Genomic DNA, 72,089 nt, shown 5'->3' with positions numbered 1-72,089 from the left:
TAACAGCATCCTTGTGGCTGCTAGGCAGCCTCTCCAGAGCTGTGCTGACCAAGCAGATGGACTGAATGGGATTGTTAGGAGTCTAATACCTTGCAGATCAGAGTCTAAACATTGCCTGGTGTGTTTGCTGCTAATTTACATGGGTGCCAATCAATCTTTCTCGTCACCTAGTGACAATTATTCAATAAAACCTAAATATTCAATCCCATCATTTTTTTGTGTGTGTGTGCATGTGTGTTTGTCTTATAGATTGAAGAGATGCATTTAAATGTACATTCCCCAGAATCAATTATGATTTCTTCAGATTTGGATTTTGGCAATGTAGTTTTAGTTGTGAGAATGAATTTTCTTTTCACAACAGAAATTTCTCTAGATCTCCTTGGACCTGAAAACTAATTAATAATCATTAAGTCTGTTTTGCCTTGATGCCAAATCGTTTAGATAAAAAATTAAATGCTAGGTTAATCATATTGAGGTTGGTGGTTGACAACTATCCAGATGTCTCAAGATAAAGCAGATGTTTGCTATAATGTGAAAAACCCCATCATTTGCATAATTATTTTTTTGTCCAAACATATCAATATTATATAAATGGGTAAATGTCTGTATACTAGTTCTTCATGTTGTCTTCCTATAGGACCCAACAACTTAATATTGAGTGTTGAGTTCTTTTTTTAAAAGTAGACACTTTATTATTATTATTATTATTATTATTATTATTATTATTATTATTATTTTGTGGGATCGGGGATTGAAACCAGAACCTTGTGCATGTTAGGCAAGCACTCTACCAACTGAGCTATATCTCCAGCCCCTTGAGTGTTAAGTTCTTGATCTCATTGAAAGAGCAGATTTTTGAAGACATAAAGGTTTGTCTTTTGTAACAGTGACTCACACATAAGGAATAGAAAATATTGTACTTCCAAGTTAAGGTTCTCTTTATCTATAACAATTGGGAGTCATCTGAAAATACTGATTTTGTTTAAGTTATTCTCTGTGACTCAGCAAAAAGAATAGATGGCCCATTTTTCATGTTTATGTACCTGTTCAATGTTAAGAGCAGCCACTGCAACCTTAAGACCTAAAGTCCATTTTATAACTTCAGTGTATTTCATTCTAGTGTATGTCAAATGAAAATAGTTCTTTGAAATTATTGTGACCTTTTAAAAGAATAAGACATAATATGCATATTTCATAATTTCTGTGGCTGATAGAGAACACTGGTATAATTAAGAAAAAAGCAATTCAAATATCAGAAAATGTCATTTCTGTTATCAACTCTGATATATTAATTTCATCTGCTATATCTATGCATAAAATATTTAGGTAGTTAAAATACACAGGTATTAATTGAAATGAGATGATAATCTGTATTAGCAAGACCTTAAATTTAGGTAAAATTTCCTATATAATATTCTAAAAAAAATAATCCTACAAATACATACACGTCAGTCAATTCATAAAGTTCTGAGGCTTTTATAGTTGGATCCTGGGGCCTTTGGTATATCTAATGCTCCATATAGCAGAGAAGCCATTTAAACCACTCTGTAGTTTAATATGGATTATCCATCAAAGGGAAAAATTATGACATTATTAATTCCTACTATAAGGAGGGGTCAAAATAAGTTAGTATATCTTTCTCATGCTCTTGAGTGCTTGTAACAATAGTTTCTATATTCATCTTATTTGTATTTTACTGTGGTTTCAAATTAAATCATTTCAATTTTTTTATTTTCAAGCATTTGTAAGTTTTCCTTACATTAGAAGGGATAAGATGCTATGGATTCTGGAATATAGCCTAAACAGTGCCCTACAGGTACAGACTTTTAAAGTGGATTTGGTGTCTTTTTTTTTTTTTAAAGAGAGAGTGAGAGAGGAGAGAGAGTGAGAGAGAGAGAGAGAGAATTTTTAATATTTATTTTTTAGTTCTCGGCGGACACAACATCTTTTTGGTATGTGGTGCTGAGGATCGTACCCTGGCTGCACGCATGCCAGGCGAGCGCTCTACCGCTTGAGCCACATCCCCAGCCCGGATTTAGTGTCTTATTTTAATTTAATTCATAAATTTTATGGCTTAATATAGCCACGTGTATTTCTCACTTATCATTGCAACTAATTCTCCATGGAGTTGCACAAGTGAAAAAGGGCTGGGGATGTGGCTTAGTCGTTAAGCAACCCTGGGTTCAAGCCCAGTACAAGAAAGACAAAACAAAACAAAGCAAAACAAACAAACAAAAAACCCAGCCAGGGTTCTACCTTTAAATGACAATTTATTAGTGTTAGAAAAAATAATGGAAAATATAAAAAGCTTTAAAAAAAACATGAGTATAATTAGAATAGATTTAGACATTTAATTATCACATTGGCCTCGAGCCCTCTAGAACTATATAATTAATAAGACATTTTAAATAATTCTTTTATTAAGCTCCTACTACATGTCAGATCATGAACTAAGTATTTTACATATTTTGTCTATTTTGAAAGTTCTCATAATGACCCCCTACTAAGGAAGACAAATATTCTTACCATTTAAAGATGACAGAAATTGAGGGCAAGAGTAGGATCCAAGAACAAAGTAAGAAGTGAGTGGAGAAACCACAATTAACTCCCAGTGTCTGATTCTGCAGTGGACAGACTCTTTTCCTGCGTTAACCTCCTAATCAAATCATGGTCAGAAAGTTGAATTAGAACTGGACAATGGCTGGTGAGTAAAAGTGGGCAACCTTAATTTCATTGCTCTGTTGTAGTTTAGAGAATTATTAGGCTCATACTGCATTATGAGCCTAAAAAATTTTAACATTATTATGAAAAGCAAAAACAGAGGAACAGGAATAACAATCACATTTCATCTAATTGGCTTAATTTTGAAATCTCTGAAACTATGTACTCCACTAAATAAAACAGTAAACAATGAGTATAAAGTATAAAAATAATAATATCTAATATGTTACCTTATTTCTGTTTAGGAAATCCTAGTGTTTTTCTCTATTCTTAAACTTAATGGGGCTCAGGACATGGTACCCCAAATAGCACCTTGGAATTTTAAAAAATGGTAGAAGGACAGTCTTTCTCACTCTTTATTCCCGGGGGCCCCTCCCTTCATCCAGAGGAATGGAAACAGCCCATTGCTGAAGACTTAGGGACAGAGAAGGATCTGAACATATAGATCTTTCTAAGTTCTCCTCAGTTTGTTATTATTGGGTCAATCCTCCATCTATTGTACATCTATACAACTATTCATTTCTTAATTAAATGGCATAAAAGTAAACAGGTTTCCTCTTTCTTTGGATCTTCATTTCCTAAGATTCCCTGCATGTAAAATGTATATTAAATAAATCTATATGCCTTTTTCTTGTCCTGCCTGTCTTTTGTCATAGGGGGTTTCAGCCATGAACCTACTTATGGGAGCAAAAAGAGTTTTTTTTTTTCCTTCCCTAGAAAATTGACCTCAATATATGACCTCTGATATCCACAGTTTCCTTTTCTTATTTTTTCTTCCTAAGAAAATGTGTATACAGCTTTGAGGATAGAGATTCTGATAGGGCAAAATCGTGACTGGGATCATTTTCTTTCTCTCTATCGGATTCCACAGACTTGAGCTTTTCAGAAAGCAGAGAGCATCTGCCAAATGTGAGAATAGTTGCATCACAGACTGCAGAGGAGTAAGTGACCTTGGAGATCAAATAGCCAATGTCCTTATTCTGAAAATGAGGAAACCAAGACTTGGGGATTAAGGTCGAGCACTGAGAGTAGAAATGTTAGATGTAGAACATAAATGTCAAAGCATCGGAAATGCTTCTGCACAGCAAAAGGGACAATTTCCTATTTTAGCTTGAGACCCATCAAACATGGCTCTATTTACTCTCATCAAGAAAGGGTTCTTTGGCAACCTGTGTGTCAGGGTTTGGAGACTGATACTTGCTGGGAAGACTAAGCTTAACGTCTGCCAGGGCCAGACTGAAAAGCCTATTCAGACTCACACATACACACAAAAGAGAGATAAGGGGAAAAACTCAAAAGAAGATGTAATGAAAGTGAAAGATGCACCCACAGACCAAAAAGAGAAATTCACTGTGAAACTCAAAAGCCTCAATGATTATGGCCAGGAAGTAAGAGGTCAACTGAATAGGGAGGGAGGAATTCATGTTATCACTTTTATCAGAGTTTGTAAAAATAAAGAATTTAGAAATATGTTGGGGAAGTTTCTAGTTTTTGTAAATACAAAGCTTGCTTGTCTAATGCTTGGGTCTGCAAGTATAAAACAATAGGTGTATGGTATATCTAACTAGAGATCTTTGAGATGCAAAATATTATTGATGGAATTTTTGTTTGGGAACCACAGGGTGAAATACATAATATTTTTGGTTTTAGTCCCACCACTTGGGAAACATGAAGCAAAAAGCAACACCCAACCATTCTCATTATTCAGAAGTGGGACAGAGCTGGCCTTCTCCCTATGTGTCTTGGTCCTGCCAAACCTAATGAAGGCAGACAAGAATGGCAGGATCTAGAATCACATATTGAATTGGTCTTGACTGAACCCTAGAACAGATCCATCGACTGATGCTCAGAGAAAGCTCAGTCCTATCTGGCAAGCCTTGATCTAAGTCAAGAAGCAAGCCACTGGATGGACAGAAGTCTAAGGAGAAGTGAACAGGAGGCTCAGAGTCACATCTGGAACATCCCCGCTTATAAGAAACCAAAACTCAGGAGTGAAGTATGGTTCATATTCTGACGTTTTATCAGTAGGCAAAATTATCACAGCAATCAGACTAGAGATTAAACAACAAGTGGGGCTTGAGAAGAGTTAAAAACAAGAGAAAGGTAGAGTTCTAGGCTCCTGGAGACCCAGCAATCCTGGGGAGCTCCTAAGTCAGAGACAGAGATCAAAGAATAGAGGCAGAAGCTGAACACCAAGGCTGCCCAAGCACCACTGGAACTTGGAGCTATTTCAATCCCTAATATAAAATCCAGGGCAGTGCTGAATCCACATGTTGGGGCCATGTAGACCGCAGCTGTGTGCAGATGAGGGCTGAGGGATCGTCAGCACCCAGTGTGACAGAATGTTAAATGAGGGTGATTTTCAAAACAAAGCATGAGATTAACAAATTTGGGCATTAGAGTCCTGATCAGTGATGTTATTTTGAAGGTTAACCAATTGCTAGTAAATCCACAGGATTTGATTAGAGGTTTCATTAAATAAAAATTATCCCTGTGTCTTGGTCTCTGCCACAAAATGCAAAATGCATGGAATCTTAACATACTTTTGGAATGTGGATACGTTATTGTTTACAGATGGAAACTAACTACTGGAATGAAAGCAGAGCACTTTAGTTAAATATACAAGTGATCAAAATTGACAACACGAGTGTAAATAAGGCCCAGATTAATTAAGTTGCTCATTATTTTTTCTTGGAGCAGACACATTATTTTGCGTTCAGTTTGTAAGAAAGCTATATATGAACATATAATAGATGCATGTGCACAGAGGCAGAGACAGAATGACAGAAAGATGGGGAAAGACAGAGGTAAGCACGCACATACAGCTCATGGTCAGGTTTTGATTAATCCCAAAAAATTAATTCTGGACAACAACACTTTCTGAAAGGACAAACAAAAATTTGCCATTCCCCATGTGTCCCCAGCTCCCAGGACTCTGTTTGTTTCCTGAGAAGCCTACCATGTTCCTGCCTCAGAGATGTTCATGTGTTGTACACTTAGCCAGGAAAGTTCTGGTGGCTTGGGCCACACCCTGACTTCCTTCAAGTTCTTATTCAAATGCCTCTTTATTGGTGGGTCTTCTTCTGAAATATGTAATGGTGACCTCATCCCAGCATTTCCAGTTTTTATAATTCTGCTTTATTTATTTTTTATTCATGACATTTATTTCATATGACATACAAGTTTTGTTGCCTCTATTTTCTGTCTTCCCCAACTAAAATTGTCATATGTAGTAAATAAAAATACAGGGCACTCAGCTAAATTTGAATTTCAGATAAACAATGGAAAACTTTTGGATAAGTATGTCCTAAATAGTGCATCAGACACACTTACCTTGAAAACATTATTACTCGTCTTACTTATTCAGAAAATTTATTCATTGTTCAATTATTCAAGTGTCCAAATATTGCACAGAACACGCTTGTACTAAAAATTTGATTATGTGTAATTCAAATTTAATGTTGCTTCCTCTATTTTATTTAGCAATCCTTCCTTCTATACCCCCTCCTTCCACCCATAATTTTATCTACTTGGGGGTAGGAACTTGGAATATTGTGTTCATTGCTGTATTTGCAGTGTGTTGACCCGGGATTGATGTATAGCAGGCTCTCAATATAAATTGGCTGGATGATTACTTCATCATTTATATTCTTGAAATATCAATCCCATCCTTCAAATCACATCTTGGTGAAATCTCTTCACACCTATTTATACAATTATAAAACTGAGAGTAATAATAAGCTTCTTGGAGGTGATGGGAAGCATTTTTTTTGTCTCTGTTAGGTCTAGCATATGATTTTGGATTTGCTGAATATAATAAATTTCTAACATTAAGCTATAGTAGATGAAGAAGAGTTGAAAGTATTTTTGCATGCTATTTATATATTCCCAGAGAATATTGGAAACTTAGATACTAAAAATAGCATATTTTTAGGTAGAAAGTACATATAAATGTAAGTACTTATTACAGATAAAATTGGTCAATCTAAATATTTCTGCTGTCTTGCTATTTTCAAAAAATTTGAATTTTATTATGTTCATATTGTTTAAGTTACACTAGGAGGTAATAAACATCTACCTTCTTACCTCTGAGCATAATTTTATAATTTATTTATTCATACAATTTACGAAGAGAGTCATTCTAAAGTATCCATGGAGTCTCTTTTAGAGGATTGTTGCTCTTTTTTATCCCCAACTTTAATTGATGATTGACTATAGTTTATTTTACTTCTTGTTCAGAGAATTATAATCCTTTTTTTGCTTTAAAGACAGAATAATAATGTTATACATAATAATGAAATGGCAATTATATATACAAAATCCCATATATAAAATTGTGAACTGAAAAAAAATGATGATTTTATTGTCTGGTATTTTAATTAGGTCATTATCTTTTAAACCTAGGAAGGTAAGGACCTAATATCACCATCATCCAGGGACAGGGGTGTAACCCAGAGCATCATGCACACTAAGCAAGCACTCTACCACTGGGCCACATCACTGGCCCAGGAACCTAGTGTTTTAATGAGCACCTCGCTTGATAGTAGGTGTTGTAAATTGAATTGTGCCTCTCAGAAAGATATTTTGAAGTCTGAAGTCTTGGTCCTTGTGAATGCCTTGCTTGGAAATAAAGTACAGATATAATTAAGTTGAGGTCCTGATTGAGTAGGGTGGGCCCTAAATCCAGTATGACTTGTGTCCTGAGAAGACACAGACACAGAAGCCATCCATCCATCCATGCAAAGGTGAAGGCACCAGTTATCCTGAGGCTATCACAAGGCAAAGAACATCTGGAGCCACCAGAAGCTGATAAAACTGAGGTAAGTTCTTTCTAGAGAGTTCCTAAGGAAAACTGCCTGACAGATACCTTGATATTAGACTTTCAGTCTCCAGAACCATGAGAGAATACATTCTTCTGTTTTAAAACAAATTTGCTATGTTAAGTCCTCGCCATCTGATACAGTAAGTCCTCAGCAAATTTCCCATCTTTGGTATCCAATTTTCCCATCTAAAATATTTACTTTTCCATAAAACTAATTACTTCTTCCCTGGAACGTTTTAGCACAGATTTATTGTATTTGGGATCCTTCACTTCTCTTCTCTTCTCTCCCACATTGTGAGTTTTTTTTAGGGGAAATGTCCATATCTTTTATTACTATAACTTCAGTGCTTATAATAGTGTCTGGCACAAAAGGTAGTAAATAAAATGTCATTGGACTAGTAATACATTATTCTTTAATAAAATTTATGAAGATTTCTCCACATACTGCCCAAAAATGCACTGAAGAAGAGTCCATTGCTCTCTAACACCAGCATAAAGTGAATATAGACTGATTTTTTTATTGTTTTTTGAGAAGTCAGATACATTTTCTTCGAAAGGATTAGGCTCAGGATTTTAACTCACTTGTTTCAATTTTCTGTACATCTTAATGTTTGAAAAGCAAAGCTTTCTTCCTATAATCAGACTTTGTATTTTTGGGAGAAAGAAGGTTTGAGTAATATATTCTTATGTGGACAGTGCTTAAAAATATTTATTCTTGAAAAAGCACTAGTGACTATTATTTAAGTCAAATTTTGGCTAGTTTACACATGACCAAGACTTTTCAGTATAACTTTCTAGTCCAATTTTCTGGAATAAAATAAAGCTTGAAAAAAATGAGAGAGAGGGGGTAAGGAGAGAAAGCTTATAAAAACTGTTAGTTATGGAAATAGGAATTTAAAATAGAAGTGTAATCTCAAGTACAAATATAGCCACAGTAAAGATTCACAGTAACAAATGATGTCACATACTTGAAAGAAAAAACTTAGAGGTTAAAAAAATGAGTGAACACAATGCCAATAATCAGTTGGACCAAAAAAATTGAGCATGAGAGCCCTAACCTGACTTCCTTTGACCTTGAGCAAATTAGTTAGCCATCAGTTTCTGACAATGTATTGTCAATATGAGTAAATACTGCTTGGGAATATTTTTAGAATTTTTTGATATCTATAAAGAATTTTGAAGACAAAAACCTTAAAATACTTGACAAATGCTATTTTTGCATTGATGATATCTGTATTCTTAGGTTCTCCCTGGTCAGTGTGCCACTCACTGTGTATGTCAGTAGGTTCATTGCAATTATATAAATTAGCAGGAATCTGTGGTAAACAGCCTTCAGAAGATGGGCCTTGGATATAAGGGAAGCATTAGTATTTATCTATGACACCTTCAGCAGCTTTTGAAAAATTTAAGAGGATAAAATTCTTGGAACCCTGCGAAGCATTATGCTCAAGGTTATATTTGAACATCTTTGTATTTACTTTTCTTATTTATTATTTATTGAGTCTGGGACAATGAGACATTTAATTCAATTGTATTCAGTTTTTTTCATTTTGCATGTCACAAAAGCAGAGCATGATTTTTTAGAGAGATAAAAGTAACAATTATTCTTTCACCTAAGTACTTTATTCTCATTAAAAGATAAAGATTAATAATGTTTGCCAAGAAGATTGAATTCCAGAAAAAATTTAAACAGTTGACAATACCCATAGTTCAATTTATCATGCATGCATTGCCAAATATACTGTGTCAATGTCAAGTGTCATAGCAGCAGGATTTAGTAGCCATCATTTTATATATGTCATTTGTAGATTCTTTTTCATATCTAGCTAATTTTAAATTACTATTAAAAATAATATTATAATATCTATAAAATATTAAGAAAGAAAAAAACACCTAAGAGTATCAATACCCAAACACAATCATAGAAAAATAGAGATGTGTATAGAAAAATATTAAAAGAAGATGTGGAAAAATGAAAAGTTTTGAATTATTTTCAACAAATAATATTTTAATAAGAACTTAAGTCAGCATTATGGTCTTTATTATGTATGTGATATACTATGTGAAGCTTAAAATGCAGAAGAAACTGCATGGATATGTTTCTGATTAGCTTGTCTACTTATGCACCCAAGACTTTTTAGCTGTAATGTTTTATACTGGCATGTTTTACAGTAAAATTACCTGTTTCCTTGGTTTCACACTGCTCATTGCTATGTATGGATGAACATCCGCCACTCCAGCTCGTTAATTCATTTTAGCAGTTTACCCATAAAACTGCATTAACTGCCTTCCATTCACTGAAATCTACAGCTTTGTTTTACAATTTTCTTAGGACCAAACATGCAGGAAGAGTATTAGAATGGCTCATATGCATTTCTTTTCTTTAACAAGAGGGGCTGAGATAAGTTTTGTAGATCTCAGATGTTGTTACTATTTGTAAGTTGAGATTTTAAATTTGGTTTGCTCTATCACAAAGGACCTTTAGGAATACATGCGAAAGAAGCTAAAAGAAGAACATTATTTCCTCCTTTGGCATTCTTCTTCATAGCTTAGGAAAGAGAAGCCTGGGAAAAATTAATCTTCATGTAACTTAAGAGCTTTATAAAATCAATCTCCATCTCTCTCTTACACACACACACACACACACACACACACACACACAGGGGGTGGGGGGAGAGAGGTGGAGGATGCTGTTGCTTTAAACCAGAAACTTTAAGTTAATTTGTTGAGAGGATTTCTGTTATTGAGTCTTAATGAAATTGAAAATTAGTTTTTAGAGAATGAGGTAATAATCTTTAAAAGAAGAGATGATTTTTTCTACTTGCAACTGGTAAGAAGTTATATTGTCTTGTAGAAATATTGGGATGTGAAGTAATTATATTTTGCCATTTTCACATATTATCTCTTTCATATAGCTTTTGTGATAGAAAACTCTTTAAAACCCTACATCACTGGCAAAACAAATTGTATTTAGCACTTCTGCTTGATTTCTTGTGAATATGGCATTGAAATGTCAGTTGAAAAAGAGCTCCTTGTCAAATAAAAGATTACTGTACTAGCACATGAAAGAGACCAAGATATTATCATAGCAGGATTCACAGAACTCATTAAAATGTATGTAAACCACAAGCAAAAGAACAATATGGAAAAGATAATCCAGTGGCATCTGGTTAAAATGAGATAATAATAATAATGTGAAATGCATAAAAAAGGAAGAATTATCTTCTTTAAGAATAATTTTTATCAACTAACTGCTGTTGTTTCAGACATCATGTTGGCTGCTGATGGATGGTCAAATGATATTGTCCATAATGAACAAGGGTATAAATCAAATTCAAGAGTCCATGACTAGGTATCTCTTAAGACCTATTGATGTCTTACTATGTAGGGTCTCGAAGATCACTTGTGACTTGTGAAAACAAGAAAAAAACAATCTGGAATTTGAAAAAAATCAATTAAAAATGTTCAGGAGTCCATAAGAAATATTTTATGGCAGTGCAGAATGGGGTTTCATGGTCTTGAGTCCCCTGCATGGCTTCCACAGGAACCCAAAGTGGGTTGATGTCTTTAGAGTTTTTAAAAAGAATAATATTATAAACATAAAATAAATCCAGAACACAACTAGTACTCTTGAAATCTAGAATAATTTATACACTTAGCATATATGAACAGTGTATCCCCAGAGTACCTTTGTCAACCTTCATCACCAAAGGATTAGGTCCAATTATAATTAATTCTTTAATAATGCAATTGATATCCTTTTCATGCTTTTAGACCAGATACTAGATTAGAGTACACTATAAAATATGCTTCTGAGTAATTATGACCTAATTAATTATTTTAGACAGCTATTTAAAGTTTGATTTACTAATTGGACTCTCCAAAATTGAAAGCAGGAAATAGAGCCATCCAGCCCACCAGAGACTTCATTCCATTTGGCACAAAAACAGTGAAAGTTGACTTCATTATGCTGTTGTGCATGGTTGGGTTTGACAAGTGTGTTTGGGTTTCATGAAATAATCACAGGTCATTTATGGTCTGAATTTTTGCAACTCCAGCACAAATTAGTAAGACTGTTGTGCAAAGTATGGTGGAAGCCCTTGGGATGTCTTCTATGTCCTTCATTCAGGCTTGGGTAGGTACTTGTGGAAATAAAAGTGTAGAGGCAACATTGTCAAGTGAATGTGCCTGACCCTGAAACATTAGGTTCCTAAGACCAAGTTCCTACTTGCCTTATGTATTTTAAATCACTTCTAGCCTCAATCAGTTTGATTCTAGGAGAGGACATAGGATAAAGAATTGGGGAATTTTTAAGTGAATCCCCAAAACCCAGGAAGTGGTATCTACATCCTGACTCCCCCCATCTGATTTTCTACATTACTAAGCATGACAGTACAGGTGGCTCAATGTTTTTACCTGGAAACCCCTACTAGCACTTTGCACAACAAAGTCTCCTTACAAACCAGCCGCTAGTGAGAATCATCCTTGGCCTCGCTTTTTGCATTCATGTCTTGCTAGTTATTTGTTTCAAAGTTCATATAAATCTGTTTGGAAAGCTGTGGTTTTTATATAATCTTAGTTTTATAAGAAAATTTTCCTCCAAGGCATTCCACGTAAAGCATCTCAAAGATTATTAAAAAAGAAGACCTAGAGCTGATTCTTAAAAATGTCTGTATGTCAAAATAAGATTTCCTAACATTTGTTATATTTAAATGGCATTGAGGTGATACTCCAAACTCCAACTCCACGGCCCCATGACTATTAATGCTTGACATAGGAAGCAGTCCATAAAGTCATCTGTAAGACTTCAATACATGTAAGGACTGTATTTTAGTATGAGGGAGATTTGAAAGAATGGATAGTCACTAGCTATCCATGGTTCTGATAATAGAAAGCTACCTTTAACCAATACATAATACACTAAGCTCTACTTAACACTTAAAAAATTTAAAAAAAATGAGTTTCTTTGAAAAGGTATATCCATTTTTATAAAAAAATGACATAACAAAGTTTCCCTAGTATTTGGATAAATGATCCTAAAAGACATTCTACTTTGTGCATTAAGGCAATATGTATGCAACACTTAAGTAACATGTATTTGGTTTTATTCAGGCTTCAGAATTGCATTTTACAGACTCAGTTGCCTATATTAATATTTCATTCTTTCTTTCTTCTTTTTTTTTTGTGGTAGTGGGGCTTGAACCCAGGGCCTTGTGCATAAAATGCAAGCACTCTGCCAACTGAGCTATATCCCCAACCCACAAAATATTTCTTAGAATGCTAAAAGACAATCCAATTGGAAAATGCCATTTAGGGTCTAAGGAAATGGATTATATAAGGGAAACCAAGCAGACCAACAGCAACTGGAAATCATTTATAACAAAAAAGTGAAAATCTATTTCACTTTTCCCAATTCCTTTTATTTTTTAATTTAGCATCTTTTATGAAGCAGGCATTTTATTAGATATTTACAGATAGTTTATTTCTCATTAGAAAATGGTTCAGTCCCATTTGTTAGTCAGCATTTCATTGCTGAAACCAAAATACCTAACAAGAACAATCTAGAGGAGGAAAGATTTATTTCGGCTCATGGTTTCAGAGGTTTCAATGCATGGCCAGCCAGCTCCATTGCTCTGGACCTGAGGTGAGGCAGAATATCATGGTGGAAGCACGTGACAGGGGAAAACTGCTGTGTGTATGTGACAGTCTGGAAGCAGGGAGGGAGAAAGGAACGGAGCAGGGACCAGATATAGTCTCCAAGGGAACTCCCCAGTGAATGACTTCCTCCAATCATGCCTCACTGTCTACATTTTACACCTTCTCCTTGTAGTCCATTCAAATTATTATTATTTTTTTAACATTTTTTATTGGTTGTTCACAACATTACAAAGCTCTTGACATATCATATTTCATACATTAGATTGAAGTGGGTTATGTTTACCCCAAATGCAGATTGCAGAATCACGTCACGTCGGTTACACATCCACAATTTTACATAATGCCCTATTAGTAATTGTTGTATTCTGCTACCTTTCCTATCCCCTACATTCAAATTATTAATCCATCAAATGGATTAATCCACTGATAAAGTTACAATCCTTATGAAACATTCACTTCCCCAAAGTGTCCCCCCTTCTGGCATTGTGGCATGGCAAATCAAGTATTCAACATATCAACTTTTGGGAGACATTCCATATCCAAATCATAAAACCATTTTATAGATTCAACTAGATATAATTTATAGCTTTTACTGCAAGGAAATACAGTATTGTATAACTATTGGGCATTGACTATGCTGTCTCCCCCAGACAATAATATTGCCTTAATGTTCCTGAGTTTGGCTTGAGAATCAAAAGATGGGATGCTTAATGTTAATCTGAAGCAATCCGATTGTAAATGTAAGGTTTTCTGTACATATGGCATATAAAAATGCAGTTTTGCAGAAATAATTGAACTTTGCTGGTCTGACTGCACATCTAGTTCATGGAAGCTGTGAGCCCCTTCAAGGCCTCTGGGGATTAGACGAAGCTACACTGAGATATGCTAGTATTTTGTGTGATCATCTTGTTTCTGGTAAAGTGTATCCTTTCATAATGGAATTGGGAGTACAACTTTGGTGTGTTTGAAGGTGTTTGTGAGTGAATGTGTAATTGTAGGGTGGTATGGTGTCATGACTTGGTGTGTGTGGTTTTTTCCCTAATTCATTTAGGTATAATATCTCTTTTTCTATCTTGTTAATAATTACTTTGTTCTTTTGTAATTTTTTCCATTCTTTATCTAGGGCACTAACTTCTCTTCTCCTCCCTTTTATTTTTTTATCTTTTTCAATTTTCTGCTCATTACCAATTAAACCATAAGATAATGAAAAGAAGGAAAATTCAAATGAATTCACACAGCATCTTTTATATCCATAAATGTACAAAGACTAATAAATGTTCTTTCCTCACTGTATCATTATGACTATCCTATAAATTTCAACAGATAGTTGGAAATGTGTTGGCCAGATTAGATGCAGAAATTTGAAGTGATTATGATAGATTTCAAGCTCCTATAATAAATATTTAAAATCATCTTTGATTTGTTTTTTTGTAAGATTTTTTATTTTTCTGTTTATCTTGTTGCTGTCTGTGACTGCTGACTGGTGTTATTGGAATATTTGCTTTTAGGTAACAGAGACATAGGAAAAAGAGAGACTATTAGCTTTATTTGATACATGCTTTGCCTACAAGGTATGAACAGAATTGGGATCAAGACGACAGCCTCTCTGATCTGCCTGATGCTCTTGAGTTTCTAACTGGCTTGTGTGAGGGGCAAGAGAATGGCAGCCTGCCACCCCTTGATGCTCTACAAGTGCAGGAAAAATTAGGGGGGATTCATATGGATGAAGAAGGTGAGGCTGAGAGAGGGGGAAAAAAAGAAAAAAGAGGGAAAAACTAAAGCTACCTGAGCAGGGGAATGAACAATAAATGGTGTGTGTGTGGGGAATAGTTAGTTCTTATTAGGAACATGCTTATTAGGAGAATAAATTAGCCCAATTAGCCTCAGAGAGAAAAATACCCTTAATATACAGTTACAGTGAGTTTGGTTTATTTCGGAATGTTTTAATGTAGTAATTTGTAGATTGGGGGATATAATTCTTTTATCTGTTTGCTTTACCTATTATATTATGAAGACATATGAATCTTTTCAAAGATTTGTTATCTAAGTGGTGAGCAAAGGGCTCATCTCAAAATTGAAAGTGGAATTATTGTAGAAATCAGAAAAAATAGTGAAAATGAATGAAAAGTAAAACACTTAATCCTTGATTTCTAGTCTTTTATTAAAACTAGTTCATATCCACTGAAATCTTCTCTGAAGAAAATATTTTGTGGAAATAAAGGAATAGGTTTTACATGAATACTGTGTGTTAGATTGAATCATCACATTTTTTTTCTTTTTTTTTAATTATTTTATTGTTGGTTGTTCAAAACATTACATAGTTCTTAATATACCATATTTCACAGATTGATTCAAGTGGGTTATGAACTCCCATTTTTACCCATTTACGGGGTAAAAATGGGAATCATCACATTTTAATCTATGTCTTTGGCCTTCCTTCCTTTCCTCACCCTAATTTTTCTTCCTTCCCTCTAATTCCTCCATCATCTGCCTTCATCATTCCCTTTCTCCTTTATCCCTTTGAGCTTAGTACTCAGCACTGGCGTGGGGTCTGGGACTGTTGGATAACTAAACAACCTTCTGCCCTGGGCTGAAGTTCATGCTCAAGGTCTGGGGGCGCTCTGGATTGTGGGGTGAGGAGTGGCTTGTTTCACTCATACTCAGGGGGTGAGATGGGAACTGATGCAGGGATATGTGCTGGGTAGATGGAAGAGCAGGAGAAGCTCTCTCTGTTCAGGGGGAGGTTAGGCTGGGACAAGTGGGGGTCAGACTTGAAAGTCAAAGTTCTGATATTTGAAAGAACATGGTACTTTCTGGAATAAGTAGGTTGGTATTATGTTCCCACATAGGGGATCAAGGGTCGATAGGAGTTCTTTGGTCTGTTTTATTGTTTTCCTTTATTTAACCTTACAACCTTTTTGCTCATTTTTTAAACCCAATTGCAATTTCCAGCCCCTAAATTATTGCAGAGAATCTGATGTCACTGGGTTTTGGAAATACTGGTGATGAGACAGATGTGTACTTCTTCCCCATTTTCCCTGTCACCTATCTTTATGTAATGTTGTAAGGTTCTCTCTTTCTCCTTTTATCTCTCCTCCCTCCATCCCCTTTCCTTTCTTCCCTACATTTATTTATATATATGAACAAATGGTATGTTTGAGCTTCTAAGGCCATATGAATGCCCAGGCTGGCACGTCTTTAAAGGGCAGAAATGCTTCAGGCTGGGATCCTGGTAGGAGACAACAGAAAATAGCAGCAATGTAAGTATTTCCTACATAGTTTTTAGGGGCAGAGCAGTTTGCTCTCAAAAACATTATTATTCTTTTGCTTCAGGCAATGATTATCTGAATAAGCATAGTCCCACAAACTCTTCAAGGGCACCAACAGGCAAGTTCCCCAGCTGTCTTCCGTCCTGATAAAACACAGACTAGTAGTGGTAGAAATGAAGCCATGATCACAAATGTTGGTAACTTAACAAAGGGTCATATTTCAGCACAAGGAAATTCGTCACCCACATTGAATGAAAGGCCTCAAGATATCCTTGCAGAGAGTAAGATACAAGGAAACCAAATGCCAGTTCTGTGAGGATTTGTTTGCAAATTCAAACAATATTACCATTACCGTCATTTTAGATAATTAAAACAGCTACTACCATGAGTAGAAAATAATGACCTTATGTTGAGAAAGCAACTTATTCACAGTTTCCTCATCTATAAAATAGGGTAATGATATATATCGTGCAGAGTTGTCCAAATTATACATAACATATGAAAATTGCAAAGGACAGATCTTGGGCCATGTTTGACATTCAATAAATGGTCCTTATTTTGTTCTGATTATACCAGAAAATTTCTAACCATTCACACTTTTAGAAAAGTCTCACAAAAAAAAATGATTTCTTTTGAATTGTATTAATCCTTGCAATTCATGCTATCTTATCTTCCAGGTGTTCAAAAATTTCAGAATATCTATCATTACATATTTCAAATTTACTCAGCATGGGTGAATTCTAACAATGAAGTTTAAACCTTTCAAGAAGCAGAGATGCACTGGAATGTCTGTGAGAATAAAACAAGAAGGAAAAGAAAAAAAGAGTAACAGAAAACACAACTCTTTTATGACAACAGTCCAGGACAAGTGGGCGATTTTCAGAATGATAATAAGCACTCACTACCCCATGGCCCAGGGCCGTTCCAACTTCATGCACAGTGGGGAACCTTCTCTGCTCCTCAATATCAAATTGTACATGCAAGTTATTTGTAACAGAACATTGAAAAGTCAATGAAGGCAAACCTGGTAGGCAGCTACTGTCAGAAAACATCTGAATCAATAGGGCACTATCAGAATTGTCTTTCCCAAGCAAAACACAAAACTGTTTTAACCGAAAGCATGACAGCACTGTGAAATTTCCTTACTGCAGTAACTTAAAGCAACACAGACTTGGGGAAGCAGGCTCTAGTGCCTCACCCAACAGGTCACAAAATAACAAAGAAATACTTTTAGGGATGGTGTTACTGAGAGTCATCTGAGAGACATGAAGATCCTGAACAAGACACAAGTCGTACACTCAATCTTTGATCATCTTTGTAATGCATAAGAACATTAAAAAACCTAAAAACATGATTCTTTTTCTTAAATTGATCTTTTTTTCCTACCATTATTCCATTATTAAGGTTTCCACAGAGTGGGAGATTAAGCAGAAAAAATAGAGATAAACTTTAAGCACTTTAAATTAACCTGTACAATATCCTAACAGATGCAACCCTATCTACACCTAGTATGTGCTTAATTAAAATGGTTTACCAATTAAAATAGAAAACCCGAATGCAAGTAAGGATGTAAGGTCAGGATGAAATGCTCTTTCCTTTGTAAAGCTTTCCAGTCAGTATAAAGCTATCTCCACCTGCTATACATACTATTTATTTAAACAGAAATGACAATTAAAGGTATATTTGGATTTACAAATCTTCTAAAGAATAGTCAATCTATGAAAAAAGATAATCTATGAACAGTAGCTAATTCCAGTCTAAAGAGTTAAAATGAACCATATTTATGACTCAGAAACCCTATATTATCTTAAACTTATGTATTTCTTTTGCTGATTGCCAAAACTAGTTTTTCATGATTAATCCTAAGGTTTAGGAAATAAGAAGGTAAATGGCCTATAAATTATAAACTTACTGCATTTCAACATTTGCATCTTGTCTTTTCTTTAGGGAACTGACAAAAAATTCCACTTCACACAATGACATTATAGGATGAATGGATAAACGAAGTGTAGAGTGCAAGTGTGCACATGTGCACGTGTGCACGTGTACCCCTCCCTCACAAAATTAGAATATTATTCAGCCTTATTAAGGAAGGATGTTCTCAAAAATGCTACCCCATGGATGAACCCTGATATTATGCTAAACAAAGTAAGCTAAATTATGCTAAACAAAGTAAACAAAGTAAACAAAAGGACAGATATTACACGATAGCAATGATAGAAGGTGACTAGAGTAGTTAAATTCAAAGAGGTGGAAAAGTAGGACAGTGGTTGCTGGGGACAGGGAGGGGCAGAGAATGAGGAGTCAGCATGGGGTTTTGCTTTAGCAAAATGAAAATGTTCTTGAGATGGATGGTAGTGAGGATTATACAACAGTGTGAATGTATTTAATACCACTGAGCTGTATACTAAAAATTGGTAAAATAATAAATTTTATGTTACATATATTTTATCAAAATAAAAAAGTGTCAAAAAATTACATTTTTGTAGAAGGCTAATAAAGTGTTTGGGGACATAGGTTATGCTTTAGTGAGAGGGGGAAAACCAACAAGAGAACAAATAATTTTTTTTTAATTTGTTTGCTTGTTCGTTTGTTTTGCAGTGCTGGGAATCAAAATGGTGACTTATGCATGCTAGGCAAGTTCTCTACCACTAAGTTACACCCCAGCCCAAGAACAAAAAATCTTTATGAATTTATTGCCATGACAGTTCTGGGTTAAGAAACTATATCTGGTTCAAGCAGTGCTGAGGACCTATGCTGTGCCTGAGTCTGAGATGCCCATCTCTTATGTAAAGAGAAATTTGTAAGATTATCATTTCAGGGTAAGCCCTCACATCAGTGTGCATGATGTCCAAGAGCATAGATTTTTATCATTAAATATACCTGGGTCTGCATTTGGCTCTAAATTTACAAGGTATGTTACTTTGAAAAAGTTAGTTTACTTTCAGAATCTGTTTTCTCATTTGTAAACTATGGATATGAATATGAACTTCACAGGAAAGAAATGCCAGGCAAACTACTCAACTGGAGGCCAGTGCTCAGTTAATGGGGTTCTAGTGCTATTGCCATAAGCCTCATAATAGAGGGACACCCTGACCCGGTCAGCTGATAGTGGCCTGGCATAGCTGGGTATACCAGGCCACTTCCATAACTGTTGATACCAATACAGAATTTTTTCCTCTGATCATTGCCAGTGGGGTTGCTATTGAAATCATATTAATTATATTTACATCCAAAGTTAGGATGAAAATTAATTTTTTTAAACTTGAGTTTACAGATCCAAATAGTGGTACAGACAGAATGTAAAGAAAATGATTTTCTTTGTACAGAGGTGGCACTTAAAATTTTACTTTGCAAATAGATGGTTTTATATTTGGGGTATTTAAAGGAATTTTAAAATGTAGATATACAAGATGACTTAATCATGGACTTCACTGGGTCTTTTCACATTACAGATAACCTTTACTATACCTCATTGACAACTCCCATCACAAGTTTAGCAATACTCACCAATAATTTATTTGTCTTAACATAAGGGCTTCGAAGTAGAGGGCTGAAAGAAAATGTAACAACATCTCAAGGGAAGTGCAGAGATGCTTCATCTGAGGCCAGAGCCCTTCCTATCTTAGTTCTTTTCCCTAAATATTCTTACCGATACTGCTTTTGTTTATCATTGAAACTGCCTAAAATCCCTCAAGTCACTTGTTTCTTTGTATTAATAATTGTTGGATTAATAATTGTCAGGGAGGGAGGAGAGAGCAGGATGCAGGATGAGGGCTGGTGTGAATATGTGGATGCAGCTGCTTTTTTCTTAGCAGTTCCTCCATAATGGCTGTACTGAAGTATTTTCACAAGAGAAAAATATGGCCAGAAAATCTGAAGCCAAAGCCACTTTAAAGAAAAGACAGGTTGAGAATATTAGATGGGAGGCAGAATGACTTCAGGGAAAAATGCAAAGGTTAGAGGTAGAGAGAGAAGGCCTTGTGAGAAGCTGGTTTTAGATTTTTGCAAATTTGGAGCTGGGTCAGGAAAAATGGAGAAACATTATGCTCTCTTTCTCCTTCTCACTGAAGCCATCTCCATTCCCAAAGCTGTAAGTACAGGGGTTCAGTACAAACTGAGTTTTCACAGGTTTGTTTGGGTAACTGTTCTGAGATATATAGTCATCTTACAAAATAGAAAGGTAACACCTTAAAATGGATTTTGTTATTTAACTCCTAACTGCCTGTTTTCCTCCATGATTTTTATCTATTACACTTAATGACAAATTTGCCTTTGCCTTTTATAAAACACGCTGATAATCATTCAGTTCTTAACGTAAGTAGAAATAACAAATATATTCATAATTATGCAATTATATAATTTTTCCCTAAATTTTATTAATAGGCATAATTCAGATAAATCAAAAAAATCTGTATTGTAGAATACAAATACTATGTAATAATTAATGACCAAAATTATAATTTGGGGGCATTAATGCCTTGTTTAAAAATCTTAAAGGTCAAAAGAAGGCAAATTGAAGAATTAATCGTTCGTAGTTCAAATATTGCAAATGTAATAAAAAATTTTCCTAGGAGATGTTATAACTAATTGTTGCCAGTATCACATGCAAGCATAGAACAGATAATCTAAAATCCTTAGTAACTTAAAAATCTGCTGCCAAGACTTAAACCGCTTAAAATAATATTTCAGACTACTGAAAATTCATAAAACATTACTTTGGGGGGTCATATAAATTACAAACCAATGTTTTTTTTTTTTTTGAATGTTTGTTCAGAGACATTTTTCCCTTAGCCTGAAACATTTTGCACAAATTCATAAACATAGACTTTGCCAAGAGTCTTTTGAAAATGGAAAACAAAAACAATAGCAGGGTTAAGAAATTCATATTAACCATAAGAACAAGACATAAATTGCTCAAATGTACAATGGAACATATGCTGAACCAGATTTTTTTTTGTATTTTAGTATAAGAAAGAAATAAAGGAAAAATGAAAGGGGAAATAAGATGTTTACCATGAATTGGTTTTTGCTGAAGTAGGAATTGTTATTTTTAAGGCAGGTATACACTTATCTTTAGAGGTCTAAAACATTTGACATTAAAATGGGGGAGTCATGTTAGTATTGCTATCCCATGACAGTATTATGAAGCAATGAAGTCACTTAAAATGGTGAATATAAAAAATTTCAACAAAATATAATTAATGGAGGTACTAAAATGGAGAGAAACTCACCAAATATTTTATATCCTAAGGGGAAAATTTAGTAACATAAGAAATTATGTTGCCAGAAATGAAAAAAATAATTTTGTGATTTTAATTTTGGATACCTCATATAAAATTTTATTTACTTATTTGGAAAGTAGAGCTGCCATGCCCAGCTGCCCTTCACTTTGAAATGACGTGTGTACTAACGTGTGGGATGTAACTAATTTTTGGAAACCAGCTCAGCCTACAGTTGGGTTAAATCTATTTTCTCTGGAGAAAATAACCTCATATGTGAGTCCAAGGAAATAATTTCCTGGTAAGGAAGAAAGCCATTTTGGTACCCTTCAAGGCACAATGCCTGTTGATTCAACTCATTTATAGCCATGAAGGCTGCCCAAAGGCTTGGAGTTTTACATTTGAACTTTCTGAAAGAGAGTCATGCTACTATCTCTGTCTAATACTGGCCTTGCTTCAAGGAGGAAGAGGCCTAGGAGCCCAGGGTAGACTCCTCTTGAGGCAAGCCTGTGTTCTCCGGGATGGAGAAAAGATTTTCATATTGTGTTTAAGATTTTCAATCAGCCTCCACTTGTCTTTTTCTTTCTTCACACTTTCTCTTCCTCTGTAGTCCATGCAAGCTTGAAGTTATTTTTACAGGAATGCAACTTTGAAAGGAGATTTTTACAACAGTAACTACAACAACAAAATGACTATTTACTTATGTTATTGTACTGACTTCTGTCATAAGCAGTTAATAGACATGCCTTGTCATTTTCATATAAAAACCATAAAACAGGATTTATTCTCATTTTTAGAGATGAGGAGAGGAAGGCAGAGTTTACATTCCCTTCCTGCAGACACATAGCCAGTAAGTCGAACAAACAGGATTTGAATGGAGCATTTTTGTTCAGAGCAAACATTCTCAATTATAAAAGAGAATAATGCAACCCAAAATAATGCTCTGGTGCAGGAATAAGTAAGTAAATAGAATATTTTAGCAGGTCAAAACTAGCCACTCAGATAGCTAAATCATTTGGATCCATGTCTTTAACTTTGGGCTTTCTGGAAGCAAGTTTCTGAAAATAATGGATTAAATTGTATCAATAAATTATAATGGGTAACTATAATCTAATACTAACTGTTACATAAGCAAAGATGTATTAAAGGCAACAGATATCTAACTCATTTGATTGATTTATACAATTTCTCAATGGAGAGTTTAAAACATATACAGGTGTCTACTAAATTGCCCTACATCCCATAGTTAATAAGCGGTATAGCTGGGATGTGAAATCAGAATTTTCAAAGCCAGTACTATGCTGTAATAAGACATCAGAAGAAAACTTCTTTAATATTTAAAAAATGCCCCAATATACTTTACTGAAATATACATTATCTTTATTTAAAATAGTAATGATTTTGGGAAATTCATTTTACCCAACATCCCAAGAAAAGTGACTAAATAATCAGGTGGTGAATATAAACATAAAGTAATCTTACTATGCTTAACCCATAAGAATCTTGAAAATATAATGTGTAAATTACTGTAAATCAATAGTATTGTCATTACATTCCAGTATTTGTAATTAATCAAAATATAAACTACTGATGATAGATACTATGCTTTGTTTACTGCTTTATCTCCAGTTCCAGAGAACAATGTATATAGTAGGTACTCAATAGAAATTGTTGACTAAAGAATGAACAGCAGCTAGGCACTGTGGCACATTCCTGTAATCCCAGTGGCTTGGGAGACTGAGACAGGAGGATCTCAAGTTCAAAGCCACCCTCAGCAAAAGTGAGGCACTAAAGCAACTCAGTGAGATCCTGTCTCTAAATAAAATACAAAGTAGGGCTGGGGGATGTGGCTCAATGGTTGAGTGCTGCTGAGTTCAATCATCCTTAGTTACACCCCCCACCAACCCTACCAAAAAAAAAAAAAAAAGAATGAACAATGAAGGAATGAATTTTCAAAATTATACAGAAGCTCTTAAAGTTCAGCTAATGTAGTAGGCATTATAAAAAACTATAAAAATGCCTACTACTTTGCCTACAAAATATAATGTAAAAAAATCTAAGAAGTACATATTGTAAGAATGATATGCAAGATCACATAAACCATTAAGCTAAATTTTCACAAGAGAAAGTTCTTTCTCACAATAATACAATATAAGGTTAAAATATAATAAATAATGAAATACTCAAAATTTATAATTAAATCTCACTGCAGAGATTCCCATACATCAAATTTGATCACAGGGAAACCTGGAAGCAGCCTGGGCAGACATTTTTTATTTCTATTTTATGCTATCCAGGTGAGAAATAGACAATTAAAAGAAAGATAATTTGCTTAACTGTTGCTACAGGTGGATTGTATTTATGAATGAATGTATTATTGTTATGTGTCATTGTTATCCAGTACTATTTTGGTTCTGTGCTCTTGAATGACATCACCTTCCTTTATGCTTTGGATGAAGTGCTATGAGAGGAGGAATTGAATAGAGCCAAAACAAAGATTCCTCCCTGTCTGGTTGACTGTCTATCTCCCTTTCTCTTCTATTTCAATTTTTCTACTATAAACATCATTCTAATGAGCTATATCAAAATAGAATTTTAGACTATGTAGAGAAATTGGGTGAATAATTATTCATACAAAATTTAATTACAGTATAGCTGGAAAAAAGTTTAAATTTGGAGAAGAGGCTTCTTGAGCAGTTCTGAGACTCTCATTTTTTATACAAATACTTTCAGTCAATATGGAAGATAGAAAAAAATGGTGGTTAATTAGGCTAGAATATTTTTCAGTTCTGCCACTAGATATGAGGAGCTTGGGTAAATGACTTGACCTATATGACCCTCTGTAAATGAGAATATTAGAGGAGGTAATCTCTATAAAATGAGAATATTCAACTGTACGACTTCTAAATTTTCTCCTAGCTCTATGCTACTAACACACACACACACACACACACACACACACACACACACCCCACACGGATATATATATTTTATTACAGGGACTTGTTACTTCTAATAGAGAAAGATTTGACTAAATTAAACTAGTGAGGGGCATTTGCAAATAATATTTATTCTCCAATGAATCACAAAAGGTTTTACTTGTTAAAATCTGCTAGGCATTAGAACCTCTATACTAAAACTGAAACTTATTTGGTGTCCCTAGAAAGCAAGACTGTTAATAATAGTCATGCGTTGAGTGAGGACATCAACTCCCACTAGTATTTAAAGAGATTTTGCAAATCTAGGATAATATGAATAATTCCCAAGAAGAATGCCTGAGCATCTGAATGATTTTGTAAAATCTTTCCTCTTTGTTATTATCATTATTCAGTGCAATCATAATCTACAGAGAGCAGACCCATGAAGTTCCTGCAAGTACCAGAGTGTTTAGCAATTGAGAGGAAAATCATTATTGTGAAACAGTTTTAAATGGTCCCTTTTCCTGTTATTTCTTATCTTAAACATGAAAACTTTTGTGAAGTATAAATGTAGTGTACGCTAATAAAATGTTTTTAGTAATATTTTAATCAATTGCCAACTGGTTTTAAGGCAAAATTATAAGAGTTTTTTTAATGCCTTTCCTATGTTAAAAGTCTTTCATTTATAAAGTTTGATTCAAATACAAACTGTAAGAACTTATTCATTATTCATGGACTAGTACATAAGCACATAATCTATACATAAAAACAACAAAAGTAGTGTGTTATCCATTATATTTATCTTACATCATGCTTTATTCCATTTACTTACCATTCTTAACTTATGAATGCTTCAGAGGTTAAACATGTATTTAACAATTTTATTCTAATTCAAAGCATTTTTTTCATAAGTATTTTATGAAAATTTAAAGGGATAAACTACATTTTTAATTTTATTGGTTTGAATTAAAGTCATTTTTTTCTTTGCATGCTATTATTTATGAGGGAATTGGCATAAAATTGTTAAACAGCAGATACTTAAATGGAGAACAAAACTATCCCAAACTATAATATGCACTAGGAAGATGCAGAACATCTTCCTTGGAAACAGGTAACTTTTTCTTCAGGATTGCTCCAAATGCACAGAGCTTAATACTTGAGTGGGACTCTTCCAAAATACAACATACTAGATCCTACTTCAACAAAATTATGGAAGTTCAAACAACTTAGGTAAGTCACACCTGAACAACAAGCCAAATCACTTATACATAAATATGATCAGAGAAGCAGTTATTATTGATGGGTTTTCACAGTGAAATTGTACTAAGAAGCCTAAGAAATCATGAGGGGGTAAAATAGAAATGTAGTTCTTGTGTAAATAACTTAAATATCTCTGGTTCTATGATTTAAAAAGTCAACCAATTTTTAATAAGTAATGTACAGAATTGAAATGATGATTAAAAATTGAATTATATACCTAAACAAAACATCTAAAGACAGCCTAGTTTTTAAAGTGTAAAATAATGCTTATGTTTTGGTTCAATGACTTAGTTGACTTTCTCCGGTTAGAAGATGCCAAAATAAATTCTCATTTATATGTATCTGGCAACATCTTCACATTGGCAGAGTTTAAATTATATATATGATACAAACATCTGATTGTTAAATTATTATTATAACCAGATCTACACAGACAAGTTTATAACCTGTTTTGCAACCCCAAGCTGCCTTTACATATATTTTAAATGAAGAAACTGTTTTACCAAAAGTGAAAATCTGAATTTTAAAAACTCTGATATAAAAATTTAAAGAGTATAATCATTCCTAATCACAACAAACATTAAGAGGTAGCATGCTTTGTGAAAAGTGAAGCTGACCACGAGTAATCTGTGGACAGGTAAGTAAAAGAAAGGTCTTGTTATTCTTTCTCCTTTCATACTTCAAAAACAAATGGAATGGATTTCAGAAAAATTTCATTTATGTAATTATGACCATGATCAATTATGTCTAATCACTCAAAATTAACATATGACATATACAATAAGGGCTTTGAGGTTAGAAAATTTTAAGTGTAATTTCTATATAGCCTAGAAAAATTATTTTTATATTTCTTTTTATATCAAAATTACATCTTTCCCTTTGAACTTCATTCAATTTTGATATATACCGAGATTTTGATTTTGATTTTGTTGAATCACTACCACTTGATACTTCTGTTTGAAATTTTACAGAACTGCACTTTTAAACTTCTTTCAAAATAATGATAGTATTAAAAGTGATACAGTGTTAGTCATCTACCTGGATCTTGCCTATTCATCTTCACTTTATTGTTTTTGATATTCACATATTCAAAACTTATAGTTGTTTGCATCCAGGGAAACTTTAAAATGATACCAATTCTACTAAAGATAACATCAAGATATACTTTGTTTTGCTTAATAAAAACATATATAGAAAAACTATTATCACAATTAACTGATAGTTAAGTAAGGAAATACATTTTATAGTTAAGGCATAGGTTAGAAAGGAATGTACTAATGAGTGTAAACTACCAGTTTTAAGCCTGCAGATGGTTCCCACTTTAAATAATTCTAATTTAATGACTATAAATGAAGGACATATGTCAATACTCTGAAGTGAAAGAAAGTGAGGTGCTTTGATTAAATTCTTCTTATTACATTTTTAGAATTTAAAATGATATGATGCTAGTCAAAAGAGATGATAGAGTCAACATAAACATTTTCAGGACCAGAGATGTATCACAAAGATTACCTTGCCCTCTTACCTAAGAGGATTATAGGATAAATGATTTCCATTCAACTCTAGTAAATTGAAATTGAGTTTCACAAGGCTTCACTTGCTTACTATGCTAATTTATCTTTCAAAACGGAAAGGCAAGTATTTTCATAAAATACATACCCAAATCGAATTTTAAGGAATTTATGTTATAATTATTGTGTCATTAAAGTACTTACAGTTCTGTTAATAATTTTGTTGTATTTGGTTCTTCGTTTTCTTTCCTTCAGAGTTCTCTCTTTTTTTTTGTCTAAAAGAAAAGCAGCATGCACTGTGATTACTTGACTATACATAATCTAGAATCATTTCGGATTCTCATAAATTTAGCATTCACTTTATTATTTAAGATTTCCTCCTAGAAATCCTGCAACATAGAGTCCAAATAAACTCATGTTCATTTATATAGTATATACAGTATAAAAGAATATGAAAGTTGGTTTGGAGAGCTATAGATTAAGATTCTGTGGATACTTTACATACTGATTTTATAAAACATAGATAATTACATTGTGTTTCCTATACTAGACTGTTTTAGTTTGAAAACTGGAATGGGTAGATGTTATTAAAGAATATTAAATTATTGTATTTATTATAAAAGGAATCACACAACTCTTAGTCAATTAAATGCCTGGTGCTGTATCGAGCATTAACATAGTTACTTTAAATCAACTTTATACTTCTCAGGTTATTTTTAAATTTTATATTTTTCACTGGAGTTAGGAAAATATTAATATATGTATATCTATCTACATATATATTTTTTGCTTATTTTCAGAGCCTAATCAATGTGTAGATATTAACTAGCACTAATCTAATACATAGAGTATATCAATAGGTACATAGACAAACACACACACACATACACAGACACACACACACACACACACACATTATGAACCCATCAGCTGTTAGGAGAAAAAAAATACAAATCATTGCACAGAAAGTACAACATTCAGCTCAGAAAGTAAGAAAGTGAAATCCTTTCCAAGAATTAATATCAAGAAATACTTAAATGTAATAAAGATGTCAAGAATTCCTGACTTGGTTTGACATATTAGCAACTTATAAACAGAAATTTAACAATTCTAGAGATAAGTACCATTTGATAAAAGTTCTCATCATGAAAGGTTTAAGTAGAATAAAAACTGTGAAAGAATGAAAATTGTAAAAATAGGTTCATGAGAGGGCTGGCTTCTCTGATTGTAAGAGTTCTCGTAGCATCTGTTGTCAGTAGAACTACACAAATATTACAATGCCAGCAGCTCTCATTACTGGCTTACATAGGCAATGAGTGGAAAAGATCTGAAGTGACAGCTATATTTCCAAAGCTGCATTTACTGCATCTGTTCAATGGTTAAGCCTCCAAGGTCTACTTTCATTTTATTCTTGCTTGAAACTCAACTGTTTTCTAATAAAATCCATTAGGAAGAGCAATGTTAAAATGCATTTAGATTTGCCCGAGTGCCTCTTAACATACAATTTTGAGCCATGATCAATTTTAGATAAGATTTCCATAGATGGTTTTTGTTTTAATAAAAAAAAAGTGTCAGTATGCTAAAACTACAAGATTCCACGGGCATACACATTCAAATAAACACAGTGGCATACAGCTCTTTAAAGAAATATGAAAAAATCTGTCAGAGAAAACAAAGTCTTTCTATTAAAAAATAAAAGAGAATACTTGACATTATATATATTGCACGTTCCTACTTACCACAGAGCCGACTTCCCAAAGGGATGCTATGAAAGGATTAAACAGTTTTTGTGACTTATGCTATCTGCAGGGATTTGATTTCATTTTGGTTTCGCATACATATCTATCACAAGGATGAATGGGCAAGTCTGTTCTACTGTAGGGGACAAACAACTATTTTATTCTTAGTTATGCTCCAGATATGAAAGTGTACAGTCTTTCTGGTAGCTAATTTCTGTCTCTTTCATGTATAAATGCCTTCTTTTTACTTTTGAGGAGAAAGTGAAAATGGAACAGGATTATTTTGCACCTTGCGGCATCTATCTGGCTTTTCAGTGACATAATTGGTATGACGAGGTCTCACTCACAGTTTCCTGGTATTGAGACTGGGTAACTTTTATGATTTTGTGTTAACGCTTAAAGAGATAACATGACTCTGTGTAGGTAGGTTTGTCTGTTTTTCACTAAATATTATATGCATTCATAATGAATGAAGGTGATGATTTTCAGTGTTATTTTTATCCACTATTAGAAGTACACTTTAAAAAGAAAAAAGAAAATTATCAGTGACCAGAAGATTAATGTCACAATGACTAGAAAGCAAACCACTTATACCTGACAGCCCTAATCATAATGCTTTTTACAGAGTTAAGCAAAAAAACTGCAGGCTTTAGACATTATAAATACTATAAAACATGTTTTCTTGTCATTTTTGGAGGGAACTATTTATATTTATTTTAATGTTGAATGTTCTATTAAAAAGACAATTATCTTCTATAGACAAATTACTAATATTTACATCCAAGCTTTGTTTTTAACATTTATATACAAGCTTTGTTTTTACATATCTGAAACATTATATTTTGATGAAAATATTGATTTTAATTTAGCCTTCCTTAACATAGCACTGAGGTAAATACTTACTTAGACTTGGTTTTAAAGAGTGCTCCTTAAAACTATGTACAATGGTCACTTATAATTACCATCTCTTAGTCTAAGTGGACTGGGATGCTAACAGGATCTCAGTACCAAAGTTTTAAATTGTCAAACAGTAATATATTGTTAAAGTCAGAGTTTCTTCTCTTGGGCATCCTCCTACTGAAATGATGAAACTTGTGGTTGGGACATAGTTAGGAAGCTGACTTGCATTATCTCAGCACAGTTATCACTAATCCTTGGGGATTTTATTAGATGTCTTTTGGCTTAAATTCTTATTCTTGGAACAACAGTCATCAAGCAGAGATAACTTTAAAAAGGGACATTATCCAGGTCATTACTGAATGAGAGTAAGCTTTCAAACACAAAAATAAAGCATAGCACAATGACTAAAGGCAATCGCTGACTCAGGATTAGGGGGATTGGGACACAATTAGCTTTTAAGAACCTCATTGGGGCATTGGAGAAAAGTTGAATATGGGCTGTAAATTAGAGAATGGTATTATACTAGGGGTAAATTGCCTGTGTCTGAAAATATTCTATATAGGGTAAGAGTATGTCCTGTACTTGGGACATACACTGATAGATTTTATAAATTAAAGTGTTTGGGATAGGTACACCATACCTCCAATTTATTTGAAAATAGTGCAGAATAATGTATTATCAAAGTGTATTATATCAAGTTTGAATATGTGCAGTATGTATGTGTGTGTACATGAGAATGTATATATGTATGTGTATTAAAAACACACTCAATTTTTATATTATTTATAATACCTAAAACATGCAGTGTCTTGTTTAATTCCATAAACAGAATTAATATTTGGATTACAGACAATGAATGATTTTTTTTATCCACTGTTAAAGCAACAGCCTGTGTGTATGTATATATATATGTATATATACACACACACATATGTGTGTATATATATATATATATATATTTACACATATGTATATATATATAGGGGTGTGTGTGTGTGTGTATACATATATACTTTTTTATGGATTTATGAAAAGCGACAAAAGAGAGAGAAAAAGAAAATCAGACAAAAATGTAAACAGTTGGTGAATCCAGGTAAAGAAAATGTTGAAATTTGTACTGTATTTGCTAGTACAAATTTTGTTAGAGTTTGAAATTTATAGAGAAACAAAAATTCTCAAAAAGAGAGTCTGTAAAACTATGTTTAAAATTTTATATTAAAACAAAACATCAGGGGCTGGGGTTGTGGCTCAGTGGTAGAGCACTTGCCTCACACGCATGAGGCACTGGGTTCAATCCTCAACACCACATAAAAATGAATAAATAAAGATGTTTATCTAAAACTAAAAAAACACATCATTTTCAACATCTATACTACATCACACTGGACTGTGGCCATTTTAATCTTGTTCATTAAGCACAAGATTGTTTTATTCTGTCTATAGTTATAAAAATAATGATGTTTATCTGGATAACTATTGGGAAGTATTAGGCAGTGGAAGGAAAATATTATTTTAAGTAATATTCTATAAATAAATGCAACCACTACAGGTACCTATGGTGTGGCTGGTAGATGTAGAAGGCAAGGATTCAAAATACAGCCTTTCTTTGAGATAAAGGTAGAAGGCTAGATTATGTTCAAGATAAAGGTATTTCTTTTATTCTCTTTGTGTCTAAACCATTGACAGCCATTTAGGAAGCTTATGTCTACCAGCCTGTCCTGTTCTGATATAAGCAAATGCTTACCAACAAGGATTTAAAAAAAAAAGGGGGAGGGAGGGTTAAGATAAATGAGCTACTTATTTTTCTGTTGTGACATTTTATTATACAAGTCAACAAATAATAAAACATTTGTTGTCAGTTGGAGTTTCAATAATCACATACTGGGTTCAACCATGTTTAACATTTTCATTATACTCAAAATAATTATTTTAGAAGGTGGGGGATGATAATGAGGCATGGTATTAAGTCAGGAGAGCTAGTGTGTACTTTGAAAAGGAGGATGGGAATTAATTAAATGAGGAGCTTGGGGAAGTTAATTGGGACTGAATGAAGATAAGGGCACTAACACATAAAGAAATGAAACTATATTTTAAAGAAAGACACAGCAAAGTCACTGGGCACCACGCGCTTAGGAGAGAATAACAGCAAAATGTGAATGTCTGGGGCAGAACTGTGCCCCTGGGGTCCCCCGTTGGTCCCAGAACATAGAATGATGCATGCCATAGAAGCAAATGTTTGTGGGATGAATAATATTGTATGTTGACAAAGTAAAATTCAGAATCCTGTAATGTAGTTCTGACTCTGCCTCTCTCCAGTGTTTGACCCTAGGCAAATCACTTCATCTTTCCTGACCTCTATTTTATCTGCTGTGAAATGAGAGTGGAAAAAGCTGATTGTCTTGGGTGCCTCCAGCTCTAAACATTTTTGTGTACAGTTCTGTTTATTAAAAGGGGAAATTGTGAACATTTCTGCAGAAGAGAATATCCTGATATGAATTCTATAAAAAAGAAATGGGGAAAAATAGGAAGGATGAACAAAGGAACAATGCTCTATTTCAAGTAATGGAAAATAATTCTATTGAAAGAGACTTTAATATAGAAGAGAGAATGTAAAAGGTGATTTGTGGCTTTTGTATGTATGAGTGGTACAGATATACAGAGGTAGAGCATTTTTATCTGGCTCTTTTTATGATAATCAGAGTGACTGGACACATTCCCAGCTTCACATTTACAGTCCCCAAATGAACAGAAATGAAGAGCATTCAAAAGACGCCATGAAATGACAGGAGTTTATGTCAATTTTCTTTTACTACAAGGTCACAGAACTGGGAATGACCACGTTCAAGGAGAGAACACTGAAGAAACTCAGGATCTATATGTAATTCCACGAAGAAATGTCAGATGCAGCATCATCTGGTACAATCCCTGACTGCATCCTTGTCAACACTGGCTCCCTCATACACACTCTTTCCTGAAACTTGTCAGGCACTGACATTCCGTGGCACATGACTCAGCAACTACTTACTGGTAATGGCTCTGTTTTCCTGCTTCATCTCTGCTGGTTTTGTCTTTTCAAGGAGAGGTGGCCCTATGCCATCCATTTCTGTTTCCCCCAAATAAGGTGATATTTAAAAAGAGTAGATGCTCAATAAGCACTCAGCAATAGACAGAGAGGGGCAGGACATCCTCTGGCCTTAGAAAATGGACAGCAATGCAGATGAACAGCTGCTTAAAATGACTGGTCAGTCATCAAGTTTGTGATGTCCCTGATTCTCCTTCTTTGTTTTGAGGCGGGTGCGGGGGGTTATTGGGAATTAAACTCAGGGGCACTCAACCCCTGAGAGACATTCCCAGCCCTACTTTGTATTTTATTTAGGGACAAGGTCACACTGAGTTGCTTAGCACCTCGCTTTTGCTAAGCCTGGCTTTGAACTTCCGATCCTCCTGCCTCAGCCTCCTGAGCCGCTGGGATTACAGGCATGCGCCACGGCGCCTGGCTCAGCCTTTCCTTTCTTCTCAGTGTCATATTCTTCTAGATGTTTTGGTTTTTCATGTAAAAGTTCCAAATGACCTTAGAAGCATCAGAAGGTATGACTTGAAATCTGCCTGCCACTTGAGTCTGATCCACTGTGGACATGAGCAGGGAATATTTTCTCAGCTTTGTAAGAAGAGTATGTCATGATTCTATGTTCAAACCAGCATCACTGTAGCGATATCCCCATAAGGAAGCTGGAGGGACAGTGATAGCAGAATCAGTGTCTCTGTGGGCAGCGAGTGATGGGTGAACAGAAGGCCTACAAAAGAAGAGGAAGGCACAAGGGACAGGGAACTCAAAAGAATTGGTTCATTTTCAGAGAGTTTTGATTTTCTATGGATTCTAGTTCTCCAACAGTAAGAGACTGTGGAGAATATTGAGATGAAATATGTACTTTGTTGCTGGCTTTATAAAAGAAGGAACCAAACAAATATCTTCACAAACTGCCCCAAGGTAGTTATTTCAACTAGGCACACTTCCTGGCAGGACAGGCGGAAGATATTGGTGACAGGACAAAAAATGAAAATAAGTTGGCTCAGCTCTTCCAACTTATTAGAGGATAGGTGTGGAGGGTGGGGCAGCAATTCTCTATACAAATGGAGGCTGAAGGGGAGAAAATGATTTATCTAAACTTGTTTTGTTCCAAATTTAAACCCAGCAATGTGACAGTGCAGGGGTAAGTAGGGTTTTCAAACATGGCATGAGATCTTTATAGTACTGTGCTGATGGGTTCATCTTTTGTGATTTGCTGTATTCTGAGTTTAGCTCAATACTGTACACTCTGATAGCAGTTGTAGGAAGGTGCTAAATTGGAAGTAAAGTCCAGCAAACAGAACAGTAACCTTGAGGAAATGGTCTTTGGTCTCTGTTGTATGTACATTGGGGAACAATGGTTAAGAAATAACCAGTATCTTATGTAAAACTTGTCCGTAAGACACCATCTTCATTATATCTGTTTTTCTCTAAGACACTGGCTTTCAGGTTACTCAAAAGGGTATATGACTATAAATACAGATTATTTCGCAGGTATCAGAACCTTTACATTCAGATAAAACCTGTCCTCTTCAATGGTGCATTTCTGGAGGTTATGTGTGTGTGGTTGTGTGTGTGTGTATGTACATATACATAATTTTTCTGCAGAAGAAGTGTGTGTGTGTGTATATATATATATATATATATATATATATATACATATATCATAGGTTTTAAAAATTATAACTGCATTTAATAAGCCACATTCAGCAGATTGCTCATGTTTATCACATATTCACAAGAAAATGGTGATGTAGGTATTCAATATCTCTGTTTATTTGTTAGCAATCATAGTTCATAACTTCCTTGGATTTGGTATGTGGTAAATTCAATTCTGTCTGTATCTGAATCCTGTTTTCCCCTCACAACTTGGTCTCAGTTGAGCTGGAATAGACCTTGAGAAGGTAGGAAAACTATTTTCTAGATCTTCCTCTACTAATTATTATATCACATTGAAGCATTTCATATACATTTTCTTTATCTTAATTGCTTCTTCTGCAAAACGGAGATCAAACAACACTTATTGCAGGAAAGTATCTAGACCGACTCATTTATTGAGTTATCTCATTTATTAAATCATTTACTGAGATTTCTAAAAGTAGTTGAAAATATCTAATCTTTGAGCAAAAAAAATCTTAAAAAAGAAGAATTTGCAAAGAATGTGCAATATGTAAACTTCTTTAAATTGATCAGACCCTTTAGGGCTTTGCCTGAATATCATGATTTCTACATTAAACTATTCCAAAATCAATAAAACAGGCTCCTCTATACATGATGATTTCATATTATAGGATTTCCCTTAGTATGTGTTTATTATAATATATATAAAACATTTTATTATAGGACTTTTAACTCTAGGGTGTCTATTTTTATGCAGTTCACATAGACTCTGGGCAGGAAATAAAACTCTATGGTCATGGAGGGCTAGAGATAACATTTTCTTTTAATTAAAGTCTACAATATATGAGTGAAAATTTGGGATGGTGCAAAGTACTAGGTGGGTGAACGACATTATGCGATAACTTGGAACATAAACGTCCATGTTAACCCAGGGAGCCACTCTCTCAATCCTTTAAATTGTTGGAAATCAGAAATGATACCCTAAAGTGACGTCTTCAGAAGCAAAGTTGTTCTCTAATTGTCTCATACCTTCCTGTTTCTCATCCTTTATTCTCCCCTAAGACAAATCATGGAAACTAGAATTCCTCTTCCCTGAGGTGGCTCATCAAAACCAGATCAACTTTTTCTGAAAGCCAGCCATAAAATCTAAAAATATTTCCCCTGCTTTTCTGTATATAGTTTGGCCACAAGGACATTCTCTGATCTACTTTGTTTGATTGTAGGTCATGAGATACCCATCCCAGTAAGGGTTCTGCCCTATAACTGAAAGGAATCCTGTGCAGAGAGGCCACACGGAATCTGAGCAGACAGGCCCTGTTGGGTCTCCCCATGGATTAATTACCATCAGATCATATGCCAATCATATTTTTACATAGTTATTCATGCTTCTTCATTTAACTGAAGAATAAAAATGGCGATTTTACATTCCCAAGTCTTTGTGTCTTCCATCTGAATTGTCATATAAAGCTGTGATCAAATTAATTTTTATGTTTCTTTTTTCCTGTTAACTTTTTGCCAGTTTATTTCAGCAGACTCACATATTAAACCTTTGGAGGGAAAGTTTGAACTTGCCTACATAATGAATACATTTCTTTAATTCCAAAAGCCCTTGAAAAAAAGCTTCTAAACATTTACTTTGGATCAAACAAAGCTTTAAAAAGTAGTTTCTAGATTTTGATGTGAAGAGTTGAAAATGATAAGAATGTCAAAGAATGGATGTAAATATGAAATTCCAGTTTCAGAACACTGGACTCTAGACTACCCAACAATGGATGAAGACGAATTGATAGAAAGAAAGCAGAGCAAGGTACCTCCAAGGTAGGAGGACATGCTAAGAATTATGCTTGCCTTAAATAAGAACAAACCAATTATTTCTGATAAAATTTTTCTTTTACTTGCAGAGGCCATCAATACAACAATATGAAGTTCTAAATGAATGACTTATTCAGAGGAGAATTCAAAGATACTCTTTAAAAAGCCCCAAACGTATTTGGGAGAAATGGAGAACATCTAATAAATCCCACAAGGAAACTATCGTTAAGTCATACTAAATTTTTCACTAGAAAGAGCAGTTGGGTGCTCTAGCATTTGAGACTTGTGGGAGTTCAATACAATTTCACTTTAAAAACTGACACTATTTTAGTTAGTGTAGAAGAAATTCTCATTTCACCCATGAAATGGTATAATGAAAAGAATAACAGCAGATCAGGTGAGGCAATAACATGGATGAGCTGTTTTCTCAGCTTCCACTCTTTAATTCTCTTGATGTCTAATGTGAATGGCAACTAAATTTTCACTGACAAAAGATGTTCAGAGAAATATTAGACTAATTCCTCAGAGTAGGCAAATTTTCGGAGAGATAAGACTCTGGGCAGGACTGTAAGGACTTAAGTTTTTGTTCCTTTGATATAAAATTCAATGGTAGACCAACCTTCAATTTGAAATTAAAATTTCTTTTAGAATTACATACTATAGCAAGGAATCTGTGCTGCATTTTCCAGTATGGTATTTGCCATAGAATACCCTAGGCAACTTTTGTTTTTAGACATACTTTAAGGTTGTGTCAGTTTTTAAATTAGAAAGTGATTTTATTATAATCAATTCCATATCCTTGAAATAAGGGATAATCAGAAAATAATCATATAATGATTCACTTTAAGAAACTTAAATGAAGTCTATGTAATACCATCGACCACATGTGGATTTTTAATTTTACTAACAATTTTAACATGAATTAAAATGCCAACAAAACGAAATCACTGAAATGCTAACCGTGTTAAGAATAGTACACTTGGTTGGCAGAGGTTGATGGGATGCTCCAACTTTATTCCAAGTTGAATACAAATAACTGTCTTATTGTTAGGACTAGAGGCAGCTTCATGTGAAGCCACAGTTCTATCTCTAAACAGGCAAATTTCAGCACTTTTTTAATGGTATTATTTTAGGAGTTATGTGGTATAAAAAGAATTAGAAGACAAAGTCCCCTGTGCATAAAAAAACTCTATCATATCACTTAGTGCATTATATTGATATTTATTTGTTGCTGATGTTTATCCATGGCAAAGGGAGCTCCCCAAGAGAACCTAATCTTCAGTTCACAGTACCTAGCACATTGCTGAGTACATATGAAGCTCTAAATAAATGTGTGTTGAAGTGTTGAAGGATTCAGTCTGTCCCCTTTCTCCACACAGCATCTTATAACTAAGAACTTTTCTCCTTAAGCAATACTATTGAATCATGGAGATACAATTAGACTGAGCACTAGTGATACTCCTGATTTTTATGTGTACACGATTTTGATTTGATTTTCTACAGGACATTTAGCTATTACGCAGGACATGGAAATAATTTTTATTTACCTTCCATGACATTTATTTATTTATATTTATAATCTGCATATTTTCATAAAGGCTTACACAGAGCTTACAAAATTAAATATGCTTTGTGACCATCAATTGAAAAGAAAAGGGGTGTGAGAGATAGTTTTCCATATGTATGTTTATAGTTGATGTTTTCCCTAAGTAGGAATCTCATGTGCACCATATTATCTTTTCTTATACTCTCCCACTTTTTCTCTTTCCTAGTCTAACTGCTATTCTTCAATTCTTAGATCTTGATCATTTACTATTCACTTCTCTTTGAAGTTTTATGAAAAAGATTCAGGATTAATTCTGTGACATGTTTAATATCAAAGTTACATAATATGATAACAATAAGAAAAAATCACCTTAATAGGGAGTCAAAGCTCAAATATTGGTGGTTTGGGATACAAACCACAAAAATAATTATTTTCTGGCAAAGTATCACAGATTACTCACAGTCCCAAGAAATGGTACCTGTGTTATGTTGTTCATACTAATTTATTAAAAAAGAAACATATGCCAAAAAATTATGTTAACATGGAAGACCTGATGAACATAGTAGGCACAATCAACTGCAGCCTCAAATTTTACAATAGAAAAATTCAAAGTAAAAAATAATAAAATTTTCAAATTTTTATTTAAAATTGAAAACCAGAAGCATTTACAGGAGGAATAAAATTTATATGCTACTTTTACTTAAATCAGGAAAATGTTCCTATGATGTTTTAAACAGACTTTTAATACAGGTGATAACTGGCATTAATAGTTAACATTATAAGCAATATTGTTTTGTTAACTTTTCATTTTTTATTCAGGTTTATTAAAGAAGCCGATTTTAATAGATTTTATTTATACTAATCAATCTTTAAAAGTTTGGTGAGTGCTTAACACATACATGCTTTATTGTTTCTGAAGTTTTTATAAATGAGAAATAATTCCAGAATTTAGACCATGTTTATAGGGAATAAGAATTGAAGTATATTGAACACTACTACAATACAATATATAACTAAGGAAAACTCTACCTGTTTTATCTAAATTTAGAAATTATTTAAAGAAAATGTAGGTTAACTTCTAGGAAAATTAGAGCTGACTCTACCTTACTCTACCTTACCATTTAATTTAAACACAAAACTACTTTAAAAAGTATCCTGTTGGTTCATAATAATTATACATAATAGTGGGATTTACTGTGAGATATTTATACATGTACAAAATTAAAAATTAAAAAAATTAGACTAAGGGAAGGATCACAAAGATCTCGTAAATAACTACCTTGTTTCTTTTATTCTGTGATAACCTCACCAAAATAATTGATTCAATCTATTCAAAATATATATTCATTTAAAATACTTTGCTGATGGAACAATTTGGACAAGGTACTTTACCAAGCACTGTTTGAAATACAAAAATGAGAAGTCTCAAGGAATTTTTCTGCTCTCAAGAAATTTTAATCCAGAAGATAAAATGTAAATGAAGTTAAATCCATTGACAACCCTTCTCAAGGCGGACTATGATAAGTTCTCTGTTCATACCAACTAAAACTCAGCACAAGAGCAAAAGCCCTAATGGCATACAGTTCTTAGAGGATAATCATTTCTTCTACCCTGAATTTTGACAGGTAAGTGTTTCAGTTAGACCAAAATTATGGACAAAAAAAGAGCGTGGATTCTAGAAACTTCACTGGTATAGGAGCAGAATGAGGTCAGTATGGGAAGAGGAGACACAGAAGAGAAACAAGGTTGGAAAAGGAGGCTGGCTCATAGTGTAGAAAAAGAAGGAGGTCTCAAGGCTCAAGCAGGAGCAAATGCAGGTTTTTCAAGAGAAGATTACTATAGCAAAAGAATTTAGTAGAATTTCTTTGAATAGGCAAAATTTTACTTAAATTTGTGGTACATGATTTGAGTTAAATACTATAAAACTGAACTTAAAAAAGTGAATTATAAAATGTATAGTACATTTGTTCCTTTTATAAAAGTGTACTTTCATGGAAAACTTTTAGGAAAACTCTATTTTATCTCAGTAAATACTCAGGATTACTGTTCTTTTCACAATTGAGAAAGGAAGAAAATCATTATCTTGATAACACGGTTGGCTATAAAATTATGTTTGCTTGCAAAATGTTACTGCAGGCTTTCTTAAAGGAAAGCCTTGATTATAACTATAATTAATTAATTACCATACAATTACCTGATAACCTCTTATTTTCAGACTTGGCACATCCATATAAATAAAATTTCATTCAAGGCTCATTAGTTAGAGAAGAGCTCGCAGTGCATGAAAAAATAGTTTCATTTCACTGATTTCAAAAGTGATGCTACATGAATTACCAAGTCAAAAATTGCAAATGTGTGAATCTCTGTGGTTTAAAAGAGGACAGAGTATACATTTGGGCTCATATTCAATTTCAGTTACTTTTCTGTTGCTCAGTTTTGGTGAGTATTCAAAAATATATTTGTTCCAGAATTACGACTTTCCAAAACAACGTCAATCATTGAATTTTTTTTCTTACTGATTTTACAAATGTGGCATACTAGCACAGTGTGTAGATTAAAGAAGAAAACAATTTGCACTGTCGATGCTGATGTATGGAGTAATTTTCTCAGACTCTTACAATGCAATCTGCAAATGCATTAACCAGGGCTATGGAAGAAAAACAATCTGCACTGCCCATAGCACACAAGGGCAAAATATTGAAAAGTTTGAAAGCATAATTGATATCTGCATTAGTAGAAATTACCTAGGAATGAAAAAGTATCCTCCTACCATAGAGGACTTTAGGAGAAAAATACATCTTGTACTGCTTCCTGCATAAGAGAGTAATGTTCAAACCACTGAATATAAGAATGAAATATTTGTGTGACTTCTGTTCACTTAAAATATCAGAACTCCTTTGAAATAATCCTCTTAGAAAATATATTACTGTTATTATTCCATCTTGAATACCAGGAATCCCTACCTAACCTTTTAAATTTTTTATTCCCATTTCGACTACTCAATTGCTCTTGAGATAAAGTCATCAGTAAAATGTAGTTTTTAATTAAGAAAAGGTATAAAATATTTGCCTAATGACACAATAATCATGATTATTTATTTCATTGGTTATTGAATGTTTTATGCTTTCTTATTTCCTAATACCTTGTTTTAGAAAAACAGGCACATTTTTTAGACAAAAATAAGATCACGTTACTTAACCATTTATCAGTTACACCTAAATGGTGAATACTGAGAATAATTCCTTTTATTTTGGGGCAGAGTAGTCATTGACATAGCCTCAAATGTTTGTATTCCAGAAAGGTTGACTGAGTGTCTACTATATGCCAGATATGGTACCAGGTTCCCTGAGTGTTACTCAATCATGAAAAGATGAGAACTCTTCCATTTTCAGCTGGTAAACATTATTCTATGTAAAATAAGGCAGACATAGAAAGACAAATATTATATGATCTCACTTATATATGAAACAAAAAATAATTTTACTAATAGAAGCAGAGAATTGAACAATGGTTATTGGAGCTTGGAGGTAAGGGAAAGAGGAAATGGAGATTAAAGGGTACAGGTATTCAGTTATAAGATGAAAAAATTCTGGGTATCTAGGGAGCAGCATGGGTGATAATGGATGGGTGAATTAATTTGATTGTGGCAATCATTACATGATATGCATCAAATCATTATGTTTTATATCTTGAATATATACAATCTCTATTTATCAATTAAACATTTAAAGAATATAGAAAGCATATTCCAAATATCAAGATTAGATTATTGTGTGAATAAATTCAATGGGTCTGTAAGAGGGTATAAAAAGAACAGTTAGATATGAGAAATACTGTACAGCAAGGTGACTGCAGTTATTGATGCTATATTGTACTCTTGAAAATGGAAAGAGGGTGAATGTTAATACTCCCACCACAAAATGCATATAATGTTATCTATCAATTTCAAAACAAAAATATCAATAAAAATTATCAAATAATATATAATATTGCATAGATTTTTGCATTATTTTAAATATATCCTAAAGGTAAAAAAGGATCAACAAAGAAACTAAGTGATTTCTATACAATAAAAGCAAATTGTTTTATTTAATATGACTTTTTGCTTATCCTAACTGCAGAATGGCGGTATTTTAAAATTTAGTTTTTAAATTTAATTTGTCATGTGTAACAAAAGAATGCATTACAATTCATATTACACATACAGAGCACAATTTTTCATTTCTCTAGCTGTACACAAAGTACAGTCACACCATTCATGTCTGCATACATGTACTTAGGGTATCCATCTCATTGCACTTGTCTTTTCTACCCCCTGCCCCCTCCCTTCCCTTTGCTGTAACTAGAGTTCATCTAATCCTCTCATGCCCCCCATCCCCAACTCATTATGAATCATCTTCCACATATCAGAGAAAACATTTGGCATTTTTTTGGGGGGGATTGGCTAACTCACTTAGCATTATATTCTCCAACTCCATCCATTTACCAGCATATGCTATGATTTTATTCTCTTTTAATGCTGAATAATATTCCATTGTGTATATATACCACAGTTTCTTTATCCAAGAATGGAAACTTTTTTTTTAACCACATAAGTACATGTTAAATAGATAAGAATGGACTACTTTTTCCAATGATCATTAAACAAAAGCATTACATATCAAGAGTATGCAGCCTCTCTGGATCTTAAATTCTGTGTTTCTAATAACCAGAACACAAAACTTTGCTTGATTGGGAAGCATTAATATATCTGCATATGTGGAATATATTTATGGAACAGACATAGTTCCTATTCTCAATAGGTTACTAATTTTCTTCTTTCTTGAGACTATTTAAACAAAATCATAAAATGCAATAGTTAATCTGTTGAAATTATAAAATGAAGTGATTATAATGCCTAAATAATTTATTATGCCTAAATAATAAGAAAAAAATGAGAAATCAAGTAAAGGATGAATAAAATCAACAAGCCAAGCTTTAAAATTTTATTCTTTTTATAGCATTATGCCGAAGGCATTTCAAGAGTCATTTTTTAAGAGTGATTTTCAGCATTATATCTAGCACTGAGAGAAAGATCCATTTTGAAGGAGTCATGCACTCACATATTGACATAAGCAACTTCTCTTTAGGAAAACCAAAATTAACTTCCCCCAAACATATGTATTAATATTAATAACCTTCTCTAAAGATCATTTATACAGGTACAGTGGGAGGTATTAAAGAATACATATATATGTATGTACACATACAACATACATAGGCTGTTTATGTGTTCTATGTACATGTGTACCTCTGAAATTAATCATATTTTTATTTTTAATGTATTATAGCCAGAAATATGATATAGGCTATACTTCTGGTTCTTCTCTTTAGATGTTTGAGTTTAGAATGTTAACCCCAAATCATGCTATTAAACTTAATTTCTCATGATTTATAAAATGACTATTAGAAACATGAATAAGTTCAATATAATTTAAATGTCATTTCCAGGACCTCCAAAGCCTCCAAAGAATTTAAAGAAGCAAATATCATTATAGTTTTGACTTTGAATTTAAGACCTTTAAAGTTGACTGAGAGTAAAAGGAATTGTGTTGATGAGGCTCATGATTCCCATTAAAGTAAAAGTAATGATGGCTGAGATAATATTTTTTTTTTCTGGCATCTGGGGGTAAATTACTCTAAATTCAGGACTGAATTTTAATATACATATTATGTTAAAAAACTTTTATACAAATCATAACTTCTTTTTTAAAATATATTTTTTGTTGTAGATGGAGATAAATATCTTTATTTTATTTATTTATTGTTATGTGGTAGTGAGGATTGAACCCAGTGCTTCAGATGTGCTAGGCAAGTGCTCTACCACTGAGCTACAGTCCCAACTCCCAAATCATAACTTCTTAAATGAGCAAACAATGCATGGGTCTTTGGATATCCTAAAAACTAAAACTGAGTGACTCCTGTCAATACTCACATGTTGGATTCACAATAGTTAGCTTAGGTACTTTGTGGCTCCTGAATGGATCCATTTCCTAAGATATTTTAGGAAGATCCATTTCCTAAGCATATTTTAAACAAAGGTGTTCTGTTTTCCAATTAATTATCAGATTGTCACAATTAATGAAGAGCTAGGTGCTTATTAACCCAAATGTCCAAAACCAAAACCAAAATATATAACCAACAAACAAAATTTCAGGAGGACAGTAGATCATTTCAGGAGAAAGAGGCTGGACTAAATTTTCTAGTAGCTTCAATTCTCTGATTCAAATTCTTTCTTAATCACTACAGCAAAAAAGCATAGCACCTCATACACATAAAAACATTACACACAGCCAGGCACGGTGGCAAATGCCTATAATCCCAGAGGCATGGGAGGCTCAGACAGGAGGATCTCAAGTTCAAAGCCAGCCTCAGCAAAAGCGAGGCATTAAGCAATTCAGCGAGATTCCATCTCTTAAAAAACAATACAAAGTAGGGCTGGGAATGTGGCTCAGTGGTTGAGTGCCCCTGAGTTCAATCCCTGGTAGCCCCCAGCCCCCCAAAAAAATACATCACACAGAGCTGATGTTGCCAAGCTCATCAAGGACAGCAGGATGTACCCTTAAGAGTAACTTCCAAGGAAAGCAGGGATCTTGTCCATTTTAATTAAAAATGTTTTTCTTAGCACTGTGAAAGTCTGATACATTATCAGTAAATAGTTCTTGAGTGAATGAATGTTAAAGAGATGTTCAGGAATCAATTCCCAGTTCAGGACTTTATGATGTTGACATTCAATTTATATTTAATTCTCAAGTGAATAAATGCCTCTATAGCTCTAGAATAATAAAGACATATTACACATTACATTAATATACTATCAAGAAAATTTTGGCTATGGATTATAATATGGCAACTGATCTTGGATGCTGAGCATGAATATTCTCATTGCACTGAGCACCTCAGTGGAGCTCTACAATCAATTCTGTATTGTGCGCAGCAGGAGTTCAGGCTAGACGCTCTCCAACCAACCTTGAATTTACCTTGATGCTGCCTTGCCAGTTCCTTTCTCCACTGTAGTTTTCAGCAAATGGTCCTTATAGTGTCTCCAGTGAATGTGTCCTTTCCATTCTTAGCCCAATGCCCTAGAATCCTCCCTGCACACTCGAGATGGGTTAGAATCCTATATATTGTCATCTGTTTGCCCTTCATAGCTCCTCCTTTGAGAAAACAGCAGTTCACTCCATCTGTGGAGTCATGATGGTTTCCAGGCAGTTCTTTTGGGAAGAATTTGAAGCATTTTGAGCAATAGTTTGGGTAATTCTATTACATCAATATGAAATTTCCTCATATTGACAATCATCATATAAGAAAGTATATTCATTGAGAGAGCACTTGTCTAGCATGTGTAGGACCCTGGATTCGGTCCTCAGCACACACATCTGTGTTCTTATTCTTAGAAAAAAAAATACATTGAAGATTTAGGAAGCATGAGGTCTCCAACGTAGAGGCAAATAGTTCAGAAAAAAAATGTGTGTGCATGTGTGTGTGGAGGGTGGGGGGAGAGATTTATGGAGATAGAAATAAAACAAATGGGACATTATAAAAACATTGATGGATCTTGCTAAAGAGTATATGGGATTTTTTTTTTGTACAATTCTATTAACTTTTCTGTAGGCATGAAATAACACACCATAGTTATGTAACAATCAATATATTATTAATTACAAAATATGTATTATATAAAATATACAATAATAAAAAATTAAAAAGAATTCCTGGCTCATTCTTCAATTTGGCCCCAGAGGATCACTCATTATTCTTGGCTCTGGCAACCTCTGTGCTACACAATGTTCTCAAGAAAGCCTCCAATCCTTGAGTCAATCACTGTATTCCACCTTGACTTTTCCTGGTGTGAGTCAGGTATTGCCTGTAGGGAGGGCCCTGAAGACTCTACGGGCCACAGAAGAGGACTTCAGATAATTTCTTTAAAGCCCCATTCTCCAGGTTTCTTGGGAAAAGGAAGCTTTCTTTGTCTCTTCTCCACTAAGATTCATAACACTTAACAGCCATATTCACAGAAATTATTTAATTTCTGACACCTGGCTTCCCTCACGTCTTCCCCTTCCACATCACTCAGGTAAGAGAGGTGTCATCAGACCAACTTTTAGAAATCGTATTTGAAATCCTTTTGGTGATTCTAGCCCTTCACTTTGGAATTTGAATTTTTATCATTGATTGTTTCCTTGGCCTTTTAAACTTTTTCTGGAAATAAGTTAAAAGTGTTAGATTTAAATATCTGGTTACAGTGACAATTCGTAACTCATGACCTCCAAGCAAAGAACAATAATTACCAATTTCTTTCTAGGATAAGTTAAATAAAAAACCAGCTTGGCAGCAAGATTCTATCTAAAGGTCATTTCTAGCATTGGACTGTTGAATATATACATTTTCTTTTCTTCTGAAACCTAAGTCTTGGGGTATTTTGCTGTATGCATATTATAGTTCCTCATTTAGTCAGTGAGGAAGCTTGGAGTAACATGTAGTTCTCAAAATATTTTTGGTCTCAGAACTCCTTTTTATTATTAAAATTAAGTATCCAAAAGAGCTTTTGTATGTGAGTTAGATATATAGCCTACTAGAAATGAAAAAAAAAAATGTAAAGTACTATTAATAATAACATAAAATAAATCTATTCCAGGTTAACATAATTAATGTTATTAATGAATTATTTTCCAAAAAATATAATGAGAAGTGTGACAATGTTTGCACATTTATGAATCTTTTGAAATGTCTGACTTAATGAAGACAGGGGACCCCATTTTTTTTAGTCAATTTGTTGCATTCAATCTCTGGAAAACTCTCCTATAATTGTTAGGGAATGAGTTTTTTTTAAGTATTATTATGAAAATAGCTTTTATCTCACAATTTTTCTGAAAAAGCTCTCAGGGCCTGCAGGAGTCCCCAGATCACACTTTGAGAAATACTGGTGCACAGACCAAGTACTCCTTTGGGAGTGACAGTCATCAATTTGAATCTAAGGTTTGTCTCTACACAGTTGAATTACTTACCCAGTCTGAGACACAGTCTATCACTTAGAAAAGTGAGATAATATTTTTGCACAGAAATAACATATGTAAGTTGTCTCTGCATAGTTTAGTCCACATCAGTCCACACTCTGAAAATAAGTTTGCTTTCCTTTCTTTCCCACTGTAAGCCCACTTGCACTCAGTAACGTGGTCAGCATCTGTATGGATTGATTTGCACACTTGGTGATAGTATAGTTAGCTTTCTTTTTTTTTCTCATTGGGAGAAAAGAAAAAGACAGGTATGAATTGCTACCCTACAGGACAGCTCTGATGACAAAATGAAGTTACAGATTTGAAGATTTTTTGGAAAAATTTAGAGACATAAAATATAACAAATGAACTTACTTTGGCAACAGAATAAAAATGTTAATGAATGAGTTTTTTACTACTTAGAATTCAACTCTGGGAAGACAATAAAAATATAAATTGAAATGCATAGGTTTGGACACTATAAATTTAAAATTAAAAAGCACAGATTTGGGCATGCTGATTCTATTGTCAAATTATGCAGTGCACAGAAAGATAAAATACTTTTCCATGGTGCATATGATAGCTCTCTATTTGTTTATCACTAGCTGACTTTCTTATTTAGGAGCCCCCTTAATCAGCAGTTTTCATCTTTAACATGACTTTTTTGGAAGTCAGATGCTCATTCTTCAAGCTCACAAATTGTATAATGCTGTGATTCTTTTTCTGTAAAGCAATAATTGGATTTTTTTAAAAGAAAGGAGCTATTTACAGTATTTTTTAGGCTTATTTGAACTACATATATGGACACACTTTAACTGGGGACCACTGTGCATGGAGGAACAGGCAGAGGTAACTTAATAATGACCATTCTCCATGGAAAGGAAAACAAACCAGTATTAGAGAGGAACTCACCAGAAAAAGAAATAGCTCCTATTTTACGAGGCTCATGACTGAATCTCTACCCTTCAGCTCCATTTCTTTCCTCAATAGTCCAAAACCAATTTTATAACTCAGTTGTCTTCCAGCTAAATGTGCAGCCTGCTGCAGAGATGAGTTTGTGAAGCTTAACCATATAAAATGGTATATCTGAAGAGTGCCTGCATTCATTGGCAGGGATATTTTTATAGTTAAAAAGAGATTTGCTTCAGTTTGTTTTCCTTGTTTTTTTTTTTCTTTTGTTCCTTTCTGATGTGGGCTTATAAAAACTATTAAAGAATTTGATATATCAAGAAGACAATATAGAGAAATTGAACTGGACTGAAAGAGCTATGGTTACATATGCAATTATATTAGAAGTCCACAGAGTTTCTAATCTCATTAAAATATTTTTTAAAAGCTGTACCAGCTCTTCATGAAGCCATTTGGAGTCATCATGACACTCTGTTTTTACTTTGTCACCCATTAAGTTGCCTTCCTTATCTCTGACCCAGGAATTAAACACCACAGGTTTTTTCAAAGGTTATAAAATTTAAAAATATTTGAAAATTAGAACAATTCATTTTCTTCAAAGTGTTTTCTTTTGGACACAGGAAACCTAGATCTATTGCTATGGACAAGGAACAGCAGGCAACATTAGCAATATAAATTCATGGATATGTCCACATTTTTCTACAGAAGAGAAAGAATTAGGAAAAGACTACCTTGCACATACACTATCATGCAGAGAATAAAGAAATCAAACTTCTCTAAGTTCAAGAACATACATATTATTGTTTTTAGTTATTTATATTGGTTTCCTGCTAAGACTCATGTGTTTTAAAGAAAAATACAGAAGTTGACTTTGTATTAACAGCGCCTAGTATTTTCTTGCTTTTCTGAGAGGAGGTAAATCAGTGCACGTTTTTATTATCCTGACAGGGGAATATCCTGGATGTCCTGCTAATTGAAATGGACAATTTCCTAGGCTCAGAAATCTGTCAGGTGGTCTTGTTGCAGCAACATAATGCTAACCACAGGCACAGATGAAATGAGTCACATTCACAACATGCTGCTGGTTAAATTGATTTAGGGAGATAGAAATTACACGTTGGAAAATAAACCGATGATTACAGAAACATACATTAAAAACTTCTAATTCATACTGATGAAGAACACCCGTAGTATTGTACTTCATTTGCATTCAAGGTCACAAAGACTGTTAATGCAGAGGTCAAGGGAAAAGATAGTGGGCCTTCCAAATAATTTATTTTAAGTTTGAAGTGTCAGATCCTATATTAGCTTGGAATGTAGTATTCATTCTCCTGCCATAGAAATTGACACTGCTTTTGTTTCTCAAAATGAGGTTTTGCATTAGCTCTCTGGGTATGTGTCCTATAGTGCAGTACATCACACAAAAGCAATTTGTGGAGGTGTGGAAAAAAATAATGTATTTTTGTATCACTGGAAGCACCTAACTGTATAAGTGGGTTATGAATGGAAAGCATTTTAATACATATAACAAGAATGATTAGCATTTTGTTTGACTTCACTTACAAATTCTACTTCTAGTATCTCTAGCCAGCAATTTTCTGTTTCTCCTAACATGAAATGATTTTGGAGGGGGAAAAAGGTTATACATTGTTTTTTCACCTCTACCTTCTTCTGATTTTGTTTTGCTTAATGAACTTAAAATCAACTAACCTGTAGCACCAATCAGACAGAAAACTCATATAGAAAAAATGTCTTGCTGGTTACTCTTGATTGTATCTGTACAGACAGCAACTCAGTAAGGGAAACTGTGTGAATGACAATATCTACATTCCTTTTAAAATTTATCATATTTGTTAAAATTATTACAATAATCATTCACTGTATAAGCTGGTTTATTATTTATACCCTCTGTAGGTTTTACAACATAACTCTGGAACTTTTGATTGTAATTAAAACTAGGTACCCTCTTGGGTAACTTAATTTGTCTTCAAATTTCTGCAGTTGTTTTATAAAAGAATCCTTAAATTAAATTATTTTAAGGACATTAAAAGAATATCCAATAATTAAATATTTATACATATATATGGAACACTATGAAACTCTGTTGTACTGTCCTAATTTAATTGCATTTCTGACTCCCCATTAGACTGCCAGCTCATAACCAATAATCCTGAATCCCCAACTCTAATCTGATACAGTAAAAGGACTCCAAAGACTACTTGTTGAATGAATAAAGGAGTGATGAATAAATAAATAAATAAATAAATAAATAAATAAAATTGAGATATAAAGGAGTATAAAATAGCCACACATTTTACTTTCACTAGGAGTTTGATGAACAGCTGCCATTTACAAAGTACTTATTATATACAGAGCAGAACATAAAACACCTTACTGATGTTATTTCATTTATTCTTAGAAATGATTCTGTGAGGCAAAATATAATTGAGTCTCAGAGACAACCCAGTGACTCACACAAAATGTTTAATACCTACTAATTCACAGAATTGGATTGACAGAAGTCTTTCCTAAATTCAACTAAAGAAATTATTTTACTTTCAAAGAACCCACTCATGGGTCTTTTCCCATAAGGAGCAACTTTCTTCTAGAAATGCTTAGTTGCCTCGTTCTCGACTCCCCCCAACAAAAGGGCCAACATTTTTTTTCTTCAAGTCTTTTTATGACTTAAGTTTGGTCTATCCAATCACCTGAAATCCATTTTTAGTGCCCCTTTATTTTTCTAGCATTTGGTTTTCACCCAGAATTTGTGCCAAGAGGAAAGACTTACCTATAATGATTGTTTAAAAATACTCTGAAAACACCTTATCTTTTGTTCTAAACCTTGATTTCCTCCTCTTAATAGAAGAAGCCATGGTTTCCCTCACCCTTATTATCCACATACACCATGATACATTACTCCTTACAATAAAACGGTATAAAGGAGGACTTGATTCTCACAGTAGGGTAACTATAGTCTACAACATTTTATCATATATTTAAAATAACTAGAAGAGTCCAAAGTTTCCCAACAGAGAGGATAAATGTTTGAAGAGATGAAAGTGCCAATTACCCTGATACGATCATTACACACTGTATACACATATGGGTATTGAATTATTATACTGTATTCCATAAATATGTAAAAATATTATGTGTCAATAAAAAGGAAAACATAACAACTTTCTTTCAAATCAATTCTTTTATTAACCATCCCCACAGACATCCTCATCCTCATGCCTGGGTCATCACCAGCCTTTCTTACTGGACTCTGTCACTCACTCAAATGACTCATGTCACTCTTCCTGTTTATGGGCCTTGTTGGCAGAGACATTTTATTAAAGTACAATCTAACTATGTGAATTTTCTAGTAAAACAACTCTTCAATAGCTGATTCCTGAAACTTCTTAACAGGGCCTTCATTCACCTAATCTCTATTTATATTTCCAATCTCTTCTTCCATCATTGGCTCTTGACTTACACACTTAGAGTATAGTGAAGTCCCCCACCCACACCAAATCATACTGTTTTAGATTTCCTAGCTAAGTATCGCACCCATTGTTCACAAGACCCTCTTCGATCAATTCTGCAGTAAAGAAAATACTTTGAAAAAATTCTTAAGCTATTATCTTTTTGATGAAATTTAACTATATTTTTCAAACCATCCTAGTTAATATTTCTTTGTTCACATACCTCACTTAGAGACTCCAGTAGTACATTGTGGTCATTTGCTTACATGCTTGATTGTTTCAGTGGACTGTGAACTCATTGAAGATGAGGGCCATGCTTGATTATTTTAGGATCTTAACATTTTGCATGATGTTAGCACAGAGTAAGAGCCTAATACAAGTAAATATAAAATGCACATACTACTGTTATTTCAAATATTCTTGTCTCCTGATCTGAGGTTTTATTTTTCTTAAATGTGAAAATTTTCTTATGATAAAGCAGAAAACTTCCTAGCTTCCTGCTAGTTGTCTTCTTTTGGAATTCTTGTGAAACATAAGAGCCACTATACTTTCCCTCCATTAGGGACTATAAAAAGGTCAACAAAATTTCACAGCTGGTAGGTAACGTGAAAAGTGGGTGATGGATGTTAAGATACTTTATGTAAACATGATAAGTCTCTTGCCCACAACTGGTAGTAGATAATTAAAGAGACCAGTGTGGTACCTCTTCAAATGTCCAAAGACATTATAGTTATTATAATGACTCACTGTAGGGTGAAATGGATTTATAGTACATTTATTCGTCATGCCACACAATCTTTGTAATAAAAATCATTTTTTTCCAAATTTATGCCTAGTTAAGAGTGATTTATTAAACTGTTCCAACTTGAATAGGACACTGAATGCAGATATTTAAATCCAGAGTATATACAGGAGCTTAATAAAAGCACTGCCTTCCCTGTGACATCATTATAAACAACTTTCAGTCATTTTTAAAATCCATTTCAAATTAAGGTTGCAGAAAGCACTGTTGTCCATTTAACACTCCTGGGTTTTGTAATTGAGTTTTTTTCCCTTTCAGAGTATAAATATACCAGAGGATAATATTTCTGACATCAGTGCCCTTAGTAAATAATTTAATTGATTCCAGTTCTGAAAAACCGACCTCTATGTAGTTTAGGTTGCCCTCCTTCACCAAGTTATAAATAAAAATGCAACAATGGTTTTCAGTTGAAATATAATTACAACAGTCTGACAGCAGTCATAGTGAGGACAGCTGTCTAAATAGGAACAATGTGGCTCCAAAGGAAAATATAATGCTTAAGGAAACACACTGGATGCAGCCTTAATTCTAGAAACAACAAGCATGAGATGAGAGCTTTGAAGAGTCATGAACCTGCTCTTCTTTGTAGCTTTTACCTGAACAAAATGTGTGAACAAACTGACTACACTTGTTCTACCTCACACAGATGTTGTAACCATGAAAGGACGTGATGTACTAGATGTATTTATTTCAGAGAGGAACTTCTATTTTAACTAGGTTTTTGTTGTATTATACTGTAATTAAAATGCTAACATACAAATAATAGATCTAAGGCATAATATTAGTTGAACATGCTTCAGTGAAGTAGAAGAGCTATTATCTGACCCAATTAATCTTGATTTGGGATAAGGGCTTGATAAATTACCTCCCAGGAAAGAAGGCACCATGGCTCATTGCTCTTTGTTTTCATCTGAGATCTACGGTGGACTCACTGCATGACCTTGGCAAAGTCATTTAACCTCTCTTTACCCGAGATTTTTCATTTGTGTGGTGTAGGTAAACCAGACCTAACATGGCAGAATAAGCAACAGCACAATATAGTAAATAGGTATGAAAATGGACATTTATTAATATAACGGATAAACCTGATGGCATAAGAATATTACTGTGTCAGTCATATAAGCCTCTGAACAAATTACCTTCCTGTAGAACTGTTTATGACAACTAGGCACCTAAAAGTCATTTAAACAAACAGATGCCATAATATATTTTTTTGGTTCCTTAGACACAGGTATTCTGGTTTCACACACCTAGTATAACATAGATGCAGTCTTATTTAAATAAATACATTTAATGCACAAACATTTATTTTTTTGGCTATTTAGACTCTGACTTTTCAAGTCCAAACCATTAGCAAGGTAATAAATGACAGAGGTAGGAGAAATATTAATTAGCCACAGTAAATTGCTAAAGAGACAATGTATGGTATAAACCAATGTGTGCAGTTTAAAAAGACCAAACAAAATGAGAAGAGGTTGGTTATTTAAAGTGAAAGGATGATATTACAAACAGTTAAAATGGAGATGGGCCTATGCTACATAGGTTATCTCAGAGTACATCTTTAGTTTTGAACCTTTTAACTTACATTTAACATGAAAGTTTTAGGATGTTTTCAAAAGAAAAAATATTTTCACTAAATACAGGCATAATATAGAAGATTGAAGGGAAGAATCACTCTACACCATCCTTTATAGTGTCTAGTACTTGGAAAAAAAATTGTAATCAGATTTTCTGCACAGTTTAGGGCAGATTTAATAAATGGTAAATTGTACTTGTTATGGGAGTTGTTCCTGATCAAAGTATTTAAATTTGCTTTTTTCACTAACAGTTGTCCAAACACCCTAGATATTTTAACAACACTGACAATGATGAAATCTGTCTCATATGAAGAAAATTTTTATGACCTTATCCTTCTAAGAGCTTTGCCTAGCCCTTACATTCTGTGTGGCTTTTTAAATAGACTAAGTGAAGAATGGAGCTGATGCACTGTTTTCTAGAAATGGGCTGGATGGGACATTGATGTTTAGATCTTCTAGGTATAGGGAAGGACAGCAGAAGTATGCCCAAATTGCTTTTGGATGAGAAGGGAAGAGGGTGAGGAAAGACACCACTTATACAAATAGGTGATCCAATCACATCCACTTGCAAGAGAGTTAACTACAACCAAGGGACATACATGTTCACAGCTAACACACAGTTAATCCCTCTCTACAATCTCAATGCCTATTACTGGACCCAGTGTAAGTATTGAATAATTATTTGATAAACCCACTGAATGGTTTGAGATCATAAATATAATGTTGATAAACTGTTTGAAACTCTTCATTTACTTCAATGTTTATTGAGCACCTATCATTTTTAAGACACACACATGCATGTGTGCACACACACACACACACAGAGTCTCTACCTTCAGTCTGGTTAAAGAGATACCAGGAAAATAAATTTATAAAAACATACACAGAAACAAGTGAAAAAATGTCCTCTATATAATAGATATAGTGTTGAATCAAAACTGACCTTGACAAGGAATCATGGCAGGCTTCTTTAGTAAATGATTCCTGAGCGACATATGGAAAATGAAAGTTAGGCAGGCCATTGTGGAAGGGCAGAGGTGGCAGAGATCTCCAGGTAGAAGGGACTACCTGGGAGGCAGGGCCCAGTAGTAGGAAGGGGTGTGGCACATCAAAGGGAGGAGAAAACCAAGGAGTTGCAGCAGGAGGTGGGATGGAGTCAGGTCCTGTACAGCAGGGTAGGCCATACAGGTGAGATGACTCTACCACAGAGAGGTAAGAAATCACAGAAAGAGAATGATCTCTGGCCGCAGAACAGGGTGGTCTGTAAACAGGCACAGAGAGCAAGATGTGCCGTGCTTTCCAGTGGCCTGAACTCGTGTCTATAGAAAGCTGTTGGCTGTTGCCTACATGCTGCACAAAGAACCAGGAGACATTATATAAAAATGTTGCCCGGTTTTCTGTAAACAAGAGCAATGTTACAATGACATGACCACTTCAATCCCTGAAGTGTCACAATAACAAAGAGAATTGGAAAAGCCTCTACAGGTGCTTGTATTTTCACAGACATGTTTGCCATTTGTGTATTAGAGCAGTACCTGCTGCACTATGCTTGGGTGGGAGACCCATCCCCTGATTGGGTCCAATCTGCCTCTAAAAATTTTATTAGTATCTAGTCCACTGTTGTGTTCTGTAATACACACTGCTGGGAAACTTTAGAGTACTGTTTTTCCATGTGTGGTTTACATGCTCTTAAGGCAGCAACTAAGCCAACCCCTAAAAATGAAGATTCTAAGTCTCTTAGCCCTAAATCCCTTAAGGTCTCAGGTGTGACCTTGAAAATCTGAAAATGTAAAATATTTGCATACGGTTCTCAAGAACACCTGTTTTATAAATAGTCACCTGGAGAGCTAATAAATGCAGATCTCTAGGGTCCACATCCAAAAGTGTTAATTGGGAAGTTTTGGATGATATTTAGGCATACTTTATGTATTTATTTTTTAATTCAAGTAAATTTTAAGTTAAAAGCAAAGTTGAAAGTCATGAGTATAAAATTCCTTCCTTGTTTAACTATTCCTAGTAATGTTTCTCAGGAAGCAATCTGCCCTTGTATTGTGAATTCTTTGAGGTCGGGGTCACTTTTTTCAACTTTAACTCCTTAACATTAGGATAGGGCTAACTGTGACTCATTCTGCAAGTCTCAGATGGTATGTCATTTCCTTCTTGAGTTGATAGAATGCCCATGTTATAAAATCTGCATATTTCCCTCTATGTACCAATCACATCTCCCACCATACTTCTTTCTAGTGAGCTGAATATTTCTTTTAAGCTAGTATGTAACTCAGAGATATCTTGTTTACTTGTATACTCAATGGAATATTTAGTATCTATCAGATTACCTGATGCTTAATACCTACTGAAAAAAATGAAACAAATGTGAAATAAATGTTTCTATTACTAGAACACTGATCTTTTCCTTAATCTCCTATTCACCAATGGAAATATATTGTTTCATTTAATGCTTTATATTAGATTCTAATGAAACTTTGTGACATTGTTTCTATTAAGACATAGATCTTCATATGCAATAGGTTATTTTAACCTATAGTTACCCACTGTGCTTCAAACATAATAAAATATGCAGATGGAAATGTTAATTACCCTGATTTGATCAGTACATGCATGTATGTGTTAAATGTCATACTCTACCCCAGCACTATGTACAATTATTTGTTAGCAAAAAATAATAAATGAAATCAAATTTTTGTAGAACTTCTCAAAAATGATCACTGTGATGATACAATTCTTATCCCTTCTCATCTTCTCTGTAGCCATGACCCTCATCCCAAACACCCACATCCCTTCCTTGAAGGAAAGTCAAACATATTGGAAAATAAATGGAGCCTACTGGGAGCAAGACTGCTTGGGAATTAGGTGGGTATTAAATGCAGGGTACATTTGGAGGATTTCACTCCAGAAAAAAAAAAATGTTTTCATGATTGAAATGAATAACGAATACTGGTAAAAAGGTAAAATGCATAGGGTGTAGTTAAGAGAAAAATTGAGAAACCACAGGTATAGTTTAAAAAATGATAGCAGAAGTCTATGACTCTATTATGTGGGGATTAATAATGAATGAGAGAGATGAAAATAGTCAAGGGGGTCTGGATGTTTTAGAGCTGTTAATCGAGAATAATTGCTTCCTATAGGGGATTGGTTCTAAGGATCTAAAATATCAAAATCTGAGGATGCCCAAGTTCTTTATATGAAATGGTCTCTAGATTACTTAGAAGACCTATCAGAAAGTAAATATTGTGTAAATGGTTGTTATACAATATTATTTTGAGTTTGAGAGGGGGAAAATAGAATATGTACATATTCAGTACATACAAACATGATATTTTTCCAATATTTTGAGCTATGGTTGGTTGAATTCATGGAGTATGGAGACTGATGTAAAGAGTAGTTTATTGAACAATGAGGAATGGAAGGGTCGTGTATGGAGTCTCCTTGCTTCACTGGCAGATCAAGGGAAGCAGAAAAGGGTCTCCATGAGGGCAGACAGTGGGAAGTATAGCATTACAGCAACGGGGTCCCACAATCAACATCTGGGACGTTGCTTTGAGGAGAGTTTGTTCAAAATGAATGTCAGTTCTATAGAAGGCAACAGACTAAGGAAAGAGCATGAGAGGGCTATGTGCGAGATACTCCCTACCTTTTATTTTCTGAAAGAAGAAAAACACCTGGTCTAATCTTGAAAATTAGACTGGGAGAAAAAAAAACCATTCAATTTGTTTCTGGCCAATTTTCATCTTGTCGTGGTCTCTTTTCAATTCTAATTCTATTGATTTTTTAACATCTCTCTCCATCATACTAGGAAAATATTGAAAGAACAGGATAAAGAAACATTAACCTACAGTAATAGGAATGCCACAGTATTCATCTAGCAATAAAAAGAAACCCATAAAACCTCAGACTCTACACAGAAGCAGTCCATTCACAGATGCTGAAAAGCAAGTAAGAAAACTTGGAAATATTACCAGAGTTCAGCATTGTGAATCCAGGAGAAAGGATAGTGACAGTCACGAGGGAAAAGTGTCATGAAACAGAGAATGCCTCTAAGTACCTATGAAGAAAAGCACCAAATGTGGATTAGGGAGAAAAATGTGATAAAGGATAGTAAAAAAATAGAATTGATTTTATTGGAAAAGCAAAGAAAAAATAAAGTTCAAAACCCATGGAATTTCAAAATTTTGAAAATATAAACATTTAAAACTAATAAGGCATCAAATGGATTGACCTTAAGTCAATAAGCACTCAAGATTGGAAATTTATTTCAGTTCTTCTGATTGACAGCTGTGTGGTCTTAGGAACAGCCTTTAACTTTTTAAGTCTCAGTATTTATCAGTAAAATGGGGATAATTATGCTACTTACTTCATAGGGCATTTAATTTTATTTAATGAAATAAAATACACAAGTGTTTATCACAGTACCAGGGAGCAACTGAGAACTCAATACATGTAATTTAGTATTAATAGCTATGATTTTCTTTGATGACTTTTCCTAATATTTATTAGTAAGGAAAATGGAGACAACTTATAGATGATTCTGGATGTCAGAATCTGAAAACAGGGTCGCTATTGCTTTAGTTAATCTACAGTTTATAACCATGCATACATAAGTAGAAGTCCAAAACAAAATAAATGAAAGAAAACTGAACGTCTAGGTGGTAAAGATAAAGTCACTAAGATTTAAAGTACTAATGTAGGAATATATAACACACAAGTGTTCAGAGAGATTTGTTTTCTTATGGAACATACTAAAAACAGAAAGCTTTAAAAATATTAGCTTCTTATTTCACAACAACCACAACAGAACTTGTCACAAGATAACAAACATTTAATGAAAGTGAACAACTTGGGTTTTAAATTGGATGCAAAGTTTCTAAATGGAATAATAATGTTCCAAGTAATCTTGGAAGCATAAACATGTTTGGAGCAAAGCTCAAGTTTCTAAAAATTTCATCACAGTTTTTCCTGTGAGAGAAAATTGTTCTCAAATAATATTTTCTTCTCTTTAGGTGGTAGAGAAAGTAAACTGATGGAGGTTTTACTGAACTCTTTATACAATCCCTGCTTTTAGACACTGGGGCACAAGACATGCTGGTGCGCATGTCCACAAGGGCATTTGATGGGACAAGAGGTAGCAAAAGCTATGAGTGAACAAATGGATAAAGCAAGGGAATGTCGGGAGCACCTTAAGCATCCAACCAGTTGCCTTGGCCAGGGCACTGGGAATCATCTGATTCTCGTCTTTCCCTCACTCTGTACTTCAACAAAACCTACCTATTCTACTTCTACCAAGTGGTCCAAGTATGACCACCTCTCACCATTCCCACCGTCATGATTCTGTTCCACAGTGTCTTCTTCATTCCCATATGTGAATGCTTCCCTCTCTTAACTCCAACTCTTTTCTCCTGGAGATCATATTCTGCCCAATAGCTAGATCAAGCTTTCCAAATATAAACTAGACTCATAGTGTTTCTCTGGTTGAAATATTCTGGTGTCATTCTATCACAATTAGAATTCAATCCAACCATTTATCATGGCTCATCCAATCCTGTAGGCTATGCCCTGCCTATTTCATCTAATAATCTCCTCTTACTTTTAGTAAACTCCAGTCATACTCTTCTCTCTGCACCCAGAATGAACCACAGTTCCTCTGCCTCAGGTCTTTAGCATATGCTGAAACCTCAGTCCTCTTCTTCTAGACATTTCAGAATGATTGTTATACTCTTTAGGTTGAACTCAGAGGTCACCATCTCTGAGAGTCCTTCTGTAACCAGACTCCACAAAAATGGACCTTAAACACTCACTTTACTACTTATTATTCCCCATCATAGTAATCACTATTTATATGCATGTGGGTTTATTCTCCTTTTACTCTACTAAATATAAATCCTTTGAGGGCAACAATCCTGGTTAACACATTAATTATTATATTCCCAAGTGCCTCCTAAAACTAATGCCTGACACCTAGTCACATTTGTTAGTAGAATGAATGTTGGGGCCATTATCCACATCTCACATACAGATACATTCCCTATATTCAAAGTCATGTGTTCTTAAACTCTTATCTGGTTTTTTTTTTGTGTGTGTGTGGGGGGGGGCAGGGAGTGGGAGTAGGGTGGTACTGTGGATTGAACCCAGGGCTTCATGCATGCTAGGCAAGCACTCTGCCACTGAACTACACCTCTAGCCCCTTTTCTATCTTTTAACCTGAAATTATTTTATTACCCAATAAGAATGGAGCCCCCAAGACTTCTATGCATCTTCTGATCACAAAGCCTTTCCTGATACCTAAGAGGAGATGAAGGTTGATATATGTTAACTAAAAGATGCGTAACTATTACCCAATATTTCCCTTCTACTACCTTCTGAGTCTAGACACACAGGTCCTTAAAGTCCCTGCAGTACTGTTACTACTACATAATGGGTAAAAGGTTTTTATGGACTGATCCCAGCAATACTCTAATAATAGGAATGAAACTGACAACCACAAATATGATGACTATGTAAAACATTTTCTCCCTCCTGGGAAAATAATTTCAATGATCTAAATTAATAACTTGTGTGTGAACTTACGGAACACATCTTAATTTTAATTTGAAGACTACCTGAGTAATCTATGAGCCATGAAATCCTGAGAACAGGGAGGTCAGCATTGCCTGGAGTAATTAAAAAAGCATCACGGAGGAGGGGAGACCCGAGATGGTCCTTGAATCACAGTTGGGTTTAAATCATTGCTGTATTTAGTCACACCATTCTCCTCACATAACTTTGAGGGGAGCTTTGCATCTCTTCTATGCCCAGTTTCTCCTGGCAGGCTGCCACCCCTGTCTGTAGCAACAGCCCTTTTGTTGAAAAATGGCCAACAAGGTAACTGTGAATAATTTCAGGTTGAAAACATTAAAAACTTCCACAAACTGAAATATTAATGAGCATAGCAGCTTAGGAGTACATTTGTGTGTATGCAAATTTACTTTTTACTTTTTAGACCCTCCTGGTGGCTTAAAAAAATTTACAGAGCTACAAAATATGAGTGGCTATATATTAACTGAAGCCAATAATCAATGTTAAATCTTAATGACTTACAAGTACACTGTGCTTCTAAGAAATTGATCACGATAATATTGTTTCTGTAAACTTTGACACAGCTAGTTATGAAGGAAGTGAGTCCTGTGTGGCGTGGTTTTCCCTCCTGTCCTCCACCATATCAAATTTATTGAGTAAAGCTCTGAAGCTCTCTGAGAAAATCTTTCTGTGACTATCGAATCATCTACACATTCACTTCAGATGATCAAAACAAAAGTAATACACAGACACACAAATACAAAAGATGGGGCAGATGTCATTCCAGGACCTCTCAGAAGATGGCACCAAATATCCACGCCTATTAACTGCCAAGAGACAAGAAAAGCCAACCGTCCAGGCTTGTATTGCCATCGTCCTTAGCAACTTGACTGGTTTCTCACAGGGAGCATCTGTTGCCTGGAACTCATTCATGGCTACTGCCACTTCTGCCCTCTCCTCTTCCCTCATTGTACACTCCAATTACGACTTATGGAAACCATCCTGCTATAATAGCCACCTCTTGGCCTTGACAACTTCAGTCATCTAAGTGCCAACCGTTGGCAAACTACTGTGTTGGCTAGTCCTAACGACCAAAGTTTCCTGAGATGACACAGAATCTAATACTTTAATTTCCAGACCTTAAATAAGTGGTCTTCATACATGGTCACAGTTGACCTGCCTGAGAGAGAAAAGCCTGAAATTAATGAATGCCACTACATCCTATCCAAGCGAACATGGAAATTGGAATTTCTAGTTCATTTCAAGATTTTGGTCCTCCATGGAAGAGGACCTTGAATAAGAAAACTTTACAGTCTTTATAATCACATTCACATCTAGTTATTAGGAGCTACCACTTATAATCTCTTAGCATTCTAAAAGGCTTTCCATAGTCTTAATGAAAACCAGTTAAAGACAAGAAACAGATAAACCAAGCACTCATCCATACTGCTGTACTGATCTTATCCTAATCTGTGAGTGCGATGGTGTTTCCATAGCGGTAGAAAATTTGAAAATGTGGGTTTGGGTTGGAGTCCTCATGAAGAATATACCATCAATGTTCTCAACCTGTAATAGCTTTTAAACTGATTGAAAGCTTCTGAAATTCTGCTGATTGTCGCCCTGGGATAACTATTAGTAAACCAGAAAGGCCTATGCTAGTTTAACTGCCTGTCTGTTCAGACAGGGCCCCAACCATGTCTAGGAAGGAGTCATGTCTGTGTATTCTTAAGGATTTTGTAGAGTATTTGATATATATTGATCATAAAGCTCCTATATGAACAAAATAATAATGATCATTTCTGAGTGCTTCCTATGGGTCAAATATCCCGTTAAGTATTTTACATGCACTAATTTGATGCATGATTAATATGCAACAGTTCTGAGAGAGACACTATCATTAGCCCGATCTTTCCTATTAGGAAACTATATATTAATGAGTTGAAATGATTTACACTAGATCTGGGTCTCATAAAGGGAAAAGTTGGATTGTGACCCAGGTTTGTGTGATATTCAAGTCCATACTCTTTTTTTTTAAATGTTTTTAATCAGTGCATGATAGAGTAGTGGGGCTCATTGTGATATCTTCATATATGCACATAATTTGCTCCATTTCATTCCCCAGTTTCTTCTCTTACCCTCTCCTCCATCCCCTGGCTCTACTGGTCTTCCTTCTGTTTATTTACTTTTATTTTTAATTGATTCAAATATAATTATACACAAAAGTTGGATTCCTAATGAATGAATAAAGAAAATGTGGTTTATATAGGCAATGAAGTTTTACTCAACCATAAAAAGAATAAAATTGTGTTATTTGCTGTTAAATGGACAGAACTGGAGAATATCACACTAAGTGAAATAAAACAGACTTAAAAAGTCAAGGGTCAAATGTTTTATTTCATATATGGAAGCTAGAGAAACATATGGATGAAAAGGGAGGGAATCTCCTGAAAATAGAACAGTGGAGCAGAGGGAGGGGCTCACAAGGGAAGGAGGAGGGGTGGGAAGGGGGGGGAACAGTGGAATGAAATTGATTAAATTGTGCCATGTGCATGCATGAATATATCACAAAGCCCAAGGGGGGTATTGTTTTGAGTAACAAACATTTGTTTAATTGGTTTTCATGACATGAGTAAAATTTTGTCGTGTAAATTCATTTTAAATCAGTTTGGATATATAATGAATTTACTCATACTCCCTTTCTAAGGTCTACTGCTTACCTGAAACAAGATTTTGGCTGTGACCCTTGAAACACATACTCTGCTGATTTCTTCGTAGACAAGTAAAATTAGCATAGTCAGAGAAGACTGGTTATTTGCTTTAGAGGACTGCCAGAAATTTCTATTGTGTTCACAACAATAAGAAGCTCCTCATGAGATGCCCTCTCTCAGAGTTTTAATGCTATGTTCTAGGGTTCAGTGGAGATATTATACAACTAGAAATTTCAAGTTTTTAAATAAATTCTGCTTTTAAAACCAGTGCCATTGTTTACCAGAAAAAAAATTGAGTCAGCAGTATGGATCTATCATTTATAACTGTGTAACTCAGGGCATTTACTGAACCTCTATCTGCTCCATCTGTGTTATCTACATATTAAAATAGTGTTTTTCTGATATTAGTGCTGTGAAATGAAATAAGATAAGGTACTTAAAGGAAGCTGAGATATATTAAATACTCAAAAATATTGGTCTGTATTTTATCTCATATCTACATCCAAATTGCATCATTCACTCTGTATTTATTAATAATTGCTACTATACTAATGAACTATTCAAAACCAATAGCAACATCAGATCTCTATTATCTGTAGCCCTAAGCTAACTGCTACAAAAAATAGCTTAAGAATATGATGCTATTGAAATTTTATTCAAATACAATTACTTATGCTAATTCAAGGAAATAGTATATAATCAGAGTGGCAAAATTTGTATAGAGCTAAATATTTTCCTCTACTGTTCTAAGTGCTTTCTAGTCAAATAATGGAATTTATCAGGCACACAGAAAAAGTCAGTGAGAATTAGCTGAACTACATGTTATAATAGCTTTCATGGAAATTATGATAGTCATCCTCTTTATATTTATGATTTAATTTATTTTCAGAAAAAAAATCAATATATTTTTAAATGGACAAATACATTACTTCAAGAATTTTAAACAATTGGCAACTTTTATCACTAATAGTTATAAATCAAATGATCTATATATGTAAATTTTCTTCATGATCATTTCTTATATAAATATAAACTACATGTGATTGTTTTTCTTGGATTATTAAATTTTAAAAACCAGAGTCATTAGATACTTGAAAGGATAGAAAATGGACTCTGGTTGCAATACAGTTATTCTAAAGATGAAGTTTAACTATTTTTACTATGGTTTCTGTTCATGGCAGTTTTCCCACATAATTGATGCTTTTCAAGATGCTAGCCATTGTTACTTTTAAATTGGAACAAAATAAATTAATCCTTTTAGAGGGAGTGTTGATTCAAACTTGCCAGATTAAAACAATAATAATAGCTCTAATCTAATTTCAAAGCCTACATTCCTCTTTGTAGTAGTTCCTATAGAATTATGGAAAATGTAATGGGCTGCCCTGACCTAGAAACTGGGAAAACAGGATATATCACTAAAGGAACAAGTCACAAACAACTATGAAAATGCATGTTTGTTTACAAGGGGACAAGAGACAGGTATTATTTAATGTAAAGTCACCTAGTATATGATTTCTTTTACTCTGAAGTTTGGAAAAATCTACAGCGTAATGTACATTAAAATACTCTTCTATAGTCAGGAACAGATAAGCAGCAATTTATCAATGACATTAGATCTATTTTACTAGTACACTACCATTGAATTTATCTAAAGTTTTCTAATTTTGCAGTGGTGGGTTAAGCATGTATCTTCTCATATTTACAGGAAACTGAAAATCTATCTTAAAGTTACAACTTGGAACAGTATATTTTAAATTAAATGCACACTGCAATATTAATAATATTGAGCTAGATATGGTGGCGGGTAATCCCAGTAATGAGATGCTGAAGCAAGAGGGTCTCAAGGCTGAGGCCAGCCTTAGCAACTAGTGAGACTCTGTCTAAAAATAAAATAGAAAAAGGGTTAAGGATGTAGCTTTATGGTAGAGCATCCCTGGACTCAATCTCCAAGTGTGTGTGTGTATGTGTGTGTATGTGTGTGTGTGTGTGTGTGTGTGTGTGTGTGTGTATTTTAAACCAGTATTGAGTAATACTGGTTGCATTTGGTAAAGATAAATAAAAAGTGCAAATCAGGTACATTAGAAAAGCAAAGGTTGTAAAGTCTTTAAGTAGAATTATTATTTGGGTCAGTGTGGACTAGATCCAAGAGAGGTCATGTGATAATAACACTAAAATTTCAAGATACCAATCATAGGTCAAAGGCATTATGAGTTTCAAGGGGAAAAAAAATGGAATGGAGTGTTTGGCCCGTATATCCTAGTCAAATTCTAAGTTGAGAGATTGCAATCTCTTTTCCTTAAATCTTCCTGGTAGTTTCTTTTGGATGCTGTCCTCTCATTCAATTCCTTTCTTAAATGATTTTGCACTATTGTTGTGGTCTGTTAAACAACTGCTGTGTTCCACTACAGTAGTGGATAAAGTGATTTCTGTGCTCCGTAGTTTATAACACGCTACTTAGGGGATGAGATTGAGATCCTGGTATTCAAACTGATCTAAATATAACAGATATATTTTTAAAGCTCAATACTGTACATTTAGTGGGATCATTTTCCAAACAAAATAACGGTTCAAGCTTTCTTCTACTTCTTCTTCTTTTTTTTTTTTTTTTTTTTTGGTCTTTGTCACTTTATCTCCTTATCAGATTTAACAATAGAAGGTTCCCAAAGGACTCAGTGAATTTGAGATTCAAGGAATACACAGTCATTAAGCAAATGTAATGCATTTAGTGATGCTAAACTAGATTCACAGTTAGAGTAGACATGGGATATAAATGAAATAAGCTCCAGAAGAAGAGTTCAGGGCATCTCAACAGACACAGCATGAGGACATGTGTTTCTGTATATAGCTCGCTACCTAGCCACCGAAATTGTCATCCCAAAGTCACATTTCATTCATTAGAAAAAGACTAAAAAATGTGAAATGGTGAGACGATATCCTTCTAAGCTAAAATACCCCCTTTCCTCTCAAAAAGCAAAAAAAAAAAAAAAAAAAAAACCAAGAAAAAAAACCCAAATTAGAACATGACAATGGAGAAAAAGCCAAAGAAGGGATAATTCATCTTGAGTTCACAGGTGCACTGTCACTTCTCCTGCCAAAGAAACTTCAACTGAGAGCAAACAGAGAATTCACAAATGAAGGTTGTAATAAATTAGCATTAAGCAAATGCCTTGATCGCTTTGATTTTATAGTGGTTCTGACTTGGGAGGAAGCGTGATACACCAATGTGCGTCATTATCCCTCAAACTTACTTTACCCATGCAATTTATTTTATTTAGATTTTTTAATCAAAGTATTATAGTAAAATTGATTTAATTTTTTAAATGGATGAGCAAAAACAAAAGGTCTATTTTTATCCGTTTTTAGAGAAGATCCATAAATATTTACATTCACCCTGCAACAAGCCGTTTTCCTTCAATATTTCAGTTTTACTATGCAGATCATGAAAGCAGAGAATAGACTTAAAACAGAACTATAAGACCTTGAAATTACCAAAAGCAAAAACCTCTCAGTTAATCCACGTACTCGGTTTAGCTTCTTTTAAATTCAAAGCAAAAGCCAAAAAAAAAAAATAAAATAAAATAAAAATGTGGTTTATTTGGTTGAAGAAAGTTGAAGTGGAAATCAACACTTAGATGATGAACTTTACATCAGAAAATCCAGATGATAACTCTGTACCTTTTCTTAAGAGAGTCTGCATCACTTTGACAAAACTATTATCATCCAAAAAGCAGCCTCTACAATGTGCTGTTTTCTCTCTCTTTCTCTTTCTCTCAGGCATCATTGACACTAAGAATAGACCATAAATTGGTAGTATAGAGTGCCTTTCAGTTCCAATTTTTCTAAAAGCACTTCACCAAGCAATTAGTCACATAATGGTGATGTGCTGACTCTGTGTAGCCTTTATATAGTCACTAATAGCACACCATCTTGCCAACCAATAGACTGGATTGTGGGGAGAGCAGTGTATAACCTCTTTAGTCTTCTCAGTCCCGTCACATTCTCTCCCTAAATACCACATTTGAATATTATTCTTTTTTATAAAATAGCTTGGGGTCAAAATTTGTGTTCTAACAGAAAAACAGCAACAATAATAACTAAACATGGTTTTTGAATTCAATTAATCATAGGATCTAGAATTATCCTCTATATCATCTGTGAAGGATGATACTCCAGAATGTTCTACTGTACTTCAGCATTGGATTCATTAGAGGGATGGGATTGGGTACATTTTTTTTAGCTGAAATGAATTTTATCATAAAAGATTTATAAAATATTTTAGTCCATTAAAAATAACATGAGAAATAGCTGAGCTTGTTATTGAGTGGCAGTTTTTAGCTACTAAAATGGTTAAACTAGAGTTCTTCTGGAGCCCCTAACACTTGTTAACTTTTACTCTAGAAAAGAATATATATGAATACATGAATAATGGTGGTTCTCTGCTTACAAAAAACAATCCCGTGGGCAAACACATTGGCAGTCAGAGCATTGAAATTTCTTGGAAAGGCATTGTTAAGTTATCTAATGAATTTAAAATGATTTCTGTTGAAAATATCACACAGATGATATTTATTGTCTACTTACTATTTTTTTTTCTAATTTTTTTTCTTTTTTTTATTGATTATTTAAAGCATTACATAGCTCATGATATATCATCTTTCATACATTTGACTCAAATTGTGTTTTGAACTCCCATTTTCACCCCAAATACAGATTGCAGAATCACATCTGTTACATATTCACATTTTTACATAATGCCATATTAGTGACTGTTGTATTCTGCTACCTTACTATTTTTAAGCAAAGAAATCCTTGGAAATTTTAGATGACAACTCCTGGAGTATCTGAGTATATAGGTATCTGCCCAATATACATAATATAAAGGGTAAATCACTTGGTCCAACAATATTAAATTCATTAAAATATAACAAAACAATTTCTGTCTAAAACAATACTGTCTTTGTCTTTATAACTTTGTTATAAAGTCTAATATTAGCAATTATAGCTTGAACTGTAGAGACACAATGTGATTTCCTTTCAGGATAGAGGGCTTTTTGTATACAAAATCATGTTGTTCATGGAGTTTTAAAAAATGATTTTTTAAAAACACCATTTATGTTCAGAAACAAGAGGAATATTTTGTTTACAAAAAGTTAAGTTTATAATTTTTAATCTTTCCACTGCTTACATGAAAAAAAAAAGCACTCTACTTTCCATTTTGCTTGCATCCGAATCAGCTTAGTAATGGTGAATTAGTTCTGAATTACTTTAGAAATACAGTCTTATATTGTAACACCCCCCAATACAATTTAATATAATCTGATCTAATATCAGTAATGCTTGTATTTATTTTACATTTCAAACATTTTGCATATTTCCATGAACCTCACTGATATATTTAAAGTTGTTAGCAATACCCAGTTGTATAATCATAACCCTGGCACCTATTAAGTGCAAGTGCTTATTTAAAATGTGTGGTGATTAGAACATTTTCTCTCAAATCACATCTTGTTGAAGTTAATGAATTCTTTGTAGGAATATTAGCCAGCTTCTATGCTTAGTGATCATCCCTTCCCCCATCCTCACCAATACTGAATATATTACCTCCTGGTAGTCACTGATTCCCAAATAATCTCTAATACAGTGCTACATGGGACCCTGCATTACATGTACGGTATCTACCCTATGTGTAACACATGTCAAATATTGGGGGTGGGATTAATTTAAATCTAGTTGCTACTAATCACGTGTTCTGACAGACATAAATTTAATCCAAAATAGACTATTTCTGTCAGGCTGGAGGGATTAGACTAGGAAGGATGATCCAAATCAGAATGGAACTTGCCATTAGAAGAGTTGTCAGAAGCAGTTTACACCACAGTTATCTTGGTTTTAATCAGCACCTTTAGTCTCCTACTTTTAGGCAAGAATAAAAAATGAATGAACAAATAAATAAATAAATAATAAAAACATGAAGAAAAGATATACTTAAAAAAATAACCCCCAGAAAATAAAAAATACTGATACACAAAAGAATCTCACTTTTGGACTGAGGATGTTGTTCAATGGTAGAGTGCTTGCCTAGCTTATATGAGACTCTGGGTTCAATCTGTTATTGTTGCAAAACAAAACAAAACAAAAGCATAAAAGAATCCCTCCTCCTTAACAGATCACACATCAGTCTGCCTCTGAATCAGTGGCCCCCTTCAATGGAGGGTGTTACAAATGACGATGCAGAAACACTGGGGATCACAGCCAAGAGCATATGAATGCTCTTGAGTCATGCCCATATAGAAGAAAAACAGCACATATGAATTTCTAAAAATACTTGCTGGATCAGAGCTTCCTATTTGAATAATTTGTGATATATTTGTTGGTTAGTTGATAGAAAAGAGAGCTACTCAAAGCTATTCTATGTCACAGTCACTGAGTGTGGCTGCCTGGAGCTTCAAAGGCAGCAGCTAAGCTGGAGATCTTTCCATCACTTCTTGTTACTCCACCCAGTCCTTGATAAATACAGTGTAATGGGCTGAAATTTTCTACCAACACAAAGAATTAGCCAAATTTTCATTGGACTTTGTGAAGAGTGCTATATGACAATTTGTTATACTTAGTATTTTTGAGGACTGACTGTGACATGGGCTAAATGTTTTATTCCAATAGCTGATTTATTGTTAAGAACAATCCCCTGAGGAGGGAAACTCATGTCATTATCCCAGTTTCACAGAAAAGGAAACCAGATTCAGAAGGTTAAATAAATCAGCAGAGATCACAAAGTTAGAAAATGGGAGAATCATGATCTGAATTAATTTCATCTAACTCAAAGGCCCCCACTTTTAAACACTCTGCTAACTCTACACTGTTTCCGAAAATTTTCCATATGTCACATTGTTGTTTAGACACCTTTCATAACTTAATGTCCTTTTGGTAAGTGCCACTTGGTGACTCCATTTGTAGGCACTATGCTAGGAGCTGAGCACTCAGACATGGCACAGCTTACAGCTTACAGCTTGGTGGCTGGAGCAGAGCAAGTGGCACTTGCTTTGAGATCTCAGATAAGGATTGCACTGAATTCATACATGCAGGGTTACCTTCTAAGGACGACAGGTGAATTTATTTCATAGTGAAATTCTGACTCCTGTGCTCTTCCAACTCGTTCTTCAGCTAATTGAAACAAACATCAATATCTGTACAATATCTCCATGCCTGGTCTTAGTTTCAATATTTTTTGTTCTCATTACTAAATGAAATAAAATTTCTTCTAATTAAGGACAGCACTAGGACAACTATGCAGAGAGAGAGGGTCATTTCTGCTATCTCTCTCACCTTTGGGAGGATCCTGTTCCTTCTCAAATCTATGAAAACCTGTTCTGGGGCAAAGATATGATATGAGTCAATTTATAACTTGTTTTGAATTTAAACCAACTGGGGCCTTCTTTGCTAAATATGGATGGAAGGCTCAGAGCCCTAGGCATACTGGGGAGGGGACAGAAGTGACTGTAAGGGCCACTTCCAATTGCCTAAAATTGTTCCTGGAGGTAATGACTGCCTCTGATTTTTCCAAAGGCTCTTGAGTGAGGGCCCACCTTGTTTGAGCAAAGCCCTTTCAAAGACTCTCTAGTCTTCTCCATGGATTTCTTCTTCCCCACTGCCTTTTCCTTTATCCTTCTTCCTATTTTCCCTTCACTCTGTTACCCCACCCCCTTTTCAATAAGAGGGAAAGAAAAGGAGCAAAAGCAACTGGAAGAAGACATAATTGGGGGAAGAGCCAGCTTCCAGGAGGGAAGGCCACTCCTAGTATTCGCTGAACAACTCAAGAGAAAAGACAGTGGCCCATTCTCAATATTATTCATGAACTGGTTAGCCATTTTTTCAAAAAGCAAAATATCACTCCCTTCCCTTCATGCAGAGTAATCAAGAGTAAATAATATGAGACAATTTAGGCAAAATAGAAAGGCCTGAGACATTGGGAATAACCTGATACATGTTTCCCTACATTTTGGTTATCTCTTTTGTATTTTAAGGATTCTGTGAAGACAATATTACCTAATAGCATCCTACTGGGTTAACTATCTGGGTCCTCTTAAATGGTAACTGCCCACACAGGACTCTCAAGGGGCATAAATTTGATCCAAGAAGAGTTTTCCTGATTATTACTGATTTATATGGGATGGACTCTTCTACTCAAATGAAAAAAATCAAACTATTTTCTTCTCAATTTGGAATTTAAGCTGAGAGTTGGAGAGGCTTAAGTTTATGGGCCTCTAAGGGATTTCCAGCAACCTGGAGAATGCTCAGGCTGCTGAGATCCCTGCAGATGCTTTGGATTCCAGTCTCTCTGAAATACTACAGCTTAATGCTTCTTTGGGTTATGTAGACCTCCTAGTGTGCTTTTGATAAAATCACTGACATTGACTCAAGTTTAAATGGTTTCTTCACTGACATTGACTCAAGTTTAAATGGTTTCTATGACTTGCCATTCAAACATTGTTAAAATATGGTGGCCATGCCTATATTTATCCTGTGAAAAATCCAAACTCTGTTCCTCTGAATTTCTTTTAAAGCATTGCATTTCCAAGGCTACTTTTCTTCATTTATCTTTGCTTTTCATCTTTCTGATGTATTTGACCCATTTTCTTTATTTTGCCAAGTTGGAGTTAAGTAGATAAAGCATATAGATGGAGTTCTAGGGAGTAATATGGGATTACTGCATCCAAAAGGCTCATTGCTCACAGGCTGTTTGATGTGCTATTTAGAAACTCAATTTTTGATCAACAAAGGGAATCAATGTGGCCTTTCTGAACTTTGAGGTTCTTCAAGAACATCCTTTACCATTAACCATTAAACATAAAACATCGAGGGAAATTTAAAGTTTTTGCTCAGGGATTTAATAAAATTCCAACAAAACAAATGAGAAAAATGAAATGAGCAGAGCTCCCAATTCATGCTTTCCACTAAA

Source organism: Spermophilus citellus (assembly GCF_964194105.1).
Source record: "Spermophilus citellus genome assembly, chromosome: 10".
NCBI lineage: Eukaryota > Metazoa > Chordata > Mammalia > Rodentia > Sciuridae > Spermophilus > Spermophilus citellus.
This window is presented reverse-complemented; position numbering follows the sequence as displayed.